This window comes from Eleutherodactylus coqui, chromosome 3 (genome assembly GCF_035609145.1).
Source record: "Eleutherodactylus coqui strain aEleCoq1 chromosome 3, aEleCoq1.hap1, whole genome shotgun sequence".
Taxonomy (NCBI): Eukaryota; Metazoa; Chordata; class Amphibia; order Anura; family Eleutherodactylidae; genus Eleutherodactylus; species Eleutherodactylus coqui.
This window is the reverse complement of record NC_089839.1, coordinates 200,154,286-200,216,550: the sequence shown is the minus strand read 5'-3', so window position 1 is coordinate 200,216,550 and position 62,265 is coordinate 200,154,286. Positions and strand designations below refer to the sequence as shown.

Sequence of the window (62,265 nt, the reverse complement as noted above, 5' to 3'; positions counted from 1 at the left end):
TTTTTTTACACTTTCTTTTTTTTGTATTATTTAGTATATTTTTTTGTATAAGACGACCCCCGACTTCAGAGCAGATTTTTCGGGGTTCAAAAGACGTCTTATACGCCAGTATATACGGTATATATATGATTTTAATTAGAGATGAGCGAACGTGTTCTTCCGAGCTTGATATTCGTGCGAATATTAGGGTGTTCGGGATGTTCGTTATTCGTAACGAACACTATGCGGTGTTCTGGTTATTTTCACTTCCTTCCCTGAGACGTTAGCGCGCTTTTCTGGCCAATTGAAAGACAGGGAAGGCATTACAACTTCCCCCTGTGACGTTCAAGCCCTATACCACCCCCCTGCTGTGAGTGGCTGGGAAGATCAGGTGTCACCCGAACATAAAAGTCGGCCCCTCCCGCGGTTCGCCTCAGATGCCGTGTGAGTTAGATGAGGGACAGTGCTGTTTGTACCGGAGCTGCTGTAGGGAAAGAATTGGTAGTTAGTGTAGGCTTCAAGACCCCCCAAAGGTCCTTATTAGGGCCACTGATAGCTGTGTGTTGGCTGCTGTTAGCAGTGGCAATTTTTTTTTCCTCAAAATCGCCTCTGCAGACCGTTGCACCTGGCATTAGGGACAGAAGTGCTGCATAGGCAGGGAGAGTGTTAGGAGTGAGTGTAGCCTTCAAGAACCTCAACGGTCCTTTCTAGGGCCATATTTATCCGTGTGCAGTACTGTCCAGGCTGCTGTTAGCTGTGCTGCATTTTTTTTTGCTTCTCAAAATCGCTTCTGCAGAGCATTGCACCCTCCATTGATACTGCAGGGAAAGAATTGTATAGGCAGGGCCACAACACAGTTATTATTCATTGAATATACGCAGTGCTGCCTTTTGCTTGTAAAACAAGTGAAAATAATTCTATTTGTCCGGCCTCTGTCCGTCCTAAGGGCGGTGGACACGTGTCGGCTGCGTGTGACACCTTTAAAAATCATACGCACCCAGCTACGTTTTACTCCTGGCTTCGCCATTTGCTTTCCTTAATTGGGAAAAAAAATACCTGCTCTGCCACAGTTAATAACTCTGCTACCCTCACATTCTGTGACACATTAGCAGGGACACAGCACAGTTATTAAACTTCTCATGTTCATAGAATATACGCAGTGCTGCCTTTTGGTGCCAAAAAACGGAAAATAATTCTATTTGTCCGGCCTCTGTCCGTCCTAAGGGTGGTGGACACGTGTCGGCTGCGTGTGACACCTTTAAAAATCATACACACCCAGCTACGTTTTACTCCTGGTTTCGCCATTTGCTTTCCTTAATTGGGAAAAAAAATACCTGCTCTGCCACAGTTAATAACTCTGCTACCCTCACGTTCTGTGACACATTAGCAGGAAAACAGCACAGTTATTAAACTTCTCATGTTCATAGAATATACGCAGTGCTGCCTTTTGGTGCCAAAAAACGGAAAATAATTCTATTTGTCCGGCCTCTGTCCGTCCTAAGGGCGGTGGACACGTGTCGGCTGCGTGTGACACCTTTAAAAATCATACGCACCCAGCTACGTTTTACTCCTGGCTTCGCCATTTGCTTTCCTTAATTGGGAAAAAAAATACCTGCTCTGCCACAGTTAATAACTCTGCTACCCTCACGTTCTGTGACACATTAGCAGGAAAACAGCACAGTTATTAAACTTCTCATGTTCATAGAATATACGCAGTGCTGCCTTTTGGTGCCAAAAAACGGAAAATAATTCTATTTGTCCGGCCTCTGTCCGTCCTAAGGGCGGTGGACACGTGTCGGCTGCGTGTGACACCTTTAAAAATCATACACACCCAGCTACGTTTTACTCCTGGCTTCGCCATTTGCTTTCCTTAATTGGGAAAAAAAATACCTGCTCTGCCACAGTTAATAACTCTGCTACCCTCACGTTCTGTGACACATTAGCAGGAAAACAGCACAGTTATTAAACTTCTCATGTTCATAGAATATACGCAGTGCTGCCTTTTGGTGCCAAAAAACGGAAAATAATTCTATTTGTCCGGCCTCTGTCCGTCCTAAGGGCGGTGGACACGTGTCGGCTGCGTGTGACACCTTTAAAAATCATACGCACCCAGCTACGTTTTACTCCTGGCTTCGCCATTTGCTTTCCTTAATTGGGAAAAAAAATACCTGCTCTGCCACAGTTAATAACTCTGCTACCCTCACGTTCTGTGACACATTAGCAGGAAAACAGCACAGTTATTAAACTTCTCATGTTCATAGAATATACGCAGTGCTGCCTTTTGGTGCCAAAAAACGGAAAATAATTCTATTTGTCCGGCCTCTGTCCGTCCTAAGGGCGGTGGACACGTGTCGGCTGCGTGTGACACCTTTAAAAATCATACACACCCAGCTACGTTTTACTCCTGGCTTCGCCATTTGCTTTCCTTAATTGGGAAAAAAAATACCTGCTCTGCCACAGTTAATAACTCTTCTACCCTCACGTTCTGTGACACATTAGCAGGAAAACAGCACAGTTATTAAACTTAGATTATTCATTCACTAGAGGCAGTGGGGCCTTTCGTTTTCAAAAAAGGGAAATTATATTTGGCCTGCAGTCTTGCGCCAATTTATTTTCTGCCTGTGAAATCAAATCACTGGTAATACAGCATGCTGAGGGGTAGGGGTAGGCCTAGAGGACGTGGACGCGGCCGAGGACGCGGAGGGCCAAGTCAGGGTGTGGGCACAGGCCAAGCTCCTGATCCAGGTGTGTCGCAGCCGACTGCTGCGCGATTAGGAGAGAGGCACGTTTCTGGCGTCCCCACATTCATCGCCCAATTAATGGGTCCACGCGGGAGACGGTTATTAGAAAATGAGCAGTGTGAGCAGGTCCTGTCCTGGATGGCAGAAAGTGCTTCGAGCAACCTATCGTCTACCCGCAGTTCTGCGCCGTCCACTGCTGCCAATCCGAATCCTCTGTCTGCTGCTCCTCCTTCCTCCCAGCCTCCTCACTCCACTACAATAACACCTGCTCAGGAGCGGGAGCACTCCCAGGAACTGTTCTCAGGCCCCTGCTTAGATTGGGCAGCAGCGGTTCCTCTCCCACCAGAGGAGTTTATCGTCACTGATGCCCAACCATTCGAAAGTTCCCGGGGTCCGGGGGAAGAGGCTGGGGACTTCCGCCAACTGTCTCAACAACTTTCTGTGGGTGAGGAGGACGATGACGATCAGACACAGTTGTCTTGCAGTGAGGTAGTAGTAAGGGCAGTAAGTCCGAGGGAGCAGCGCACAGAGGATTCGGAGGAAGAGCAGCAGGACGATGAGGTGACTGACCCCACCTGGTGTGCAACGCTTACTCAGGAGGACAGGTCTTCAGAGGGGGAGTCAAGGGCATCAGCAGGGCAGGTTGCAAGAGGCAGTGCGGTGGCCAGGGGTAGAGGCAGGGCCAGACCGAATAATCCACCAACTGTTTCCCAAAGGGCCCCCTCGCGCCATGCCACCCTGCAGAGGCCGAGGTGCTCGAAGGTCTGGCAGTTTTTCACAGAGACGCCTGACGACCGACGAACAGTGGTGTGCAACCTTTGTCGCGCAAAGCTCAGCCGGGGAGCCAACACCAACAGCCTCACCACCACCACCATGCGCAGACATATGATGGCCAAGCACCCCGCAAGGTGGGACGAAGGCCGTTCAGCGCCTCCGGTTTGCACCCCTGCCTCTCCCCCTGTGCCCCAACCTGCCACTGAGATGCAACCCCCCTCTCAGGACACAGGCACTACCGTCTCCTGGCCTGCACCCACACCCTCACCTCCGCTGTCTTCGGCCCCATCCAGCAGTGTAGCTCAGCGCACCGTCCAGCCGTCGCTTGCGCAACTGTTGGGGCGCAAGCACAAGTACGCCGCCACGCACCCGCACGCTCAAACGTTAACCGTCCGCATAGCAAAATTCATCAGTCTTGAGATGCTGCCGTATAGGGTTGTGGAAACGGAGTCCTTCAAAAGTATCATGGAGGCGGCGGCCCCGCGCTACTCAGTTCCCAGTCGCCACTACTTTTCCCGATGTGCCGTCCCAGCCCTGCACGACCACGTCTCCCGCAACATTGTACGCACCCTCACCAATGCGGTTACTGCCACGGTCCACTTAACTACGGACACGTGGACAAGCACAGGCGGGCAGGGCCACTACATCTCCCTGACGGCACATTGGGTGAATTTAGTGGAGGCTGGGACAGAGTCAGAGCCCGGGACCGCTCACGTCCTACCCACCCCCAGAATTGCGGGCCCCAGCTCTGTGGTGGTATCTGCGGAGGTGTATGCTTCCTCCACTAAAGCACCCTCCTCCTCCTCCTCCTCCTCCTCTGTCTCGCAATCAAGATGTGTTAGCAGCAGCATGTCGCCAGCGGTCGGTGTCGCGCGGTGTGGCAGCACAGCGGTGGGCAAGCGTCAGCAGGCCGTGCTGAAACTACTCAGCTTAGGCGATAAGAGGCACATGGCCCACGAACTGCTGCAGGGTCTGACACAGCAGACCGACCGCTGGCTTGCGCCGCTGAGCCTCCAACCGGGCATGGTCGTGTGTGACAACGGCCGTAACCTGGTGGCGGCTCTGCAGCTCGGCAGCCTCACGCACGTGCCATGCCTGGCCCACGTCTTTAATTTGGTGGTTCAGCGCTTTCTGAAAAGCTACCCACGCTTGTCAGACCTGCTCGTAAAGGCGCGCCGGCTCTGCGCACATTTTCGCAAGTCCCACACGGACGCTGCCACCCTGCGCACCCTGCAACATCACTTTAAGCTGCCAGTGCACTGACTGCTGTGCGACGTGCCCACACGGTGGAACTCTACGCTCCACATGTTGGCCAGGCTCTATGAACAACGTAGAGCTATAGTTGAATACCAACTCCAACATGGGCGGCGCAGTGGGAGTCAGCCTCCTCAATTCCTTTCAGAAGAGTGGGCCTGGTTGGCAGACATCTGCCATGTCCTTGGTAATTTTGAGGAGTCTACCCAGGTGGTGAGCGGCGATGCTACAATCATTAGCGTCACCATTCCTCTGCTATGCATCTTGAGAAATTCCCTGCAAACCATAAAGGCAGCTGCTTTGCGCTCGGAAACGGGGGCGGGGGAAGACAGTATGCCGCTGGATAGTCAGGGCACCCTCCTGTCTATTTCTCAGCGCGTACAGGAGGAGGAGGAGGAGCATGAGGAGGATGAGGAGGAGGGGGAAGAGACAGCTTGGGCCGCTGCTGACGGTACACCGGCTGATTGCCTGTCATCCTTTCAGCGTGTATGGCCTGAGGAGGAGGAGGAGGAGGAGGAGGATCCTGAAAGTGATCTTCCTAGTGAAGACAGCCATGTGTTGCGTACAGGTACCCTGGCACACATGGCTGACTTCATGTTAGGATGCCTTTCTCGTGACCCTCGCGTTGCACGCATTCTGGCCACGACGGATTACTGGGTGTACACACTGCTCGATCCACGGTATAAGGAGAACCTGCCCACTCTGATTCCCGAAGAGGAAAGGGGTTCGAGAGTGTTGCTATACCACAGGACCCTTGCGGACAAGCTGATGGTAAAATTCCCAGCCGACAGCGCTAGTGGCAGAAGGCGCAGTACCGAGGGCAAGGTAGCAGGGGATGTGCGTAGATCGAGCAGCATGTACATCCCAGGCAGTGCAACAGTCTTTAAGGGCCTGGCCAGCTTTATGGCTCCCCACCAAGACTGTGTCACCGCTCCCCAGTCACGGCTGAGTCGGCGGGAGCACTGTAAAAGGATGGTGAGGGAGTACGTAGCGGATCGCACGACCATCCTTGGTGACGCCTCTGCCCCCTACAACTACTGGGTGTCGAAGCTGGACACGTGGCCTGAACTAGCGCTGTATGCCCTGGAGGTGCTTGCTTGTCCTGCGGCTAGCGTCTTGTCGGAGAGGGTGTTTAGTGCGGCTGGGGGAATCATCACAGATAAGCGTAGCCGCTTGTCAACCGACAGTGCCGACAGGCTAACACTCATCAAGATGAACAAAGGCTGGATTTCGCCAGACTTCTGTTCTCCACCAGCGGACAGCAGCGATACGTAAGCAATACGTAGGCTGCACCCGCGGATGGAAGCTACGTTCTCTCTCACCATCCAAAACGGGGACATTTCTGCTTCATCAATCTGTGTCTAATATTCCTCCTCCTCCTCCTGCTCCTCCTCCTGAAACCTCACGTAATCACGCTGAACGGGCAATTTTTCTTAGGGCCACAAGGCTCACTCAAATAATTTTTCTGAACAATTTTTATAAGTTTCAATGCGCTTAAAAGCGTTGGAACTTTAACTTGAACCAATTTTTCGTTACACTGGGCTGCCTTCAGGCCTAGTTACCACTTAAGCCACATCAACCAAAGCGATTAATGGGTTTCACCTGCCCTCTTGGCTGGCCATGGCCAATTTTTGGGATGTACATTAGTACTGTTGATACAGCAATTTTTGTGGGCCCTCGCCTACAGTGTAATCAAATTAATTTTTAGCCCACCTGCATTACAGCTGACGTTACCTCAGCTGTGTTGGGCAATGCAATGGGATATTTTTATGTACCGCCGGTGGGTTCCAGGGAGCCACCCATGCTGTAGGTGCACACGGAGTTTTTAATACATCTGTCCACTTCTAAAGAACCCCAGTCTGACTGGGGCATGCAGTGTGGGCCGAAGCCCACCTGCATTAGGCACGACATTACTACCTCAGCTGTGTTGGGCAATGCAATGGGATATTTTTATGTACCGCCGGTGGGTTCCAGGGAGCCACCCATGCTGTAGGTGCACACGGAGTTTTTAATACATCTGTACACTTCTAAAGAACCCCAGTCTGACTGGGGCATGCAGTGTGGGCCGAAGCCCACCTGTATTACGCACGACATTACTACCTCAGCTGTGTTGGGCAATGCAATGGGATATTTCTATGTACCGCCGGTGGCTTCCTGGCACCCACCCAGGCAGTGGGTCCACAGGGAGTTTAACCTACATGTGTCCACTTGTAAAGAACCCCGGTCAGACTGGGGCATGCAGTGTGGGCCGAAGCCCACCTGTATTACGCACGACATTACTACCTCAGCTGTGTTGGGCAATGCAATGGGATATTTCTATGTACCGCCGGTGGCTTCCTGGCACCCACCCATGCTGTGGGTCCACAGGGAATTATAAATGCATCTGTTTCCACTTATAAAGAAACCCAGTCTGACTGGGGCATGCAGTGTGGGCCGAAACCCACCTGCATTAACCCTTTCCAGTCCACTGTGTGACCTGTGAAGACATTAGGGTTTAAGGCTGTACAGCTCCGTTGTTGGTAGACGTCCGTCGGGGTTCTCTTACTGTATATTGCCAGCCTCTCTGCTGTCGGAGCCTATCCTACGTGTCAGCTCATGCAGTACTGGCTTTAGCCAGCATATAGCGCCGTTGTATAACGGCAGAAAAAGAGTAAGCCCCCTAGGAAAACCATATACAAATTGGATTGGAAAGGGTTAAGCACAACATTACTACCTCAGCTGTGTTGGGCAATGCAATGGGATATTTCTATGTACCGCTGGTGGCTTCCTGGCACCCACCCATGCTGTAGGTGCACACGGAGTTTTTACTACATCTGTACACTTATAAAGAACCCCAGTCAGACTGGGGCATGCAGTGTGGGCCGAAGCCCACCTGCATTAAGCACGACATTACTACCTCAGCTGTGTTGGGCAATGCAATGGGATATTTCTGTGTACCGCCGGTGGGTTCCAGGGAGCCACCCATGCTGTGGGTCGACAGGGACTTCACAATAGGGAGTTGTACCTGCCTGTGTCTATGAATTAAAAAGCCCGGTCTGACTGGGGCATGCAGACACCTTGACAGAATGAATAGTGTGTGGCACATAGGTTCCCCATTGCTATGCCCACGTGTGCAGCTCCTGATGGCGGTGGCACAGGATTCTATTTCTCATTGCTTCTGTACAGCATTGTGGGCTATCGCTCCGCCACTTTTAAAGAGGGTCGCTGCCTAGCCGTGCCAACCTCTGCAGTGTGTGCCTGCGGTCCCTCGTCATGGCAGACGCACTTCTAAATAGACATGAGCGTGGTGTGGCATGAGGGCAGCTGAAGGCTGCCCAGGGACACTTTGGTGTGCGCTGTGGGGGGAGGGGGGGGCGGTTGGGCAGCATGTAACCCAGGAGAAGTGTCAGTGGAGTGTCATGCAGGCAGTGATTGTGCTTTGTTGGAGGTAGTGTGGTGCTTAGCAAAGGTATGCCATGCTAATGAGGGCTTTTCAGAAGTAAAAGTTGTTGGGAGGGGGGGGGGGCCACTCTTGCCGGTATTGTGGCTTAATAGTGGGACCTGTGAACTTGAGATGCAGCCCAACACGTAGCCCCTCGCCTGCCCTATCCGTTGCTGTGTCGTTCCCATCACTTTCTTGAATTGCCCAGATTTTCACACATGAAAACCTTAGCGAGCATCGGCGAAATACAAAAATGCTCTGGTCGCCCATTGACTTCAATGGGGTTCGTTGTTCGAAACGAACCCTCGAGCATCGCGGGAAGTTCGTTCCGAATAACGAACACCCGAACATTTTGGTGTTCGCTCATCTCTAATTTTAATCATTAGCACTAAAGCGCCCCTTTCGAGCACCGCGATTTTCGAGTACTTCCGTACTCGGGTGAAAAGATTCGGGGGGCGCCGGGTGGCGGGGGGAGGCGTGGCGGAGCGGGGGGTAGCAGCGGGGAACAGGGGGGAGCCCTCTCTCTCTCCCTCCCCCCCCCCCCCTCCCCATTGCAACCCCCCACTCACCCACGGCGCCCCCCGAATCTTTTCACCTGAGTACGGAAGTACTTGAAAATCGCGGCGCTCGGGCGAAAAAGGGGCGTGGCCGAGTATGCTCGCTCATCTCTAATTATAAATCATATTTCAATAAGACATGTAGAGGCCGACGTTAGGGCATGCATTTTATACAGTGTTTCCATTTTTCATTTTTGTCCACCTCCTGTACATTAGCAGAAACCTCCCTGACGCAGCAAGCAAAGGAACGTCCATAGTAGTGCAGTAGATTCTAAGATGAAGGAGGGGACTTGGCAAACTTTACAAGAGGCATAGGAATAAAAGAATACCGTTTAATTAATAGAAGCAATGATTTTTTATGCCGCATTGGCGCCTTCATTTGGTTTATACAAAGGATAATCCAAATGAAGGTGCAGGTAAGGCTGTGAAACGTGTTGCTTCTATCAAATATACAGTATCTCTTTATTCCTTTGCCTCTTGTCAAGCGTGCCAAGTCCCCTCCTTCATCCTAGAATCTACTGCAGATTTGTTATTGAGCTGAATGGGGATTGTATGCAGTGAGCTTCTAAGTTCCCCCTAGTGGCTGAATTTCATAATTCAACTCTACGGCAAAATAGAATATGGAGCTCTGACCCCTGTCTCCTGCTCTCAGTATGAGCGCAGGAGAGCAGAAAAAATGGGGGGGAGTTGGGCTCTGCACTGAATTGAACTTCAATGTGACCTGCAGTAGCGTAAGTTAAAGTTTGCTCTCAGCTGGCCAAAGTTACACAGGACAGGGGAACTGTGAACTGCATGTGGCACAGAGAGACACTAATACTTTGAGGGGCACAGAATAATAATAATCTTTATTTGTATAGCGCCAACATATTCCGCAGCGCTTACATAGACGGGGGAATACAGAAAGACAAAATACAAACATTACAGAACCACAGTTACATAGTAATCAGTTGATGGAAACAATAGGGGTGAGGGTCCTGCTCCAACGAGCTTACATACTACAAGGAATGGGGTGATACAGAAGGTAAAGGGGATGGAGATGTGCACGGTATGGCGAGGTGGAGATGTGCACGGTATGGCGAAGTGGAGAGTGAGGGATGCTATACACATAGACAATGGTCAGACACTTGGCCATGTGATGGCAGAATCGGTATGACTGTAAGGGCAGTTGATGGTGGCTGGCAACGATTGCAGTCAGTAGGTCAGAGTGCATGTTATCAGGTGGAGTACAGAGGGGTTTATTTATGGAATACGGTATGCCTCTCTGAAGAGATGTGCGTTTTTAGAGCACGCCTGAAGTTCTGCGAGTCCTGGATTGCCCGGGTAGCCTTTGGTAGTGCGTTCCAGAGGACCGGTGCTGCTCTGGAGAAGTCTTGGAAGTGAGAAAGAGAAGTTCGAATTAGAGGGGCGCACAGTCCTAGTTTCGTTAGCAGAGCGGAGAGCCCGGGCTGGGTGATGGATTGAGATGAGGGAGACGATATAGGGGGGCGTTGCACTGTGGAGGGCTTTGTGGATGAAGGTGGCGAGTTTAAATTGAATTCTGTATTTAACGGGCAGCCAGTGCAGTGACCGGCACAGGGCAGAGGCGTCCGAGTAGCGGCTGGACAGGAAGATGAGCCTGGCTGCCGCATACAGGATGGATTGGAGGGGGTAGAGTCTGGTGCAGGGGAGGCCGATCAGCAACGAGTTGTAATAATCGATCCGGGAGTGGATGAGGGCAACAATAAGCATTTTTAGCGTGTCTGCGATGAGAAAAGAGCGGATTCTTGCGATATTCTCGAGGTGCAGCTGACATGTTCTGGTAAGAGATTGGATGTAGGGGGTAAAGGAGAGATCTGAGTCGCATATGACCCCAAGTAAGCGGACGTGCTGTCTGGGAGTTATGGTGGTGCCACACACTGAGATGGAGATGTCAGGATGAGGTCGGTTAGTGAAGGGCGGAAACACCAGTAGGTCAGTTTTAGAGAGGTTTAGTTTTAGGTAGAGAGAGGACATAGTGTTAGAGACAGTGGACAGACAGTCGGTGGTGTTTTGGAGGAAAGGTGCAGAGATGACACGGGAAGAGGTGTATAGCTGGGTGTCGTCAGCATAGAGGGGGTATTGGAGGCCAAAACAGAAGGTCATTATTAATATGAAACAGTACTGAGTGGCACTATAGCAGAGAGGGCCATTATTAGTTTGAAGGTCCCTATTATTTGAGGGGCTAAGGGGAGCAGAATTATAGGTGTGGCTTAATGTAAGAAAAAAATTGCCCCTCTTTTCTTTCTTTGATGGTTGGGAGGTATAGTGGTGACACATAAATTACCTTCAAAGTCTTGTTAAAGGGGTTGTCCGATTGCAACATAATTTTTTAATGACAGCTACACTTTGTTTTGTAAAGGACATAAAGTATGGGTCCACAGGGGCCAGTTAAGAGGAAGCCCCGCATGATATGGGGGGTTAGGTAGCCATAGAAAAGGTAGTGGAAGGGTTAAAAGAGAGGGCGTTAAGAAACAGCTAGAAAAGGGTGGATTAATAGTTTTGATTGGTTGGGAGAAGAAGGGGGCGGTAAGGATATAAAAGGGGGGTGATGAGCGGGAATGCCATCTTTAGGGAGCCAAGAAGTGAGGAGTCCCACCCGAGTGGAGTTCGTTAAAGGACAGTGGAGTAGGTGGGAAGCCTTAATGTCATGGCAGCTTTGGCGGATGGGGGGTCCTTGGAGTCCATTTCAGTTGGTTGGGGGGGGGAGTTGGGTGGGCACGGTCTTACCTGGTAAGACTCACTCCTTTGTGTAATTTGGTTGGTGTCTGGTGCTGTGTGAATTGGCTAATGGGGGGGGGGGGGGGCAGTAAAGCCCTTCCGCCCTTGATTTACAGTTATTAGCCACCCAAGGGCGGTTTGTGGTGCCCCCGAGCCTGTCAGTACAGTTGGGGCAAGGTCTGTTGTTTATAAATATGTTTAGTAGCAGATTTTGTGGCTCCCAGGACTCTCCCTCGTATGTTATTTGATTATGTTATGTTAATTATATCAATAAAATGGCTGCTGTGGCCACTTTATCCAAAGACAAGTGAGCATATCATCATTGGAGGATGTTATGAGGGGGTTAGCTGATTAGAGGCTTCTCTGGCCTCCCCGGGTCATGTGACCGCTGCAACCAATCAGAGGCTACTGCATCACTGCCTGTTCTAAGCACTCACATTCTGGGCGCCATGATGCCAGGAGTTTGGAACTGTGACACTGCAGCCTCTGATTGGCTGCAGCGGTCATGTGATGTGCGTTCCAACACAAAGACCGGCAGGACCACAGGGCTGCAGCGCTGGATCGACGTGGGTGAGGATGGATAAGTACAACTCGCTTTATTTTAAGCCCTGTGCACCTATCATTAAAAAGCTCTATTGCAGCCAGACAACCCTTTAATGTTGTAAAGGCTTACAACAGAACCCATCCTGACCCGGATGCTTCCTCTCTATGGTCTTGCTTTGCACGTTCCTCTATGTTGTTTTACAAAACTGCGATTTCCATGGTAAACGGTTCTTATTCACAGCAGTATATTAGAGAATTTCTGCATTACCTTGAAGTGTATATAAGGTTAGGGAAGGATTGAAGAGTTGTACGGCTGCCAAGCTTGACAAGAGGTAGCGATTAAAAAGCAAACCTTAAAACAGCCCCGAGGGAGCTCATTCTGTGGTGTGTAAAGTCTTCTCTGCTCTGCGGGATTTCTAAAGTCAAGCTGAGTGTTTCAAATGTCACTAATGTTCTTGATCAAGAAGTTAGATGGAGGGTGAAAGATCCGTCTCTTATAAATGGTTTCCACCAACACTGTCTCGAGAAGCAATTCTGTCAGAGCTGCAGACATTATGAAGTTCTACATCCTAACAATGTAGGCCGCTCTCATCATTCATTAAAGTTAAAGGTTTTATCTGCTTGCTGTCAAAGAATAGCCACATCGGGCCATACTTACTTACACTGGCGTTCCATAAAGTGGCAAAATGTGACAAATGTACTAAGAGACAAGCTTCTTGACCCCTTAATGGGTCAAGAAAAAAACATGTAAAATAGTAACAACACCCCCACCCCCGCCTTTTAAAGCTAATCGAAGCCAATCTGCCGACCGATGGAATTCTGCACTGCAGCGATTCTTTTCATGTGATGCGCTCCAGTGATTGGCTATGAAAATGCTAAATAATGTCGAAATTAGATTGCAGCTATTATTCACTATTGCGATTTTTGGCCGCGTGTGGACAACGTAAGATGGCATACGCTTGTGTGAATGACGCCTTAATAGCATAAATTGCAGCTTAGAGCTCCACTAATTGGTAGTTGACTGATCTCCTTTGAATTGTAATGCAGGTTCAATGTTCCCATTGTATTTATGTACATAATAAGCAGGCGAAGAGACGACTGCGGTAAGCGTATTGCCGGTGTGGGGGGAGGGGGGTGGGCGAGCAGGTGCCGGATATTTTTAGTGCTTTTGTGTGTAATGAAAAATTCTTTTGAGTTTCCCATTTGTGACATACAATAGGCCCCTCGCGGTGACTGGCATCCTGTGTGTTCTGCACCTGATGAGCCATGGCTTCCAACATGTGATATACAATTCATGAGGCCTTGATAAAAATAACAAATGGAGGCTGAATGCTATATGTGCCGCCAATGTGCAGAAGGTCAGTGAGATTTTCATTTTCTATATACCATAAAAGAAAAACTGCAGAAGACTGAAAAAGGTTCCTCCTCCACTCCACACACAGGAAAATAATTTTGCTTAACCCCTTCCTGCTTGCAGCATTTTTTAGTTGTTTTTTTTTTCATAATTTCTACCGACTTAAAAAAAAACAGTATAACTTTTCCATTTTTTTGGTGACATATCTGCATGAGGGCTTGTTATTTTGCAGAATAAGTAGTATTTTTCAATGGTGCAACTTAACGATCCATAGAATGTATCAGAAAACGTAGAGGTTTCTAAGTGGGGTGAAATGGAAAAACTGCAATTGCGCCATCTTTTCAGTGGTTTTGTTTTTTGGCATTCATCAAATGAGCCCTGTGTGAGGGCTCGTTTTTTTTTTAATACTATCTTAGGGGTACATTCAACTTTTTGATTAATTTTTATTCAGTTTTTCATTGGAGGCAGGGTAACAACGAAGGCGCAATTTTGGCACTGCATATTTTTTTCTGACAGGATTCAGTGTGTAGAATTAATAATGTGATATTTAAATAAATTGGACTTTTATGGATGCAGTGATACCAATTTTTACATTATTTTTGATGCAAAGACTTGGAAAAAGTGTTCTTTAATAGAGATGAGCGTACTCAGAAAAGCACTACTCGCTCGAGTAATTTGCTTTATCCGAGTATCGCTGTGCTCGGGTCTGAAGATTCGGGTGCCGGCACGGAGCGGGGAGCTGCAGGGGAGAGCGGGGAGGAATGGAGGGGAGATCTTTCTCTCCCTCTCTCCCGCCCGCTCTCCCCTGCTCCCCGCTGCGACTCACCTGTCAGCCGCAGCGGCACCCGAATCTTCAGGGACGAGCACAGCGATACTCGGATAAAGCAAATTACTCGAGCGAGTAGTGCTTTTCCGAGTATGCTCGCTCATCTCTATTCTTTAACTTTTAATATCTTACATGTTTTTAATAATTAATTTTCACTTTTGTTTTTTAGTCTCCATGGAACATGTGATCATATGATATTTTATACAGAATAGTACTTACTATTGCAGTATACTGTATTCTGACAGACATGCCACAGTCACATCTTAGAAGGCAAGCAGTTATGGCAGCCCTGGGGGCTTTCAGAAAGCCCCAGGCTGCCATGATACCTTGACGGCACCCTGCAATCACATAACTGAGACGGCTGTTGGGGATATATCAATCTCAGTTGGGACATTTAAATGCTGCTGTTAGAATTGACAGCGGCATTTAGAGGGTTAGCAGCTACAATTGGAGTTATCTCTGATTGCATCTGTTGCAGGCGGGTGTCAGCTGTCAAAGACAGACAACACTTGTGTAAGGAACGGGCGTACAGTGACAAGCAACATGCACCGTACATGTACGGAGCACATCAGGAAGGGGTTAATGCATGATCCAGCACCAGACATGGCCGTCAGGTTTCTCTCCCAAGCAAATGGGTTCAAATATAATGGCAGCACGTATTAAATTGCTTAAACGTTATCCCACCAAAAATGTTCATCACTTATTCAGAGGACAGCTGATAAATATTCTCTTGCTGGAAGAACAAGAAAACAGTACACTCCTGCGTCTCACAGCTGAATGGAGTGGCGGTGCGCATGTGTGTCCACTATTCCAGTCACTGTCTATGGACATAGCCAAGCGATGAGGTCAGCTATCTCTCTGGGTCCCATAGAAGTGAATAAAGTAGTGATCATACAGGTGCACCACCGCTCTATTCACCTGGGAGACTGCAGGATGAACCAGTCCCAAAGGTTAATACCCCCACCATTCAAGAATTTATCATCTATCTTGTGGATTATAATATCTGAGTCCCTTACAGACAAATGGACAGGACTCCTTAGGCCCCAGTCATCAGTCTTGTTTAATTTTAGTGGACACTTGGTGAAATTAAAGGAGATGTCCCGCGCCGAAACGGGTTTTTTTTTTTTTAACCCCCCCCCCCCGTTCGGCGCGAGACAACCCCGATGCAGGGGTTAAAAAAACCACCCGCACAGCGCTTACCTGAATCCCGGCGGTCCGGCGTCTTCATACTCACCTGCTGAAGATGGCCGCCGGGATCCTCCGTCTTCGTGGACCGCAGCTCTTCTGTGCGGTCCACTGCCGATTCCAGCCTCCTGATTGGCTGGAATCGGCACGTGACGGGGCGGAGCTACACGGAGCCGCTCTCTGGCACGAGCGGCTCCATAGAAGACTGCTGAAGACCCGGATTGCGCAAGCGCGGCTAATTTGGCCATCGGAGGCCAAAAATTAGTCGGCACCATGGAGACGAGGACGCTAGCAACGGAGCAGGTAAGTAAAAAACTTTTTATAACTTCTGTATGGCTCATAATTAATGCACAATGTATATTACAAAGTGCATTATTATGGCCATACAGAAGTGTATAGACCCACTTGCTGCCTCGGGACATCTCCTTTAATGACATCTACAATCTCCATCCAAGTTCACTAGGGCTTTTTCCAACCCCTTGCAGAAAAGAGGAACAGAGTGATTCTTGGACCAGCAGAGGGAGCCCCTGAGAAGGATGAATTATGCTTAATGAAATACTCAGGGGTGGAGCATAGCTTCATCCCTGTTCCTCATGGGCAGTATCAGGGGCTTTCCTTGAATGGGAGAAGGAGACAAAGAATGCTGCAAAACTCTAGGCATCTATAGAAGACCCTTCTAAAGTATATGTTCCCTTATCTGCTGCTTAAAATGACTTGATTTATAATTGGAAGCACAGATATCTACACAGACTTGTCTCTCCAAACATTTCATAACGTACGACACAAAACTGTCATAGTGAAGAATAAACACAAAGGGAATGCATATCATGCTGTGAAAAATGGGAATTTTATATTTAATAGCTTTATGTTTACATTCTTAAAAAACATTTTTTTTACTTATAACATTGGGTTTTAGAATATTACACCATAGAGCATAATAACATTGTAATATATTGTATAGCTGTACATAGTATAAATATGCAGGCCACATCCAGTACATTATTATATATGTAAAGTATAAATTCATTGTAAAATGATGACTGAATAGAAAATATAGAGATTTACATAATTTTGCATATAGTTTATCGGGAAAATTCAGTTGAATGAAATAATTCCCGGTGATATCATTACTGTATACATACACCTGTAACCCTCCAGCCTTACATATAATACATGAACATGGACATCATGCAATTAGTAAATAATACTTACATTGGGTATCCTTGTGTTAATATGACACTCAACTTACTGACCACAGGGCACCATTATACAAATACTGAAAGGGGCTTCCAGCTCTGAAAGATTGAAGACCTATCTTTAGGAAAGGTCATCAATAGCTGATTGGTGGGGGCCAGCTGCCTGATCAACTGCTTGCAGGGCCACTCTTTCAGAGTATGAAGCAAACAGCTCTCTAGATTGTGTAGTGACCTCACATGCTGCTGCAAGTATAGTTCCTAATGATTTTAATGGCTGCTATACCTGCAATACCATGCCGGGCCACTGCACAATGTATGGAGCTGTCTGCTTGGTATACCGAAACAGCAGCAAATTGAACAGCTGATTGGCCAATGTCCCAGTCAGTGGACCCCTGATGATCAGCTATTGATGACCTAACCTGAGGATAGGTCATCAGTCTTTCAGAGCTGGACAACCCCTTTAATTCAAAAAATAGATCTGTCAACAGCAACTTGTTAATGGTTTCCAGTTAACAAAAACAAAGTAGTATGTACTGAAAAACAAGTGAAAACAGCAACAAAAATGTAATGAATAATAGACTATTAAAAGTATGTTGCATTTTACATTTGTTGCTCCTACAGTCAACCTTAAAGGAATTGTCGGGTTATAAACTATTGATGGCCTATTCTCAGGATAAGCCATCATCAGTAGATAGGCAGGGGTACGCTGCCTGAGACTCCAGTTAATCAGCTGTTTGCTGGGATGGCATGCTTGTGAACTGAGCTGATTTTTGCAGGAAGCACACAGTTCAGTTTCCACTGCAGTGGCAAAGCTTGGTATTACAGGCAAAGTTCCCATCCATTTCAATAGGAACTTGGCCAGCAATACCAAACCTGACCACTACAGTAAGAATGGAGCTGTCTGCTTCCTGCAGAATTCTTTTCAGTATACGAGTGTACCGGCCTGGCAAACAGCTGATCAGCAGTGGGCCCAGGTAATGAATCTCTAACAATCTACTATTGATGACTTATCCTGAGGATAGGCCATCAATAGTTTAATGAAAGGTAGAATTTAACTTTAAAATACAGTCTCTAAAAGAGATCTTTCCCTCACAGACATTCATGACTGTGAGGGAAAGGAGGCTGTTCGAGACTACAAAACTAAACATTTCTTTGTTCTCCCTTTTACCATATTGACCCTTGAAGCCAATCCTACTATTTTTGTTTCAACCCACCTATGTTGAAGAAGAATGGAGACATCTTGAATTGGTACCCAACATCTCAGTGGTCCTAATAGCAGCTTTACAAACTCTTGCACCCCATCTATTAGTCAGGCATTCTCCTCTGGTTGTACTATTGTGATATTTCTCTACTACTACTCCTCCAGCTGCTATAGGACCAATGGAGGAACCCCTTTTAAGTTTGGATATGGTTTCAGAGAGGGATCTACATCACTGAGAGGCCTCAATGGTTTGGAAGCTTTCTTCTTTTACGCAGTCTGGGGTACGCCAAACAAGGCAGTCAGATACGGTCAGGTGCTTATATGGAGCAGACATAGCTCTCTTCAGCGATAGTCCAGTCGCCCCCGCTCTGCTGTTAGGAATAAGGGTAATGTTCGTCGAGGTGAAGTTCTGTGAAGCTTGTAGGTTACCATGGCTTCGTAACATATTCCTATAGGTTGTTGTCAGGTCCGAACATGAAGCTGAAGTTGGCCTGTTCAACCTGGGAACCAAAAGTTGAGGTACTACTTTCCCCATCTCCTCATCCTTTCTCCAGAAGTCGGTTCGGTAGGTGCTGGTAAGCGGTCTCTGTCTTCGCAGTTCCTCCTCCAGAGGGGTCCAGTGTGTAAAGTTATAGGACTCTCTGTGTTGGAGAAGTTTTTTCTTACCCAAACCCTTAACAAAAAAAGTTGGATGTGTAAATTTGCTTCATGTAAATTTTTATTTACTACTGTAAAAAGAGCCTCATACTGATAGATGAAGCTTTTCTAAGTTCATTGTCTTATTTAGTATGTACTCCTTACATAAGGAGGGTGCCATCAACATAATAAGATGAAAGGACAGGTCACCGCCTCCAACAAAATCCACATGCTCATATCCTAAAATTCCTCTGCTCTGCTGGGATGACCCTGCCCGTTCCACTAGTTACCTCTATGACATTACACTTTACCCTACTGCAATCAATACACTTTCTCTCCTAACAACACAGGTCCCAGCCTCATACAGGAGCAACATGTTCAACTCCTGCTCCTGTGGGCAATATAATAACCTTATGGGCTTTGGGTCATTCTGTCCTCACACACTACACGATACTACTACACTCTTATCCTTAAAGTGATGGTCCAGTTGACCTATCATCAAGATAGTTCATCATTAGTAGATCGGTGGCTCCCACTGCTGGGCCGCTGCGCTTGTGCACTGATCTAATTTCTGTAATGGCCGGGCTTGGTATTACAGGCAGAGCTCCCACTGAAATGAATTGAAGCTTGGCCACTGCAGTGGGAACAGTAGTATCTGTTTCCTGCAGAAATCAGCATGGTGTATGAGTACCTTAACCCAGAGAACAGGTAAGTGGCATGGGTCCCAGGTGACAGAACCTTGCCTATCTAATACTGATGGCCAGAGGATAGGCCATTGAAGGTTTAAAATTGAACATCCTCTTTAAGGGCCTTTTACTGCTGCAGCTCCTTCCTGGTGTTCCATCTGAATCCTGAAAAATGGATTCAGATGAAACCCCAGGATGGAGCCACGGGCTTTCATTGCTCAAACAAAGACCAATAAGCTCTCCATTTGAGCATCTTTTCCCATTTCCATTTCCAGTATTTGTGCACATGTCAAATATGTGTCAGATGCAAACACTGTACCTAAAAACCAAGAGTGGTTCTGTGGTTTATATAGGCAGATTTTGGCGCAGTTTCTTTCAGCCCTGTCAAATCCGCCATGTGAACATCTCCTAAAACTTACATCCCCGGACTCAGCGGGTCAGCTACATTGAGCCCATAAGCTTATCTTATAGGGCTCAAAGTAGCCGACAGTCTCTATAATCTGCTGTCAACAGGCTCTAATTCCCATCCATAATTAAATCCTTTGTGAAGACATACGAAAAGTAAAACCACGCAAAAGACAAAGAGTTCCCGAGCTGCGCCTTCATCAATGTGCGTGTATTTCTAACTCTCGGTGGTCATTTACTTCATCCTCGTTGCATTTGCTGAGAATAGGCTGGATGATTTCTGTCTTTTTAACAAGAATTGCAAAGTAAAACAAAGCATGATTACCGGGATAATACAGATAATTGGCTGCTTTGTTGTCGTGCGCAGTTTGCACTTCATTCAACAGAGTGAGAAGTCATAAAAATATGTACTTAGAGGGAAGTTAGTGAAAGGCCTGGGCACATTCATTACTGTTTAGACTCTCCAGAGTCGGGAATTGCTGCTTCGCTCCCTAGAATTAAATGCCCAATTTAGAATTCAAATACACAAGCCTAATTAGGTGACGCCAGGGACAACTACCGGCAAATGAATGGATTCTGAGGCTTGAACAGATGCTAAGGCAACCCAGTAGTCACTCTTCTGTAGACAGACTATTCATTGTAGATGCCAGGTTAACAATTAACCTGCAGGAGTATGGCTGCTGCAATTAATCCTAATTTTGCATTCACTGAACCGGTCCATGAGTTAGACTTTTTTTCCAGAAACGGTGACACTGTTGTCTGTGGGGAGTCTTTGATATTGCAGCTCATTGGGGATGAGTTGCAATACCAGACACAGACTATGGAGAAAAGGGGTGCTCTTTCTGGGGGGAAAAGGGCAGTCTCTAGGGGGAAAAAAAAGGCAGATCCTTTTTTTCTAATCCTGGATAAAATCTACTACAGTGCGCTGATCCCTCTGTCTCCATATACCTGTATAGTATTGATTTCTCCCAATTTAAAGGGGTTGTCCTCTTTGGAGAATCCTGTTTTATTATGAGATTGACTTGATAATAAGGAGATCACAAAATGTCTCGCTGCCAGGATCTGCAGTGATCAACTGTAATCTGCGCATAAAACCTAGCAGTAAGTGTTCAATTTCCGTACAGCACCCCCACAGGGGATACAAAGCATTACACAGTGAGGGTGCGTTTACATGAGCGTAGGCGTATTTACGTTCGCACGAGCGCAACGTATAATCGCCGGAGAGAACGTTTTTCGCCGATCACGACCAGAGCTAGAAAGCGTATTTTCGTTTGTTCCTACTTTGCAAAGTATCTTTTCGGCCATCGAATATGCGTTGGCACGTATTTCGGTCGCATATGTTCCGTTTTTTTTTCGGGTTGTCGTTTTTACGCGCCGTAAAATCGCCCATGTGAACAAATACATTCGAAACCATTGCCTCAGATGGTCACGTATATACGTTTGGTCGCAAAAACGCGCCGTTTATGCGCTCGTGTGAACGCACCCTAAGGGTGTGTTCACACGTAGCAGATTTGCTGTGAAATTTCTGTAGTGGAAAACCCACAGGAAATCTAGTTTGGATTTTGGTGCGGATTTTACCAACTCATTGAAGAGGTAGAATTTGCACTAAAAATACACAGCATAAATTGACATGCTAAGGATTTAGGAGGTCAGAAACGCTATCTTTTCTCCTTAGGGAGAGCAACTATACTATAAACTAAGTGAGGAGACTCAAATAGCCATGCACGCTCTTCTGGGTAATATGCAAATAAGGAAGATGGAATAAATCCTCCACAGTGCCACCTATTGAAAGGCAGCATTCCTTCAAGCCAAAGTCAGACTTTTCATACAAGCCTTGTTACAATGACCGGGAATTAAAAGCAAAGCCAGACTCCATGTACATACTGGAATGCTGCCTTTCAATAGGTGGCACTGTGAAGGATTTATTCCATCTCCCTTATTTGCATATAAGGATTTAGGATGCATACACAAGTCACTAATTTGCTGTAGATTGCGTTGAAGATTTTGAGGTTTATTTACAGCAGATTTCACATTTTGATTACATTCAAATTACCTGTGGTTACTGCAACATCGGCCCATACCCTATTGGATAGGCACACTCTCCAAAGGACTTGTTTGGTTTAGAAAGCGCATTGTTATATATAGTTTATTAGGGATCTCAGAATTAATAAAAAGGGATCTTCTGTTCAAGTTACTCATCTCATGGGTAGAATGGAGAGTGGTTATAAAGAGTATCTCTTGAACTAGAGGATAATGTCCTCTGCTGTGTTACGTAACAACCCATTAATGTGAATAATCACTGTGCAATACTTTATTTTTCTTTTGGTGAAACTGCTTGCAACTATCTGCAGAGACTTTGAAGACCTCAGCAGGAAGGTGAAAGAACTAGGAGCATAGGTGGTCTTCTCATCAATCCTCCCAGTGGATGGCCATGGAATTATAAGATGGAACATGATTCGAGAGGTACAGAACTGGCTACATTGGTGGTGTCTTCAGCAAAGATTTGGATTTCTAGACCATGGAGTGAATTAAGTATATGATGGACTCCTTGCTAGAGGCTAGAGATGGATTGCAACTTACAAAGACAGGTGAACAAATATTTGGCAGGCGCCTTTGTAGTGACCTGGACTGACATTGCAGAATAGAAGTACTTTACCTGCAAGTTAAGAGCAACTGTTCTAACTACCAGTTCATTTAACAAAGGGTAGTTATACTGGAGGTCATTTAATAGGAAGAGTCAAGATAGGAACTAAAGAGTTAAGGTTGCTGAGGCACCATCCTAAATCAGCTGATGAGCTGTGACAAGCCCCGGAAGTGAGAAAAAAGGAGGGGGCTTCTGGCTCATTTCATGTTGTGCAGTTAGAAATTAGAAGTCTTGGGAGAACATACGTGTGTTTGTCTTATTTCACTACCAAGCACTTTTAATCCAGGCACTGGCATCACGATCACCTAATTCCATTAGTCGTCCAGATCTTGTTGTATACTTTCAACAGTGCGCAAGATTAGAAAGAGCATGCTGCACTCATTGCCACTGTGACACGGCTCCTCAGCCACTTCTTAGAAACTGCACAGAGAATGCAGGCCTTTTCCAACTTGTCGCACGTCGCACTTTGCTACACTCATCAGGAGAAATGTAAACTAGAACAATATGAGATGGAAGTGAAAGGCCAGGCAAAAATATATAGCTAATGAATACAATTGAGAACCTCGCTATTAGAAGTGGAAAGAAAGAACAAAGACAAAAAAATTCTGAAGAAAATCGAGGAGCAAGGGAAACTAACAAGGGGAATTTGAGCTCCAAACACAGGAAGAGAAATATGTTAATATCCAATTGCTGGATGTTCTTAAGGACAGAAATGTCCAAGAAGGTTGGGAAATATTACGAAATGAGATTTTTAAAGCACAATCGCTAACAAACAATCCCTAATAGGAGGAAGAATGGGAAGCATTTAAAGAGACGAGGATGAATGAACAAAGAACTTACACACATGCTACAAAGGAAGAAAAATATGTTTATCAAATGGGAAGAGGGGGGAATATCTAGAAGAACATAATGCAGTCTGCAGAAACTGTAGGGCAAGTGTCAGAAAAGCTAAAGCTAATAATGAATTGAGGCTTGCAAGACTGTCGAAAAGCAATAAAAATGATTTGGTGGGTATGTGGAAAGCAAAAGAAAAGTCAAAGATGCTATAGGATGTTTACATCAAATGATGTGGAGAAGGCTCAACTTTTAAATTCCTATTTTGTATTTGTTTTCCCTCAGAAAGTAAATGTAACATCAGCATCTTCCCTGTGCTACTGAAGGAATAAAGGAATGCAGGCTGTCTATAAGATGGTGAGAGAACACTTTGCTAACTTACATGAATTCAAGACTTCAGGTCCAGATGAATTACATTCCAGGATACTAAAGGAAGCAGCAGAGGTAATTGCTGGACCACTCACCATAATCTCTGAAAACTCCTGGAGAACAGGAGAAGTCCAAGAGACTGAAGAAGGGCAAATGTTGTCCCTATCTTCAAAAACGGGAAGAAGGTGGATCCAGGAAATTACAGGCCTGTGAGCCTGACTTTTTTATCGGGAAAGATCTTTGAATAAATTATTAAGCAGCATATATGCAAGTACTTGAAAAAGAATAGAGTAATTAAGCAGGGCCAGCATGGGTTTGTAACAAACAAGTCATGCCAGACAAATCTAATTTCCTTCTATGACAGAATCACCGACTGATTAGGGAAATGCGGTAGATATAGCATATCTTGACTTTAGTAAAGCATTTGAGAAAGTATGTCATACCATCCGTATTGAAAAAATTACCAAATATGACATTGACAAGGCAACTGTTAGGCAACTAGCTGTGTGATATTACTCAAAGAGTGGTTATAAATGGCTGCACATCCAGTTGGAAGAATTTGTCAAGTGGGGTACCACTAGGCTCTGTCCTGGACCCAGTGTTGTTCAACTTTTTTATAAATGATCTAGATGAGACAATTGAGGGGAAACTGATCAAATTTGCCAACGACACAAAGCTAGGAGGGATAGCTAACACTAGGGCAGATTCGAAAAGATCTAAATAAGCTTGAACAGTGGGCAGCGACCATCAAAATGGTATTTAACAAGGAGAAATGCAAGGTCCTACATTTGGGCAAGAAACATAAAAAAACGCACATACAGAATGGAAGGAATTACTCTAAGCAGCACATGTGAAAAATACTTGGGTATACTAATAGTTCACAGACTGAACATGAGTCAACAATGTGATGCAGCAGCCAAAAAGGCAAACACAATTCTGGGATGTATTAAGAGAAACATAGAGTCTAGATTGCATGAAGTATTTATCCCTTTTTACTCTTCCCTGGGGCAAAAACAGATGGTCGTATGCGCAACTACGCATGCCAAACCATGTCTTATGAGGAACGGTTAAAGGATGTTTAGCTTGCAAAAGAAAAGACTGAGAGGAGACTTAATAGCTATCTACAAATATCTGAAGGGCTGTCACAGTGCAGAGGGATCAGCCCTATTGTCATTTGCATAATGAAAGAATAGAAGCAATGGGATGAAACTGAAAGGGAGGAGACACAGATTAGATATTAGACAGTGAGGGTGATCAATGAGTGGAACATGTTGCCATCGAAGGTGGTGAATTCTTCTTCAATGGATGTCTTCAAATAGAGGCTGGCAGACATCTGTCTGGGATGATTTATTGATCCTGCGTTGAGCAGGGGGTTGGACCCGATGAACCTAGAGAACTCCACTGTTCAATGATTCTATGCTTGGAAATTGAACATTTACTGCACGGTTTTCCCACAGATTACACCAGATCGCTGGAGATTATAGCAAAGGGACAATTTGTGATCAGTTGATTGTCAAGAGACCCTTTTAACAAGTGGGGATTGTTGAAAGCGGAGACCCTTTTTAATATTTTCTTCTGCATAGTGGCGTAGATATATACAATAGTCAGTTGTATAGTGTATACATTTTATACTTACATTTTCAAAAGAAAACACAGAACTTGGGAGTATGTGCCGGTTGTCGTGTCTGGAGAATATATGTTTTGTCGGATGTTCCTGAAAAAAGAAGGGACAAACACGAGATGAATTATATGGTGAGCGTCAGGTTACCATCCCAGGCAGGTTATATCATTAAGAGGGAAACATGACTGGTAGCCAAATATTATCTCAGCATGATAATGCCGTGAATATGATTATCTCCAAAGCATTCATTATATAAATGACATTAGTGAGCTGCGTACATCCATCGCCAAGATGTGGAGGGTCGGAGGGTAATATTGTTATTATCAGCAGGTATAATTTATGTAGAAGCAATTAAAACTAGAATGAGTTTCATCTTCTTTGATGCTAAAAATATCCATGGACAATACAGAGGGAATTATTCTTCCCGTGTATCAACATGCATTATATTACATTACAATTACTGAAGTCTTAGGGCTCACTCACACGGGCGCATGACGCCTGTGTATTACGTGGGTTTTTGTTCACGTGTGTAATACACATTGCTACTGATTAATATTGCGCAACTCACGCCTATGTTTTTTTTATAACTCACAGAAGGAAACCATTGAAAATCATTGGTTTCATAATTATGCATTTTTACTCACTCTCGCTTCGCCCAAAAATTGTTCGATTTTATCACCCGTGTGAAACCACCCTAAGAACAAAGGATCAGGCATGTTGAAATCCAACATGCTCTATCCTTCTTTCCTCCAACATCTACCATCAGGAAAGAGTCAGGACTCCTCTATACACATTAAATGGTTGGTCAGTCCATCTGAAATTGCTGGATTGACCTAACATTAATGTGACGCATATGGGTATCTTAAAGTAACCCTCCAGTCTTGGCAACCCAAGTTGGCCACATTACATCTCTGGCTACCTGATGCACACTGTGTATTGGTAGTACATTGGTAGTCTAAGGCACTCAATGCTTTTCTGATTGGTAAGTCTTGTTCATGTGAGAAGCGCAGGTCAACTGAAGTGTAACTGGGTGCCCCTCTTATGTTGTTGGGTTTAAGTGTTGTGCCTTGCTCCTAGCCGCCAATTGTGCAAATACTGTATTATATGTTTTTATGCCTGTTTTTATCCCACTATTCACCATGACACGTCAAGGGTTGGCACCCGGCCATGACTACATAGAAGAGGCGTGGCAGGTTCCCATCCCTAAGGGCCCCAGTAGAGACCGGTTCTTCCAGCTTTCAAATCCGGACTGGACTTAACCTAGAATAGTGGTGGGAAACCTTTTAGAGACCGAGTGCCCAGACTGCAACCCAAAACCCACTTATTTATCGCAAAGTGCCAACACGTTAGGGGGCAGGGCTTATCAAAACATATGATTTTACCTCAGTCGAGGACAGAGCAGTTTCAAAATAGACAGAGAAGAATGCCTGTGGTTGTTTCCTAGCTGGAGCACTGGAGTACCATTGGTGCAGATTTTGACTGGAAATCAGCTGTGTATCCACAGCTGATTTCATACTATGCAGCCTTCACCTCCCCTGTAGGCTTCCCGCTGTCAACGTCTCCCTGGATTCTGGTTCCCAGCGGCCTGTAGTGGCCTCACCTGACCAGCAGCACTGCACCTGACCAGGTCGCTGAGAATGTGAAGTCGGGGAGCGCTGAAAGTGGGATGCCTACTGAGGAGGTATGGGGGAGCACCGCATAGTATGAAATCAGCTGCAGATATGCGCCGATAATGCCACATGCAGAGTGGCCTCAGTAGTAATAGTATCCCCTATATTGGCTCCAGTTGTAATCTCGCCCCCCCTGAAATTGATATACTTACCCCTTCTTTGTCCTCAAAGCATCACTGCTCCTCTGTTTGGCGCTGCTGCAAGCGGAAGTGTGTGCAGAACCAAAGAGGTGAGGTCAGGGGAGGAGGATCCTGGGTGCACACACTGCTGTGCACCCGTAACAGTGCCATTGAGTGATTACCAGCCGGAAAGCCACGGCATCCTAGCTGGTAATCACTTTCATGGTGACCAGATGTCGGTGCACATGTCTACAGAGAAGGCTCTGAGTGCCCCCTCTGGCACGCGTGCTATAGGTTTGCCACCATGGACCTAGAAGGACATTCCAGTGTCTGCAGCGGTCTTCCCATGAGGTGAACCAGTTGAGAGACCTCCTGTTTTAATTGCAGTTGAAGATTGCAGAGTTCCTTCAATACTGTCATGAACTCTGTTATAATAAATGTCGCCAGCATTAGCAATGTGGTCGCTTCCGTCCTTGACTCTACGCCAGAGACCCTTGCTGACCATGTGTTAGCCTTGCGATCAGTATGGAAGAGAGCTCATGGTGAGTCTCACTGCTATGTGACCCACTCCTTCTGCAAGCCCCCCCATTGGAGAACCTGCCTGTGCCCTCTCTTCTTTCCAATGGGCAACTACAAAGCAGCGTGTAGTGTCTTAGATTATCAGGTAGTCAGAGAAGTGGTGTGGTCATGCTGGCTTTTCCGTGACCGGAGGTTTGCTTTAAGTGACAGAAACATAGAGAGAAGATTCGGTGGGTCTTGTTTCCTTGTTTGATGTAGAATACGCCTTTAAATACAAGCCTACAGTTACCAGATGAACTGAACTCATAGCAGTTTAGACTTTTCTACTACTTTTCTGCAGACCTCTTGGCCTGGAATTCCAATCTGATCCAAATACTTAATTCAGGTCACACAGATTTCTTTAGTTCCTCTGAGAGACAGAGCTTCGGCAGGAGTTAGTAATGATGACAGATTGCTCCATTACAGAAGCAGAGGTGTAACTACATGAGCCAATTCTCATTATTACTGGGAAAGTCGTTGCTTTCGGAGCCTCTTGTAGAAGTGTTACATTTAATGCTGTTTAATTAATGGAAGTGGGTTGAAGGTGAGCGGATGGTGCCAGCATCTTCTGTATGCAAGGAGAATACATTGTGCGGCAGCAGAGACATTACAGCTCCTAATTGTTTTTATTGCTTTGCTTGTTAGTAGAAGTGCAGAGTAGTTATTAGAGCCTTTATACAGTTGTGGAAAGCACTTTGGTTTAGTTCTATAATTTGATTCCAGTTGTTTAGTGGTTTAATCACAAGAAGGTAGATGCCACCTGCATACTGTACAAAGACTGCGGGACCTGTACCAGTTCTGAGTGGCATGGAGTGATGACTGACACCCAAACAGTAAGGGGAACCAAACTGGATATAGGAATAATGAGATTACTCAGGGGGAAGCCAGAGGCAGGCTAGTATATACTGCATATATTAATTGTACCCTGCAGATGTTCCGGTATAGTAGTCAGGAGGAATAATTCCTTCTAGTCAGGTGCAGGTAAAGCAAAAACAGTTTGAGGACTCCATCAAATAACATCTCATACGGTAGCTCAACTTCCTGAAACCTTTTTATTTTGATATATAAGAATTCTGATAATGATGCTGCCATAGTCGAGCAGTGACTCAAGGATTGTTCCTTAGTACAGGTTGCAGGAAGGCCTGTTTTGTCACGGTGACGCCAGTACTCCAACTGGACCCTCGCGGGTGAAATGACGATGAAATAAATGAGTCGATAGGCAAGATTGTGAATAAAAAGAGATCTGCGCTCTTGAACTGCACAGCATAAACCGAAATTGTCATGAAAAAGTTCAGGAAGAAAGGGAACGGCACTTACTCGAAAGGAGGGGGGTATGGTATACAGGAATCCCCCTCCTAGAAGTGTCGACTCCTTGTGTCAGATAAAAAATCACGTCTCAGCTGCATCAACAGGAAAGACAAATAGTCCTTTATTCCAGTCGTGGTGGACGATACAAAGGCAATGCGTTTCTGTGCTACTGAGGCACCTTCTTTAAGCCAAGGTTGAAGAAGGCACCATACCCCCTCCTCTCGAGTAAGTGCCGTTCCCTTTCTTCCTGAACTTTTTAGTGACAATTTTGGTTTATGCTGTACAGTTCAAGAGCGCAGATCTCTTTTTATTTACAATCTTTCCTATCGACTCATTTATTTCATCGTCATTTCACCTCCGAGGGTCCAGTTGGAGTACTTGGCTTGAAGAAGGTGTTTCTTTCCCGCACTTTTTGGACTCTTCCCACCTTTGCTTAGGGACTTGTTTTGCTGTTTTGCACCAGTGAGATTGAAGCTGACTATCAGCCAGTAGAACACCAGCTGACATCAGAGCTAAGCTCTATGCTTAGTGGAGAGAAGGGGAGAAACAGGGTCTTTCCTACATAGGGCATCTTCTATGTCCATGGATGGCAGGACAAGTGTTGGTGTGAATGTTCTGTAGGACCCGCTGGGCCACTACAATTCCATACCTGAATTCTTAGATTTCAATGGAGCTGTTGAGCTTTGAGATGTATAACTTTGTGAGATACTCCTAAAAGCCCCCATAGGGAATATAGTTTTTATTTAAATGTTCGTTCCACTTTGAACAAGCTTGTGTTAATATGACGTCCAATGTGATAACTAGAAAAAGTGCAAATCACTTTATTTACCTAAAATGATTTTTTTTTTAATCAAAAATTGTTCTAAAGTGCTAGCCACTAAAGGTCTCCCTCCCTTCTAATTTGTTGGCCACTGGCTGTTGTCGTGTGAAGTCTCTTTCTTAATAACGATGACAACAAGACAGATAACATGACGTGCATATGGGGGAAGGATGTCTTTACTTGCTGATGTCTAATGCTGCCCATTGAAGTCTATGGAGAAGCGGAAAGGAGCTGCTGGAGGAAGACAGAAGCATAGAAACTCACATAGATGTGTTGCTGCAGCTAATAGTAAGTGATCTCTGTCTCACTGTTACTGGAATCACATCTAATCAGCACTGCTGTATAATGTCTTCCATGATGCTGTTACTTTTGAGAGTGTGCTACAGAGAAATAGAAAACAGAACTTGTGGTTTCCTCCATGTGCAATGTATGAAAACATCACAGCAGCAGTCTCCACTCACATACTCAGAGATAGAGAAGATATCCTGTTCCCTGTGTACAGTGTATAGAAACAACATAGCAACAGTCTCCACCAACCAAGCTAAGAGATAGGAGAGCAGGATCTCTTCTTATTTATTTCTGAGCTGGTGGGTGGAGACTGCTGCTATAATATCTCCATACACTGCACACATAGGAGAGCAGGGTATCTTCATTATGGGTGAATATACACGAGTGGATTTGAATTGCCGAATCCGGAGTGGGCTACAGCTTCCGGGTTCCACAGCAAATACTGCCCATAGCATTCAATGCAAAAATGATTCTTTATGCACATGAGCGGATACCAATTGTGGTTTCTGGCCTTGGATGAAAAATTGCAGCTTGCTGCATTTTCCTGAGGATCCCACATGGACGGCCTTCATTGAGGTAAATGGAAGCCATCAGACCCGTGGCCCGGATTCTGCGGGAAAAGCAAGAGTTTAAAAAAAAAAACTGTACTGCGCATGTCCGACGGTGATCCGTGCGGACCATCTACAGTACAGAAAGGAGAAAAAGAAAGCAGGTACGCGCAGAGGCCGCTGCTGCCAGGGTCAATTCCACTGTAGGATTCCACATGCGGGATCTGACCTGCCCATGTGCATGCGGCCTATCTCTGAACTGGTGGGTATAGACTGCTGCTATGATGTCTCCATACACTGCACACATGGGACAGCAGGATATCTTCTTCTTTATGTATGCAGTGTATGGAAACATCATGGTCGCCCCCAGGGTAGATGTGCTCACTCCAGACTCTGACTGCTTGACCTTACAGCCTTTTATGTCCCAGGGACTAACTCAGTGGACCCAGCTGAGCTCACTGGGACTCAGAAAGTAGACCTGTACCGGAGTTTTATCTGACCCAGGCAAAGCATTTGGGTGAAATGTACTCTCCCTCCAGTACTTTCCCTTGCCCATGTCTACAGTACGTATGTTTTAAAGAGACACAGCAAAAAGGTCTTAAATAATGCAGCTAAGTGAATTATAAATAGGTGCATTTGTCTGAATCATAGTCTGTTCTTGAGAATAACCTCGTGTTTTAAGTCATTGGTCTACATCAATTTTGCTGACTACAAGATAACATGTGATCGTTATGTATTTTGGTGTGCTGAATCCAAAAATCGCATCCATGTCCTCCAGTCACATCTGGTTTTTCTGCAAAACGCTGGGTACTGATAAACTGTTACAGTAAAAGCGTAATGTGAGTGAAATTATAATTTATTTTGGTATTGGTATCTATGTGGCCTCTTGAATGTATATGGGATGTCCTTCATAAGCACATGTTACACAGTGACTAAAATGTGTTGGCTAGAAAGAGGTTCCTACCCACAAAAGTTCAGTAACCAATGAAGCTATACTATGTAAGATGTTCAAACTCCTTTTGTTCAACATACTATATAACTAGCGGAATTGATATAAAACACTCTTTTTGGAACTGCACATGCTGTTGTGTGTTTCATAAACTGGAGCCGTTCATTTTATTCCAATAATCTGGTCATCGGAATATACGCTGTAAAGGGCTATTGGTAACATTATATATATATATATATATATATATATATATATATATATATATATATATATATGTTTTTGTTGAATATGTTACCCAACACTCGAACTGTTCATGGACGATGCAGGAGTGATCCTGATATATTCTATTACATTTGTGGTTGTTTTACAACATCAAAACAAAGGACAAATATATCTGAATTAGGGCTCCTTCCCACGGACGGATTTCCGCCTCGTAATACGCGGTGAAAATCTGCCGCGTTGCCTGCAGCTATTAGGTTCTATTGAACCTAATAGCTCAATGCTTAGGGTGCGGAATTCCATCACGGAATTCCGCACCGTGAAATCTCCCGTCCTCACCCGCGGCATGCTCTATTTGCCGCGGGTGTACGCGCGGCCGGCTTCCATTGCAGTCAATGTAAGCTATCCGTCACGCTATCTTCCACTGTAGCACAGCGGAAGATAGCGTAAAACCGCTTCCCCGCCCACTGCCAGCCGCGTCATATGACGTGGCCGGCGCGTCACGCGCTCTATTGCGCATGCGCGCCAAAGCGTCATGCGGGACAGAGGACGCCGGATCTGGAGGTAAGTTTTGGGGTCTCTGGGGGGTGCCGTGACAGGCTTCGCCGCAGAACTCCGCGGCGGAGCCCGTCACGGCCGTGGGAAGCCGGCCTTAGTGTGTAAAGCTGATCACACATATTTTGGGGTTAAACTGGATGACCAGGAAAAAACCTTGGGCACCACATAAAGTGTGCAGGACATGCCTTGAAAATCTGAGACAGTGGACTAAGGCCCCCTGCACACAGGCGGAAATTCCGCAACGGGATTTCCCACAGAATTTCCGCCCGTACACGCCATTATAGGATTGCATTACAATACGCAATCCTATGCAGACGGCCGCAATTTGTCTGCCCAAAATGGCGCGCAGAAAACAAATCGCGGCATGTCACCCCCCGGCCGCTGGCTCTGGCCTGCGCATGTGCCGGCAGATAGCACATGAAAGATCCGGAGCCGCGGGAGCAGGTGAATGCCGCGCTGCTCTCTGCAGGGGCTCGAGTCGGGTCCCACTGCGAGAATTCTTGCAGCCGGATCCGACTCGGCCGTCTGCAGGCGGCCTAAGGGTTAGAGGAAAAAGTCTAAGCTTTGGAATGCCAATGGTGTGGCGAGAACCTCAAAACTGGTAAATATGAGAGAAACTTCTGAATCCATTAGAGCCATTCTCCAAAAAACTAAATATAATGATTATTGCTGGATTTTATGCGGCGACCTGAAAGTTATATTGATTCTTCTAGGACAACAAAGTGGATACTCAAAATTTCCTTGCTTCTTGGGCCTTTGGGATAACTGAGCAAAGGCAGAACATTACGCAAGGGCAGAATGGCCAGCTAGAGAGAATTTTACGATTGGTGAAAAGAATATCAAGAATGAACCACTTGTTAATCCTCATAAAGTGTTGCTCCCCCACTGCATATTAAATTGAGACTTATGAAACAGTTTGTTAGGGCTTTGGATCGAGATGCTGAGTGCTTCAAGTACATCCGTACCAAATTTCCTAACGTTAAAAGCTGGCATTTTTGATGGCCCGCAAATAAGGCTTCTAATTTAAAGGCAGAGAGTTCCTTAATACCAAGAAAACCATAGAAAAGGATGCTTGGTCTGCTTTGTCTGATGTGGTTACAGATTTCATTGGCAACTTTAAGGCTGAAAATTATAACTGTATAGTTCAGCATTTGTTGATTGCTTGTCAAAGGCTAAGAGCAAACATGAGTGTCAAATTGTATTTCCTTCATAGCCACCTGAACTACTTCTCAAATCTTGGACCTATGAGTGAGGAACAAGAACGCTTTCACCAAGACATCAAAACCATGGAACATAGATATCAAGGCAGATGAAACACAAACATAATGGCGGACTACGGCTAGTATTTACAGCATGACAATCCTGGACAGAACTATTCCAGAGCATCCAAAAAGAGAAAATGTCTCTCCAGCAATTAAGATTTACACTATTGTACTAACTATTGTTCTCTTGGTTAGACAATAGACATTTTTTTTTGTTTGAAACAAATATATTACATGTAGAGATGTTCAGACCCGAGCACAGCGATACTCGGATAAAGCAAATTACTCGAGCGAGTAGTGCTTTTCCGAGTACGCTCGCTCATCTCTAATTACATGCTATCGCTTCTGCAGAACTTTTTATTATCCCTGATACTTGACTTTATAACCTCTAATCAAACAGTTGTCATTTGTGAAAAAAATTGAAATTTTTTATATTTTTGGTCTTCATATGTGGAATCAACATCTTTCATTTGGGTAAAATCAGCAAAAATACTTAAGTCAGCAGAATATTTTTTTCAAATGTAAACCAGTGATCTGCGTGAAGAATCAGGAAGAAAAGGCAACAAAAAAACAAATGTTAACGCCATGGCTGGTTCATGGTTAAATCTGAACACAACATGGTATACATTGCTTTCACATTAGGGTCACTTATAGTGCAGCAATAGCGACTGTAGTTGTTGGCGGTTAGAGACTATAGGTTTTGGGACTTTTTCATTTGGGGGTTGCCTATATTTACCAGTACTGTTGACTGAAAGGGGTATCCCATCTTATAAAGCAAATACTTTTATGATTGGTTGGGCTCTGATCTTTGGGACTTCCATAGATCTAGAGAATGGAGGGGCCGTAGAGCTTGTTGGGATTTTATTCATGTATTGTAATTTCTGTAGGGATATACTTAAGGTATTCCATTTGCAGGGACAGCCTCCATACGGGGTTGTCCTTGTCAGAACGGCTACCCCATGTAAGATATTCAAAGCGGGATAGTATTGTCAGAACAAAATAAGGATAGTTACCACATCCCTGACATGATCTGATCATTGGATCCCTGACAACCGTAGTCTTCAAAATTTGGTAAGACTGCTCCAATTATTTATATACTTATACTTGATATGCACATTGTATGGCATTTTCGTTTGATCTTTGATGCCTTTGATTTTTCTGTTTTGGTATCTAGTTGACAGCAAATGATTAAAGTGGTTGTCAGAGTCTGAACTACTGATGAGCTCTCCTAAGGAAAGGTCGTCATTAATTAATCAAAGGTAATCTCAGGGGGCCGGCTGCCCTCCCTCCCCCTCTGCCCCCAGTGATCAGCTGCTATCCAGCTCGCGGTCAGTGTGTAGGAGCCGGGATCTGACAGCTCCATCCGTTGCTGCAGCACTAGACTGTTTATGACCTATAGGCCATATGCCTGTTGATTATTAATAGTTGATTGGTGGGGGTCCACTGTTTGGGATCCCAGCTGATTAGCTGATTGAAGAGACTATGGTACACAGGTAAGTGACATGGCCTGTTCTTAGGCATGTGATATCACATACAACGGTCACATGGCCTCAGAGCAGCTCTTTCCCATTCAGGTGAATGGGAATGAGCTGCAATGCCAGGCACAGCCGCTATACCATATACGGTGCTATGCTTGGTATGGACTAAAGGGACAACAGCGCTCTCCCGAGTGCCGCTGTCACTTAAGTCAGCCAATAGACAGAGATCCTGAGCTACATACATATGCTAATAAACTATTGATGAACTATCCTGAAGATAAATCATCAATAGTTTAGTGCCGGAAAACTCCTTTAAGGCCGGGCTTACACAGGCAAGTCGGATTCTACATGCGGATTTCCGCAGCATATGACCAGTGATCGTTTGTGGAAAATAACTACGAATGATCTTGGAAGATTGCAGATGCAAGCGCTTTTCTGCGCGGATGTACCCTATGCATAGTGTATTATTTGAGCTCTCTCTCCCCTCCAGCCGGCTTTTCTATTGAAGTTGCAAGCAGTTCCACCGCTCATACGCAATGTTAATTGTGTATGAGCAACGCAGCACTCGCATCCATTGACTTCAATGGGGGCCGTCCAAGCGGAATCCACACTAAAATAGAGCACGCTGCGATTTTTATTCTGCTCACACACACCACAATTCCTATCTGCACGTCTGAGCGAAGCCTTATAATGGCCGCGCAGCGCCGTGTATCATCTGCACAGGTGCCAATCGGGTATGCAAATCAAATCCACTTGTATGAGCCCGGACTGACTCTACTGTAGTATTACATGCTGCTACTTTGTGCTCTTATGTCATACTCTGTCTGTGTTTCTGTTGTAGGACTAGTTTACTATCCACTTTTTAACAAATGTATTCCAGTAGCATCAAGAAGATGTCATGGAAGATGTCTTATTAGAAGCCCCAACTAAAAAGTAGCAGGAAGTTATGAGTCTCCTTTTATGTTGCTGTGTCTTCGAGCACTGGATGCTTGTCAGGAAGAATATAATCAAGACTCACATCTGAGCGGTAATTAAAAGGAAAGGGACTCTGGACGCATATGATTTATTATTTAATCTCTGGAATACTACAGGAAAGAAGAAATGCTCAGCTCTGCAACATGTAATCACTGTGTTGTAATAATTACAAAGCACTAATGAACATTAATCATAAAGATAACCAATTCTAATTATCCGGCCTAGGAGACAAGAGAATTTCCAAAAGTGCAACACAAAAGATATCTTAACCCCGTAATAATCACATTGCAATTGTAAAAAAAACTATCTAAACATGTCACTTTTATTGCAGATTTTGAATTTACGCCTCATATAAATATATATAACTCATCGTACGTCCGTGGTTTCACATTTCCAATCTGACTCTTCTACCAGAAGAAAAAGTGCTTCATGCCCCACTTTTTGCTTCCGTTCAAAATCTGATGCGATGCTATGCAGGAAACAAATCGGCGCATGCTCTATCTAGCAGCGCCGGCCCCATTGAAAGCAATAAGAGAACTCTGCCGGTCCTCTGCTGTAAATGTGACAGCCGTGCATTCCCTTAATTCCCGCAGTGATGCAAGGCTGTTTTTACATGAAACCGCCTCGCATCCACGGGGCTTTCACATGGTGGGGAGAGCTATATGGTGGAAATATTTACGGCCCCATATCACACTCACCAGTGTGAAGGAGCCCTATCTGTGCTGGATAAATAATGAAATACTTCATAATAAAAGCTGTAGCTCGGGTTCTATCGCTGCTACGGCAACCTTTTGGTATCATTTTAAACTTAAAGTCAAGTTTGCTCTGAATTGACACCGAAAGCATGTCAGTAGTGCTGCTACAATTAGAGCTGCTTAATGAACAACAGGCTTTCTTAATTCAAAAAATTGTAAAGGGCTTAGGGCAAAAACACATGGGCGCATGCGCTAATACGCTCACATGTTTGCATGCTAAAGAGCCCCATAGAGGGGCACATCTGTCCGTACCGGTATGTGCTAAACGCAGTGCATACTTGCGATCACCATCACTGTTAGTCAAATTAGGTGATTTCCACGGCCCGTGTGAACAAGTGGTGCCTGCGCAAATATGCTCAGTATTTGTGCCGACACGGGCACAAAATACACTCGTTCACTGTGCAAAAAAAAACTGGGCGGGAGTGAGCGTATTGCGTGAAGCGCTCGTCTGTCGAAGCCCTGATTTTGCAATTTTGGCCCTTTGAAAAATACCTGCGTGTGTATGTGCGTACATTTTTCATGCAAGCAAGAAAAAAAATACGCAAGAAGGCCTTTTTCCACATCTCCTGGCAACATGCATAAAAAAGGCGGCGAATATGCACGTAAATCCGTTTACACTGTGTTTTTCACAGGTGCATAGACCTTCATGAACACTTTGGTGATATGAACGAAAATAGGACAGGCTACGTTTTTTAAAAATTTTATGCGTGTAAAAAACGCACATCTGAATACACCAGTTTAATTCAATGGGTCCGTATTCAGACAGGATAAAATACGGCCAGAAAGCACAAGTATGCTCGTCATGGCAGAATATGAAGCTGGAAATAAATATGTTAACATCCTGACACAAAGTAGAGCCACAAAGGAGAATAGTAAAAAATAGAGATTACAAGCTGTAAATTAGCAGCAAGCAGCGAGCACCGTGTAAAGGCCAAGCACAGAAAGAACAAACAGTCTCTTATATAAGGAGGAACTACTGGAATCTGCCAGGACATTTCTGAGCTCTTCCATTAATGACCTCCCTGAATTGAATTTCTGTGTCATTTCTGAGGCAGCTAAGCGGCTGAATAGCTGAATAGGACCCGCTAGATTAAGAGTATAAGTAATTACCAAACTTTCAAGTTATGAAAAAGACTGGAGCGTGCATACAAATGTAGCAGAGAGAGAGAGGGAGATGACGAGCAGAGGCCGAGAGCGGGAAAGTGACATTACACAATTATCTCTGAAATCTTCTCCTCCGTTTTTTAAAGTACAAGATAGAAAAAAAACGACCCTGCCGGCATCTCCTGAAATGGAATAATCTTGGGCTTGTGCAGGCGAAAAAAAAGCCGAGTGCAAAAGTTCTGTCTTCAGATGCCCTATATCCATAATGTGAGGTCTGCTGAGGCGTCTGATGTGAAGATTCAATAAAAAATTTAAAAAATTGGGATTTGAAATGACTGAAAAAAACCAAGCAACCTGGAAGGCAGAGGCGTTCTTCTACTATGGGCAAAGATTCAATTCTGGTGGCAGCAGATCCCTTTAATCCTTGTGAACCAGTCTTTTGCCCGTTATCACCCTAAAATTGAATGTCCACTTCATTAGAGACACCCGTCTAGTAGAGCATTGACCTGTCATGAAAGGACAAAGTGGGTGAGCCCTGCTCTTCAAACATTCATCCAGAGGTACAAGGGAACCCATGGTGCACCAAGAAAATCTTCGCCCCATCATTACTTCACCAGCCTAACAAGAAGGGTTTATCGATTCATGCTGCTTGTGCCAAATTCTGCCTTCACATCAGCACGGTGCAACAGAAATCTGGACAATGTTTTTCCGCTGCTTAGTGATTCAATTTTTGCCTTCTTTTGCCCATTGGAGTTACACTTTTCTCTTTCTTTTAGACACCACGGCGCTAGAACTGTTCAACTGCTGTTATAGCTCATGCATGCTAAGAAATGAGATGTTGTGCTTTTGGACATATTAGTTGGAGCACCAGCATTGTATTCAGCTGCTCTTGACTGTGCAGCGTCTCTTCATCAGACGATTCCTGACATCCTCCTCTGACCCCTTTCAATGAGTTGCTTCCGCCCACAGGATCCCCTTTTGCTGAATGTTTTCCTTGATCACACCATGCTCAGTATACTCTCCACACCGCTGCAGGAGAAAACCGCACGTGGTTGGCAGTGAAATCCTGGCCCGGCTAGTCTAACACCGATTACTAGGTGTCGTTGGAAGTCACTCAGGTCGCTGGATTTTACCATCTAATGTGCATTTACACTTAAACTGATCCACGGAAACTTGTCACTCGATCTTATGCTTCACTCCAGGGTCAGGGGGAGAATATCCATGCAAGAAAGCGCCAGTCGTGAAAGGCAGAAAAGGGGTTCTTTATTACAGTGGCCATTCAATGTATATCATAGCGGTAGAACCCCCAGCCCCCATTGTACAGGAGATCCCACCGATATTGTCAGCTAGGATAAACTAGTATCCTATAAGAATAGAAACACTGATGTTATAATGGAGCGATGAAAGCTCTCCTATGAGTTCAGTCTGGAAGCTGGGAAATAAACACATCGCAGCATTTCTTTCCAAGTAAGGAGATCTGTCTCTACTATATTGTAATGTCAAGGTTAGACAAATAAAGGGCACTAGAGAAACATTTCCCGGAGAGACGGTAAACAAACACGTCAACCGTTAGAGGACAGTGCAAACAGACCCTGGGAGCAGGATTATTAAGAGAAAGATTCCTCTCTACAATGTGGCTTTAATCAGCCATCGCAGCCGAGCAGAACTGCCACGGCCTCCGCGCAGCTGACAGCTCCTTTACTGTCTTCATTTGCACACAACACAGGTGGTAATATCTTAACCCTCTCCTGTGCATCTATAACTCATCCCAGCAAGCTGTGATCACATCAAGCTTTTCGGCTTTTAACCTTTTATCCCTTGCAGGTGGGATACATGAATTTCCCTGTATGTTGCAGAATTCTGTTATACTCTAGAAGCCAGAGGGCAGATGGGTTTGTTTTAGTTAGATTCCTCAAAAGAGGTTCTCCAGTGAGGATGATCTTTTCTTATTAGAAGGGTCCCCTGGCAATAAGCTGATCAAAAAGTGTCTTCCTGTAAAGATCCCCAACGAGCTGCTGTAATCTGTCGGGAAAGTTGGCAAAAAGTGTTCAATTTCCCTGCAGCGCCACCACATGGGAGATGGAGCATTATACAGTGCTCAATTACATTAATGGGTTGTCTGTGTAATACTGGACAGGACAGGTCCTCCAGAGCAAGAGGCTCTCTTTGTAACTGCTCTCCATTTTAGAAAAGACCTAAGGACCCCCCTATTAACTCATAATTGCATAATATGACATATGAACCCCTTTCAGAGTGAGTGACCTTTGCAGTCATACGCTGCAAGACAATACTGAAGGAGGCACCACTGGCTTTAATGACTTGGGCACACGAAACTTGCACTGTTGAACCCAAAAGCAGTTGTACAGGGTACATCTTCATTGTATATTTTATTGATTGGATAGTCTTATCCAGGTGACTGGCAGTGTGATTTTGGCACTATGTAGTATTGGTTATTATTACATTAGATGTTTGCATTACTTGGGCACTATATGGTACAACATAAAGGCAGGTGTGCCAATAGAGGATACTGTACAGAGCATCATCCAACCTAAGACTATCCCTGTATATAACAGGTTACTGCAAGCTAAAGAGCATTTACCCCTACACACATGCATCACTTAACATGCCTGGACCTTAATCCAAAATCTGTAAGAAGACCCCTTAAAGCTGCATTCATATGAGTCAGTAATGGGTTCTCCACAGGATAAAGTTCGGTTTGAGCTAGTTCGAACTGAACCGGAGCTTCACCAATATCCCTAAAATTAGTGTATAACACTGACTAAGAGTCATAAAATCCTTGTATAAAACTCTTGGGTCAGTTAGGGGTATATCTAAGTTCTTTTCATCTGTTTTTAAGGTAAAAACTAATAAAGCAAAAAAGGTAAAAAAGGAGAGGAAAAGAGAAGAAGAGAAAAGGAGAAGGAAAGAGAAAGAAAAATATTAATTTTCCTTGTCCTTTTTCCTTCTTTTTCCATCTTCTTTTTTCTTCTTCTTAAAATCATAGACTGGTAGAGTTGGAAGGGACCTCCAAGGTCATCGGGTCCAAACCCCTGCTCAGTGCAGGATCACTAAATCATCCCAGGCAGATATTTGTCCAGCCTTTGCTTGAACACTTCCATTGAAGGAGAACTCACCACCTCCTGTGGTAACCTGTTCCACTCATTGATCACCCTCACTGTCAGACAGTTTTTTCTAATATCTAATTTGTTTCTCCTCCCTTTCAGTTTCATTCCATTGCTTCTAGTCTTTCGGTCAGGATGTGCTGCTGGGATCTGTTGTACTACGTACTTCTAGCAGCACAGCTACAGGTGGTTGAGGGTTAATTGAGCTGGCTGGGTGTGGTACTTTCTGCTAGCCAATCTCCTGGGTCTGTGCTCACATATAAACCCAGCTTCTGGTCAGTCTCTGGCTGGGTGCCAGGGTGAGCAGTCATGTTACTTCTGTGTTCTGTAATTTGTTATCAGTCATGTTCAGTGTGTTCCCACTCTGATCTGTGTTTGCAAGTAGGTCTATTGTCTCTCTGCTTTCCCAAGATGGTTTGGACACCTGTAGTCCTTCTGTGTTATATGCAGATCCCCATTACAGGTGCGGCCTTCCAAATGTCTTATGTCTCGCTCTGTGTGTCAGTTGGTGGATCCTTGACACAGTTTCCTATGTCAGCCTGGTTGGCTGGCTGTCTATGCCCCTGTATGAGGACACTTGGACTTGCTGTGAGTTCTCTGTGTGCATGTGAGTTCTGGGTGGAGTCTGTGTGGTTTTCACTATATGTTGTAGCCTGCTGTGATCTGTGTCCTGTTACCTGTCCTGTTTGCAGCCTGCTGCGCCCTGTGCTCTGTCCTGCTACTGTTTCAGTTGGCTGTGTGCCCTGTGCTCTGTCCTGTTCCTTATGCAAGCTTGCTGTGTGATCTGTGACTTGCTGGTTCATGTCCGTTTGTTTGTTTATATTCTGTCAGTTTTGTGTTAGCTTGCTGTGTCCTGCGATCTGTGTCCTGTCCTGTTGCAGCGTTCTGTGTGAACTGTGTCCGGTTCTGCTGGACTCCTGGTGTAGGGATTAGCGGTATAACCAGGAGCTTTGAAGTTGGCCCGCTAGCTTCCATGTTTTGTACAAAATGTCAACTAATACCTGGCATTTACATTCAGCTTATCATCTGTTACTAGTGGTTGCATTTTGGCTGCTGTGCTGTTTTCTGCTCTGTGTATCCTGTTGTTCTGTCCCTGTCATGTGGCATGTGTGTGACTCCTAGGATCAGCTAGGACCCAGTTTCGAAGACCGCTGGGCCACCCTCTTATTGGGGCGATGTCCCCGCTTAGGTAGGGCCACTGTCATCCCCCTTGTAGCACAGGGTCAGTTGCCTGAAATCCGTGTGAACCTCCTGTGTTCCCGTGTGCATCCTTTGTTTGGTCACGATCATGTGGGCCCCTGCTTAGTTTTCCCCCCTCTTTCATTTAAAGGGGTGGTCTCGCGAAACCAAGTGGGGTTATACACTTCCGTATGGCCATATTAATGCACTTTGTAATGTACATTGTGCATTAAATATGAGCCATACAGAAGTTATTCCACTTACCTGCTCCGTTGCTGGCGTCCTCGTCTCCATGGTTCCGTCTAAATTCGCTGGCAGCTTGCTTTTTTAGACGCGCTTGCGCAGTCCGGTCTTCTCCATTCAGCACGAGCCGCTTCAGTGTGCTCCCCGCTACAGCTCTTCTGCGCATGCGCAGACGAGCTGTCACTGCTCGGGAGCGCGCTGAAGCGGCCATTCTGCACCATCCTCTGTTAGAGGAAGGTGCAGAAACTGGAGCTGCCCAGCGGAGAAGACCAGCCCAGCCCAGCAGCCCCGAGAAGCCTCCCAGGTAAGTGATGGGTCGGGGGGGGGCTGCCGCTGCGCCGGGCTGCGCCGGGGGGGGCTGCCGCTGCGCCGGGCTGCGCCGGGGGGGCTGTCGCTAGGCCGGGGGGGCTGCCGCTGCGCCGGGGGAGCTAGCGCTAGGCCGGGGGGGCTGTCGCTGCGATGGGGGGGGCTGTCGCTGCGATGGGGGGGGCTGTCGCTAGGCCGGGGGGGGCTGTCGCTGCGATGGGGGGGGCTGTCGCTGCGATGGGGGGGGGGCTGTCGCTGCGATGGGGGGGGCTGTCGCTAGGCCGGGGGGGGGCTGTCGCTGCGATGGGGGGGGCTGTCGCTGCGATGGGGGGGGCTGTCGCTGCGATGGGGGGGGCTGTCGCTGCGATGGGGGGGGCTGTCGCTAGGCCGGGGGAGCTAGCGCTAGGCCGGGGGGGCTGTCGCTAGGCCGGGGGGGCTGTCGCTAGGCCGGGGGAGCTAGCGCTAGGCCGGGGGGGCTGTCGCTGCGATGGGGGGGGCTGTCGCTAGGCCGGGGGAGCTAGCGCTAGGCCGGGGGGGCTGTCGCTGCGCCGGGGGAGCTAGCGCTAGGCCGGGGGGGCTGTCGCTGCGATGGGGGGGGCTGTCGCTAGGCCGGGGGGGCTGTCGCTGCGCCGGGGGAACTAGCGCTGGGGAGCCGGGGGCTAGCGCCGGTTACCTGCTGTCTGGTCGGCGGCAGCGGGGCGTCTGGTCGGCGGCTGCGATGCGTCCGGTTGCCATGGAGACACAGCTGGCGGCGTCTCGGGAGCGCGCACGTCGGGCTGCAGTGAGCGACTGGGAAAGAGCCGGCGGCCATCTTGAGGAAACTTTTATAACTTGCTGAAACGCTGGAACGGTAAGTACGAACCAGCTAGAAATGTCATTTACAGGGGGGCTTAGTAATGTGTGTTTAATGGGGGGGACTGGGCAAAAAAAAAAATTAACTGCTTCCTCGAGACATCTCCTTTAATAAACATATTTTTCTCCATTTTTAACATGTGTGCAAGTTCTGTATTCATTCATCCTGGTTTCTTTAAATGCTGCCCATTCTTCCTTCTTTTAGGGATTGTTAACGGTTCTGCTTTGAGAATCTCATTTTGCAATATTTCCCAACCTTCTTGGATTCTTCCTACCCTGTGAGTTCATTAAAATCTGTCCTTCTGAAATCCAACCTTGAGGTCTGAGTTTTCTCGGGTCTTCCTCCCCTTTTTATCCAAAATTCAAGGATAGCATGGTCACTGCCTCCCAAGGTCCCAGCCACCCTTACTCCCTAAACAATTCCCTCCCTGTTGGAAAGAATTAGGTCCAAGATAGCAGATCTACTTGTTTTCTCTTCTACCTTTTGAAAGATAAAGTTGTCAGCAAGAGCCGATAAGAATTTGTTAGATCCATTACTTTTACCCAAGATTCCCAACAAATGTCTGGATAGTTAAAATCTCCCATGATCTCTATGTCATGCATATTTTGAGAGCTTGGCCATCTGATTTAGAAAGAGTTCATCAATATCTTCTGCTTGTCCAAGTGGCCTATAGTAAATGCCTACAATGGTGTCCTTTCTGTTGTTCTCTCCTTGAATTCTTACCCAAACAGTTTCTACAGAACTCTGAAGCTTGAATCTCTGTGGAGATTAATGTTTTCCTAACAGACAACACAGTACCTCCCCTCCTTTTTTTAGGTCTGTTTCTTATAAATAAGTTGTATCCTTCAAGTCTTGTATTCCAATTATGTGTATCATTCAACCAAGTTTCCATTATGCCTATGATATCATATTTCTCTGTGTTAGGAGCTCCACTTCTCCTTGTTTGTTTCCCATACTCTGTATATTTGTGTAAAAACATTTTAGTTTGTGATCAGTGTCTCTTGCTCCTCTACTTTCATTCTGAATTTTTGGTCTTTGTTCTTTCTTTTCACTTCTAATAGCGAGGTTCTCAAATATATTAATTAGCTGTATATTTTTACCTGGCCTTTCACTTACCTTCCCATATCGTTCTTGTTTAAAGCTCTCCTAATGAGTGAAGCAAGGCACCCACCAAATATATGCTTACCTGTTTTTGTAAGGTGCAACCTTTGTTCTTCTCTTTCTTTTAGCTAGCTTGGCCAAGACGAACTACCTGTGATTCGGGTTCTCACCAAACCAAACTTTTAGAAATGTTCAACCCAAAACGAGATTCTACTGTTCTGATTATATCAGCACTACCCATGGGAAAAAAGTTGCAGAGAACTGTATGCTAACATACGGTATTTTTGCCTGTGAAAATAAAAAAGGCCTACACAAACAAAATCAATTTTTTTTTCTTGCAGTCTTACTTTTGTTCGTTGGATAAAGGCTTTTGGAGGCGGTGGTTTTGCTTCCATACGATATACCTGGCATATATCATTACGGATATGGCTTCTGAAATGTCCATGAAAGCCAGAAGGGAACTGAAAGTAGAGGAAGAAAAGATTTAACAAAGCTTCTTTACACATCACCATCATTTCATTGGTTTTTGATTTTTTGCTGTTTTGGCTTTATTTTGCAGTTTGTCTCCCATAGGCTTAAATGTAAATTTTAACAAAAAAATGTTAATGAAACATTTTTTAAAATCTAATTTGCTGTTAACTTTTATGAGTCATTCTTCATTACTGATGACTTGTTGGAGAACTCCTAAAATGTGGATTAGTTATGTAATCAGTTCTGGCTAAATCAGAATGACTAAGACTTATTTTCTATCTTCCCTTTAGTCAAAAATCACATTGGCGCAGGGATTAATTGCATCCATCTAAATTCTTTATTCTTCCCCTTGGCATCAAGACAATGACATATTTTTGTAACCACAAAGTGAACAGGCCGCTTGTGTCTGCCACTGTAACAAACAGCTTGAAGCCTTTGGGCAACCGTTGTTCATGAATGTTTTACAAAATTATTATTAGAAACTCTGTATCGTGCAATTCATTGTTCTAATTCCCAGAGGAGACTGATTTATAATTCATTGGGTAATCCTAATGGTTCAAGGTTAACTGGAGCATGATACATGATAGGTGAAAAATTACAATTTTCTTCTGTGAATGCTTAAGGTTCTCTATACATTATAGTTTATGTAAGCAAAATTATATAGTAATATCTAAGGTTTTTAATAATACAACCCATTTCGGAGACACTAATGTGCACTCATAGGAGCTCAGTGTGCCGTAATAGAAGCATTTTTTGCCAGTTGAAATCTCATTGAAATCAATCATTTAATGATTATGTTACTTTGACACATTGAATGGCCACTTTATTAGCGATTCCCATTCTTTGGCCTTCAGAAGTGTTGCAATTTGTCATGGCATCAATTCCATTGGGGTCTGAAATCATTCTACAGGAAAATTGGTCCATGTGGACAGGAAGCTTCTTGCAGTTGCTGCAAATTAAATGGAGGTGCTGACATGTTCTGGCCATCTGGCAGGAAGAGGTCATTAAATCAATCCATTTGCTCCAAACGCGTGAACCGGCACATATACACTGAGACCACAATGCTGTTGCCTGCCTCTCCCACCCCTTCAACGGCTCACCTTCTCTCTCCTTCCCTCTGGCTGTTTGCAATGGAAGTGGACGCGACGAGGGCGGAGCTTGGCTCCACCCCACCCCCTTCCATTGTAAACAGTCAGAAGGGAGGAGAGAAGGGGGAGGGAGATTAGCAGTTACACTGCTAAAGTCCCTCCCACCTCCCTTCTCTGGTCAGTCACGCTGCTAAACTCCCTCCCACCTCTCTTCTCTGGCCGCTATCATTGGCTCCCATAGGAGCCTTTGCCGCGGCCAACGTATTCTAGGCACAAAGATAGTTCCAGGACTATCTTTGCTGCTCAGCGTAAAAGTGCCCAGGGCTATATTTGTTGGTCGGGTGCTTTTACGCCGCGGGAATATGCCTGTGTCATCTGATGCATTGGAATCTAATGCATTAGATGGTAGCATATATCGGCCGGCTGTGAAAACGGCGGCTGATATATGTTCGTGTGAATGAGCCCTTAGACAGCAATGGCAGTGGAAATGGTCGCCTGCTGTTATAGCCAATCTGTGTTAAGGAATGACAAATTGTGCATTGAGACAAGTTAGTTGGAGCACTAGTGTTGTATTTGGCTGCAGTTTTCCTTGACTGTGCAGCACCTGTTCCTCAGAACCATTCCTGACTTCTTCCTCTGACCCCTTTTGGTGATGAGCTGTATCCTTCCACAAGATCCCCTTTAGCTGGATGTTTTTCCTTGATCATGCCATTCTCTGTATGCTCTCCACATTGCTGCATGAGAAAACCCCACGTAGTTGGAGATGAAATCATGGTCCTGACTAGTCTAGCGCCGATGACCAGGGTTTGTTAGAAGTTGCTCAGATTGTTGGATTTCCCATCCAATGTGGATTCACACTGAAACTGATCCATAGAAAATTTGTCAATTGATGTTATGCTGAACTCTGGGGTCTCGCCTCTAATTTAAATACAGGGGAGCCCCATTCATGAAAGGCTGGGAGTTTTAATAAAGCGGGCTGTTCAGTCTACATCGTATAACCAAAGAAGTTTAAACATAGCATATGCAGCATGCAAATTACCACCCTCAATTTTAGAAATGTATTTTATTTAGAAAATATAAACTGAACAATCATTGCATTAGGAACACCTACTCAATAACAGGTTGGTCCACCTTTTTAGGGGATCACAGTTTTCAGACGTTTGCGAACAAATTCCATAAGGTGGTGAACATCCTTCATACCCAACTTGACCCATGCCCACTGCAGCAGCTCCGTCAGTTGGTGTACATCTTGCGGATAAGTGGGAGCAGATCAAACAGACCTTACCAGCATATCCCAAACATGTTCAATGGGGTTACAGTCCAGTGAGTTTGGGGACTAAGACAATGTGGAGAGTTCATTGTTATGTTGCTCCAACCACTCCCTAGTGATCTGAGCTTGATGACACGGAGCATTGTCCAGTTGAAAGAAGGCACTGTGGTCAAGGAAGACTTCCTAAAGATATGGGAGGAGATAGACAGCTAATGGATCCATGTAGTATTCACCATTCAAGGATTGTCGTATGATGACCAATGGTCTTAAGCCATGCCAGGAACATGCATCCCAGGCGATGACACTGCCACCACTAGCCTATTGAACCTTAACTGTGCACCCATGAGATATGGCTCCATGTTGTTCACAGCAGATGCTGACCTGGTCATGCGTATGGTTCAGCAGGAAATGGGATTTGTCACTTCAGATGACCTTTTGCCATATGTCCAAGGTCCATTGATGTCTTTTCTAGGCCAATGCAAGGCGTTGTTGGCAAATTTGAAGCATAATCATGAGAACCCTTGTCAGTCTTTGGGTCTTGAACTCCAGTCGATGCAAGGTATGCCAGTACACCACTTGGTCATTCTGGAAATTTATGTAACTTCCCCACTGTTGTATTGCTGGTCAGTTTGTCCACTTTGGCACTTTGTTACGGAGATACCAGATGTGTCATCTGACGCTTGCCTCTAGGATCAACCACAAGTGACCTGCTGCTGTGTGATCTTCTGTTGGATGTTTGCCCATGGTTCAACCAGTCTTGATACTGTGGTCCAATAACAGTCTCATGTTGTACTCCTGCGACTTGTAGTTCTATAGGCTTCTAGGAGCACAGGTGTAGTTGATTTGGGTGGCTGATGGTGTGAAGTTCTCCAGCCAGTCAATCACCATCGGTCTGTGCACATAAATACCAGCCCCTCTTACTGGAGGTTGCAGGTCATTTATCCTTTTCCCACTCAGTACTTGGTGTTATACATGCTGCTAGTGTAGCGGTTTCAGGCACTGGGTTGGAGCCTCAGGTGTAATAGCCGCAGGTCTGGAGAGTAGTCAATGAAGAGCCAGGAGTGAGAAACAGGAGGATTCAGTTTGCAGTACAGATGGATGAGGTGGGTAGCATAGTTGGAAGGGAAGTCAGAAGTCAGCAACGGGAGGTCTTGGTTTGCAGTACAGATTTGATGAGGTAGGTAGTGTAGTCGGAAGAGAAGCCAGAAGTTGGCATCAGGAGGTCTTGTAGAAATACTAGAGGAACAGGCAAGTGAAGCTTGATCAAACGGTGCTATGGAGCAGAATAATTATGCATTGAGGGAATGCCAAGGCCAGGCTTTTATATGAAGTGCAATCAAGACAGAGGCAGGGTCAGAATCATGAGGCAGGAACTAGGTAACTGGGATCAGGAAACATGGCTGAGTCATGCAATGGAATTGTTCACAGGCTGGGTAGCATAGTAGTGTGAGCTACTGCCTGGAGCACAGGAGGTCCCGGGTTTTAGTGGTGTTCATCTGATGTCCTGTAGGCTGTCAGGTGGGTGATATCTGACAACATGTTCCTTTTATGTCAGATTAGTGACTGACTCTCTTTCTTGGTGTGTGGGCACTTGAACTAACTCCTGTTTTTTTTTAGGTATGCAAGACGTTTTGAGTGAGGTTCCCTTCTATTTATGAGGTGAGTAGGTTTTTGGTGTGAACAAGGTCTTGTTCAATGTATGTCTGAGGGAAAAAACATATTACCGTAGGCACAACTATGCTCAGCATTACTGAGCATAGCTGCGCCTGAACGAAGGAGATTTCTTCTCCCTCACTGGCAGTTCAAACTCCCAGCAGTAAAAACGAAACCACTAAACTCCTATTGAAATCAGTGGCTTTGTTTTGTCTCGTTAGACAGCTGTAATTATCAGGGTTGTATAAGGGGAGAAAAACAGGTCCATGTGTTTTTGCCCTGAAGGTGTGGACTGCACTTAGTGTGAACAATGTTTTGTTCTGTGTGTTGTTCCCTTTATGTTGTAGCCACTTGGTGTGAACAGAGTTGTGTTTAATGTATGTCTGTAGGTGTTGACTTCTTGGTGTTAACTGTCCTGTTCCAGTGAGTATGTTGTATTTCCTTTGTACGGTGTTCCTGCTTGTTACAATCTATAGCAAGCCAGGGCCCTATATTCCAGTGTGGGCCGTCCCTATTGGGATGATCGCCCTGTTTGTAAGGAGGGTTCCCTTTTTGTGGTTTTAGTTGTCTTATTAGAGCAGGGACTTACAAGACAATGAGGATCCTTGACTAGCCAAAATACAAACCATACCTCGGATGTATTTATTCATATTTCCATCTGTTTGAGTATTTTGGCATCTGTTGTCTTTGTAATTGATTGTTTGTATGTACGTTCAGTTTATGTATGTTGTTGGTGTCCATTCGAGCGCATATTCTTCCCTTTTTTTCCTTTCCAGCCCTTATTTAGGTTGTGTTCATATAAGTCATTGCTCCCACGGCTGAAGCAATACTACAATACCTTGTACGTACTTATTCATATTTCCATCTGCTTGAGATGTAGTACATTTGTTAAGTATTTTGGCGTCTGTTGTCTTTTGGAGCCCAACGTGTATGCTCATCTCTACTCCTCTGCATTCTCCCCAGTCATATTTAGGTTGCGTCCGTGTAGCTTGTCGTTCCCATGGCCTGCACAAACAGCCAGAAAGTGCAATAGTTTCAGAAATACTGACACCACATCTACGTCTGGCCACCAAAAATCTGCCCGCGGTCAAAATCACTCAGGTCACCACGTTTACCTATGACTGCCAAATGTTGCCTTCTGCTGCGCAGAGGAGAGGTCAGCAGTTTGTACCACGCCCATCGTGTGGTACCACGTTATTGATCACAAGATGTCAAACGTCATCTGTTCCTAATGCAAGAATCATTCAGTGTTTATCTATCCAGTTTCTTCACACAAGATATAAGTAGAAAATCGAAACATGGGGAGATACTATAATCCCAGTCTGCTGTATTTATTGATCTTCTGATTTACATGATATTAATCCAAGGTGAGTGCACACAATTGCTCGACCTACTCAGATGCAATCTTCTACCCTGCTGGTGCATACATCAACATTGATTATATTGATGCTCTGGAAATGGAAGACATCTATGCAAATACTTTATTTCCCTGATGCTTGTCACATTACTACCCGATTATATATGGCATGGGATTTCCATATTAACATACAAAGCTGCTGAACTGTTTTACATTTTTGTACTTTGTATGATAAGTCATAGTCGGATTTGCAGCCTATTCTCAGAACCATACATAATTGTCGATTTAAAAAGAAAGTCATGCAAATAAATACATGAAAAATAGAAAAGCAGAAACAATATTGTCACACTGGGGAGGCTCAAACTGACTATAGACATGCAATAGCAACTCATATAATGGAAGAAATGATAACTGACAGCTCAGACTCCCCAGTAAAGGCTTGTTTTACTCATGCATGTTATTTCAATGGATGCAGATAAGCGGTTAAAGAGTTACCTACCGCTACTTATTTTAGAGGAACACTGTGATCTGACAGATTGAAATCCGGTCTCTTGGTTCTTTATGTCATGACAACATTCCACGGCTGTTGTTGCCTTTCCTAACTTGCCTCACATGTCAACTGTGGCCATCGTCATCCTTGGTTCTCAAAGCTACTTGGATCTCCTGCCTATCCACTCTGCCTGTAAGGTGATTGTGCTTGGCATACCATCTTTATGAGTTAGCACACTCTCCCAGCTTTCCCTGCCCAGCCCATCATGATGGTTCCCAGGTTATTTAAGGCACCCTCCCTCACTGGAGAGTGCCTAAGTAATAGGCTACATTAGATTCTTTGAAGCTGCTACTTGCTCTAGTTTGACTCCTCAGCCTGACCTCAGCCTGTTCTTTGACTACAATTTGCCTGATTGCTGCCTGCCATGACCCTCTGCATTTCTCTCCATTTTACATGAACTCTATCTGACTGGCCTGTTATATTGACTCTGTCTCTGCTTGTCCCTCTGGTACCGCTCCCTATGTTACCTCTGGCCTGCCTGTGTCACCTGCCACCCAAAGTTAAATCAGGCATGGGTACTGTGGGTGCACACCCGCTTCATGGCACTTTGTTTCCTCTAATGTCTCCCAATGGTCAGTCTCTATAGCATTGTTGGATTTCAGCCATCTGTAACTTATAGGATAATTAACAATGGTGTTTTAGAATTTACAGCTTGTTTCTGCAGCTGCTAGCAAGATGTGAGTCCAATTTATTTATGAGCACCTACTAGCCCCTCCCATCTACCCTGATTGGCAGTTTTCTAAGTATGCAGTGAAATGGCAAGAAGAGAGTCAGCCATGGCAGATGGGCGGGGCTACTAGGCGTTCATGAATAAATTGGACTAATCTCTTGCTGACAGCTGCAGAAATATACATAAACAAGCTGTAAATCCTTAAAAATCACTGCACATAACCCTATATGTGATAGTCTTCTGAAATCAGCATCCCGGTCACTGCTTTTTGACTGGTTCCCTTTAATTGCATCTTACCTTTTGTCATTTTCCTTGTATACACAAGAGTTAAAAGCTCTAATGCGTTATTTGTGAATCATCTAATTAGAAATAGACCCTACAGACAAGTGATTGACTCGAAAGTCACCTGTACATGGGGTTGTCTTCTGCTGGACCAATGGGGCCCATTATTTTGTTAGAGTATGGACTAACTAAAGCAGAGATCCTCCACATGTGGCTCATAGGAATCCTGAGTTCTAATTAGGAATATTGACAATTGACATCACTGCAGACATATCCTAACCACCAAAGAGTACTAATTTGGATTGTGTAATACTAATACCTAATGCCTGAGGAAGAATCCTGAGAGGTCTGAAAGCTCACTATAACATCATGTATTTTTGTTAGCCATTAAAAGGTATCATATCTACAAGATTACTTGGTTTCTCTTACTGAGAACAATCACATTTTACTAATATCAGATTTTCCACTCAAATATGTATCAGCAAATATTGCGAAATTTCACTATTCCTTGTTTGTCTACATTTAGGCACGGTCTACATGGCGATTTTGGCAGTGACACACATCATATAGCCCTGCTACATTGCATCTTAATGTAAGCGAATGCAGTTTCATTTCAACCCGCAGATTCCACAACCGGAAAATCTCAAGAAATCCATTAGATTTAGATTTCTTGCAAATGTCAAGTTGTAGTCACGGCAACGTAAGAGTCGCATTGTGACCACATTCACTTATTTTAGGATGTGATGTAGCAGGGCCATAGTGCACGAGACACATGCTGTGGCCAGAGTTGCTGTGTAGCACTGGATTAAAAATTTATCTCCCTCATTTTCGAGTTGTTGATGGCTCCCAATCTTGACTCAAAATTGAATGTGGCTCACAGGGTACAAAAGTTTGTGGACCTCTGATAAGATTATAATCTGGTGTATCAATCAGGCCCTACTCTATAGTCATTAGATGGTCAGCAGATCCCATTGACGGCTCCCTCACACGGCCGTGTTTGCACACGCAAAATCTGGATACGTTAAAGACAGACAATAGAGCCCATTGATTCCAATGGGTTTGTTCTCATAAGCTCGTTTAGTGCGACCAAAAAAATAGGTCCTGCTCTAGTTTACTGCGTTTCGCACAGCGAAACTGTCATAAAAGTCTATGGCAGGTGCCAAATTACGCAAAAGGAAGGGTGTGCCACTGTGCAAAACAAAGGAAAAGAAGGCAGCTGGACTTCAGTAAGCTTTAAATAGCCATTAAATTCCATTGAAAGGGCTTAGTCACACGGGCGCATCCAGGCACCGATGTGCCCATCTTCCTGCATAAAGAAGACGGACGCACTGCAGGTGCGGACCTCTCTCCGCAGCGCCGGAAGAAAGAACACATGACCAGCAATGGAGCCGGTCATGTGTTCTTTCTCCGCACCTGCAGTGTGGCCGTTTTATCTTGCATCGGCGCCCGTGTGACTAAGCCCAAAGAGTGTGTTGCGCGCATGTGAACTGGTCCTGCACGCGCAAAAATGACAGTAATATGCGTAGATATGCACGCGATTGGCTGATTACTTCGCTCTTCATGCGGCGAATGTATTTGCGCTAACACTTGTGTGTCTCTGCCCTGAAGCTGTGAGCTGGCCATGGAAATAAAATTCAGACCTTGCATCGAAAGCACAAGCAAATAAGACAAGAGAGAAAAAAATAGAAACATTACTTGGTGTTTGAGCAGTGGCATAGATAGAGGGCAGTGCGCTCTAAACTACAACTCCCATCATGCCCTGATCAGCTTTAGGTTTTGTATCAGGGCCCAGGAGATCCAAGCTATGACTCTAGTCACGCAGACAATTGCTATGTCTAAACCCAACTCGGAAGATATAAAGAAGCAATAAAAAAGACAAAAAGAAGAAAAAAATGTATCTTTACCCAGGATCCAGTAATTGCCTCCGGCATCACCCTGTGTCCAGAGCCCACATACAGTTAGAGAAATCCTGATTTTCAGATGTTCTTCTTGACACGGAGACGGCTGCTGCCTACTTTGTTTCCCCACGTTGTTAATACGTTACCTCAGTGCTGTTGACATGGTTGCTAAGAAACCTGAACAGTAGGGAGTGATCAATTCTAGAATTTTTGTTTGCAACGTACTGGCTGCTGTAAAGAGATGAAGAATAAATCCCAGCAGAATCCAGAGCAGAAACAGCATATTCTATGATTTATTTGTAACGTGCGCTGTATTGTTTTTGCAATTTGCATGGGACTCCTGTCTGAAATGAGGTAATGAATATGAATATGATTCAGCTGTCTATTCAGAGCTACAGCTTACTTTTCCAGTGAGGTTTGATAAAACGGCCCGGGGACTATTATGATAATTCAGCTTGCAAACCTTTCCGGGCTCCTCTCTTCAGGGACCCCATAGTAGCAGCGTGAACTGCCTCTATGGTACTGCAAATATGCCTTTGCCAGAGGCATACCTATAGGGGGCGCAGAGATAGCAGTTGCTACTGGGCCATAGACTCTTAGGGGGCTCTTTATCATATAAAAAAAACACTGTTATAAATGGCACATGGATGGCTGGGGGGGCCATGTTACAGATTTTGCATTAGGACCCCCTATATTTAGCCTTTGCCTAATCTTCTAAGATTCTAGCAATGTCCCTGGATGCTAGTGCTGCAGTGATGGGCTTCCCAAAGATGAAGAGAAAAGTTGTGGGGAGGCCCCCATGCTGAATTTTTGCATCAGGGCCCATGACAATTGAACTACTCCTTTGGCCCTTGCGTATCACGACAACTTTACTTAGTAATTAAAGAGGACCCGTCATGTCTTCTGACGAGCAGAAAAGGCCCCATACTTGCACAGCCATGTCCTTGCTGATTACTCCGCTGGTTTTAGTTTTCATCTATGCCCCCCTGTTCACCAGCAATGGTTCCCATTACTTTCGGAGTCTGAGACTAGTTAGTTTTCAAATAGATGGTTTCCACCTCCCAGCGTTAGTAGCTGATGTGATGTTTGAATGACACTGGCCTGTTCTTCTTGTCAGACCATGTGATAGGTTCTCATTAAAGGGGTTGTATGGTGGAATTTTTTCACACTTACACAGCTTTAAAATAATAAAATTTTCTGCTCTTTTGCCCATTGGAATCTTGCTCTCTGTTTCACCTAATGGTGCTGGAACTGGTCGCCTGTTGTCATAGCCCGTCTGTGCTAAGGATCGCTGTACTGCGCATTTGGAGCACTAGCATAGTATTTAGTTGCAGTTTCCTTGACTGTGCACTGCTTGTTCATGAGATTGATTTTTGACATCCTCCTCTGACTCCTTTTGGTACGAGTTGTTTCTGTCCTCAGGATCCACCTTTCTACCTATTGGTATACTTTCCACATCGCTGCACGAGAAAACCCGGCTAGTCTAGCACCGATGACCAGGCCACATTGGAAGTTGCTCAAGTCGCTGGATTTTCCCATATAATGTGGATTCTCACTGAAACTGATCCACGTAAACTTGTCACAGGATGATATGCTGCAGTCCGGGGTCACAGGTCTAATTTCCATACAAGAAAACTTCAATCGTGAAAAGGCGGGGGGTCTAATAAAAGGGCTATTCAATGTATATGTTTGGCATATGATTTAAAGGGGATAAAAAGTCTTAACATTTATCAAACAGCCCTTTAGGTCATATACGTGTCAATATATTTTTTGCATACATCAGTATTACATGCAATTGCGTGAAACTAACGTATTATTGAGGTAAAGTGTAAATAAGGAAGATGTAAAAATACCTCTGCAGCGCCCCCTATTGGAAGGCAGCATCCCTGCAAGTCAATGTTAGACTCTTAATACAAGCCTTATAACAATGACTGGAAATTGAAAACCAAGCTAGAATACCATACACAGACCAATTGTTTTAGGTTATTTGCCCCTCATCAGTGTGCAATAGGATTCTAGTTTGGCTAGTGAGAGGCCTATGACGTGGGTTGGTAAGGGTATCATCACTCCTTTAGGATAGCACCTAGAAAATGAGTGAGGACACATATAAGGCCATCCATGCTCCTATGGGAAATATGCAAAGTGCATATTTCCCAAAGGAGAATGGATGACCTTATAAGTCTCCTCACTCACCTTCTAGTAGCTCTCCTTAAGGGCTTATTCACACGAGCGTATATCGGCCAACGTTTTTGCGGCCGGCCGATATACGCTACCATCTCATGCATTTGATTCCAATGCATCAGATCACACAGATGTATTTCTGCAGCATAAAAGCAACCAGCTGGCCAATAAAGTACAGGACGCTTTTATGCCGGGCAGGAAATCTAGTCCTGGATCTATCTTTCTGCCCGGAATATGTCGGTCGCTGCATAGACTCCTATGGGAGCCAATGACAGCGGCGGGAGAAGGAAGGTGGGAGGGCGTTTAGCAGCATGACTGCTAAACTCCCTCCCCCTTTTCTCCTCCCCTCCAGCTGTTTGCAATGGGAGGAGGCAGGACGAAGGCAGAGTTAAGCTCCGTCCCTCCCATTGCTAGCTGCAGACAGGGGGCGGGGAGGGGGCAAGAGCTTAGCTCCACCCCCGCCCCCTCCCATTGCAAACAGCCGGAGGGGAGGAGAGAGGAGGTGAGCTGGCGAGGGGAAGGGAAGCGGGAGACAGTTTAGCAGAGCTAGGCTGTCTCTCTCCAATCAATGGCATTGCGGCCTCAGCATATATGTGCGGGGCCTTTGCTATCTGAACGGGTGCACAAACGTTATATTTGTGTGCCCATTCATGCTTTTTTACAGCGTCGGCAGGTGCACGTAAAAAAGCCTATGACCGTGTGAAAGTGGCCTAAGGAGAAACAATACCTTATTGAGGTAAAGTGATATCTTCCTCACCTTCCAGTAGCTTGATATGAAAATCTAACCATCACCTCCTAATGGGCCTGTGACATAATGAGTATAATCACACGCTCAAGTTCAGGATTGTTAAAGAATCTGTGCGCTATATTAAATGTACAGTAAATGTCTCTTTAAAACCACTTTATAGAACCTGTAATAAAAATACATTCTCGAATATGAAGACGGATAACACACTTCTCTTTCTGGCTACTTTCCATGAGTAGAAGCCTTCCCGAGCATAGAACTGACTGTAACTGTCTCGGCAGCTGTAATTTGCTGGCTACAGACCGACCGCACTCCTGGAACTGGAAGAGACTTTTAAGCTTTGTAAAATGGAAAGTTCTGATATATGAGTAGTTGACTAACTCCACCATGGGGAGAAGCTAATGACAACTGATACCACTGGGATTCTCAATAAAATAGCTGTAAATCAGAAAATCTCAGAGTATATTCTGTGATATAACAGGGCACTACATTCACACTGCCTGCAGAGGCTGAAGAGACCTACCAAGAAGGTAATTACCCACCAGGCCCCTCATGGCGGTATTATTACACTGGTACCTGTCTGACATAGGTGGTAAGATAACAAGCAGGTAAAGATAGATAGATAGATAGATAGATAGATAGATAGATAGATAGATAGATAGATAGATAGATAGATAGATAGATAGGAGATAGAGTACATACCTATTTGGAGGTTACTTTGGAGCTGATCACTTATCATTTGGGTCTGTGTGTTTTGATTGGGTTTTATGTAATCCATCAAGATGCAGTTGTCAAATTAGTTCAGCTTGCGCATGAATTCATTGTCATTGCAATTCATTGTTCATTGTTGTACGAGACTAGGGCTTGCAATGTACGGTGTCTCGCACATAGCACAGCACTTGAACGGTGTGTCCTGAGATGCAACTTGCTGTCACCCATATACATACGGCCTTAGTGGCCCCAATAGTGATAGCGCCACAGTTATAATGCCCCTATTATTGGCTCCAATAGAAATAATGCCCCCATTAGTGCCCCAGTTACCTCACCTTTCCACTGCCTCTCTGCTCGCTATCACTCCGGATCCCACTGATCTCATCTGACCTCAATCCCGACAGCTTGTCATGTACTTGATGGCACATGACCGCTGCAGCCAATTAACCCTTTCCAATCCATTTTGTATACTGGTTTTCCTAGGGGGCTTACTCTTTTTCTGCCATTATATAACAGTGCTATCTGCTGGCTAAAGCCAGTACTGCATGAGGTGACACGTTGGATAGGCTCCAACAGCAGAGAGGCTGGCAATAAACAGTAAGAGAACCCCGAAGGACGTCTTCCAACATCGGAGCTGTACAGCCTTACATCATAATGTCTTCAGACGTTAGACAGTGGATTGGAAAGGGTTAACAGATTCAGTTGTGCTAACACTGAGGCCAGGGATTTCAGCAGCACCATGACCTGCTGCAGGGAGATGATAGGAGGTCAGTGGGATCTGGGGTGAAGAGGCAGCAGAAAAGGGAAGGGGAGAAAATTTTTTATTTTTTTTTACATGGTGGACCTGGGAGGGGCGGGACTTGTCTTAAGTCCCGGACTGTCCCACAGAATAAGGAATGGTTGGGAGGCACGCAGTTAATTGGTTGCTACTGTTAAACTTTCAAAATGCAATAAAGAAAAAAAGCAACAGAAAAAAATGTAGATTTACAATTTCTGTCACTGCAGTGGAGGAAAGTTTTACAAATCCCCAAGATGAGAAGGAGTACGAGCTGTTGGAATATTTAAAGGACTTCTCCATGTACAAAGCACGTTGCTCACACTAGAATTGCTCTCGCAGCTATTGATCCCTGTAAACTGCTGACGGCTACAGATGAGTCACACCTTAAATAATGTCACTGATCTGTACAAGTTGCCCCTGGGCACAAGGACCAGCGGTTGTCACAACAATGATCAATGCCTCCTTTATCAGACACATTTTTTGCAGGCTGCAGTCATTACATTAAAGCCAAAATGTACGAAATGTACACATTCTGTGTGATTGGACGGACACCAACAATAGCATGACAAGTCCCAACACGACAGACTGGGCTTACATGAGCAAATCTTGGCTGCTATGTGACCGAATAGAGACATATGTGTGCAACACCCCAGAGGGATGACCCCGGACACTTGACTACTGTGCAGAGCTGGGAGGGATACGTTTTGGCTTGTCATGGCGGCACTTACCAGGCTCTGGTTCCTGAGGGATGACACACAGCCAAGGCCAGAGGATCACAGGCCACCTTCGAGACCCCTAGGATAGGGAATGCCAATAAACGGGTTGATAGGGATAGTAATAGTTATCACTCGTGACGTCACTGTTCCCACACACTGGCATGCTACGTGGTGGAGAAAAAAACACAGAGGCTTGTGTTTAGTACCTCGGGTCCCCAGGAACGGTTAGGGCCTAGTATAACTATTACTTAAAAGATAAACTTTTACAACACAGGTATTCAGAGCAATGCAGGTACTATTCTCTTTTAGTGACAGAAGGCTAGAGCTCAGAGGTAGGGAGGATACACAGGATGAGAATCGGTCCTACAGTCCACGTTATCTGTACGGCAGCGGTCCTGGACTGGGAGAACTCCAGAGGAGGAAGGGGGTAGGGGTCACTCCGCAGACACTCCGGCAGACAATTATTTAAAGGAAGGCTTAGACAATAAACCCCCCCACACGGCAGGCGAGTGGGTGTAACTCAGTAGCGTACTTCTGTTCGGTGATTCTGACTTTGGATGGCTGCACAGGAAGTCTGTAGTGTGAATTGGTACCTGTATGGCGGGTTCCTCTATACAGAATTATTAGAATTGCTCTCTCTCTAGGATCCTGGGACTCACTCCATTCACATCCAAACTACATCGGCTACGAGATATCGCTCCTATTCCTCCATCTTCACCTACATGGAAGCTGAAGGTGCTTCCATGCGGCTCTGTGTTAGCACTCTATCAGTAGACCAGATGGAAGACATCTTGCCATTCTCAAGCACTTCTATTTATATTTTCTGACACACCACATGGCATGACAAACTGATACATTTACATGCAGGCAATCATTTTATTAGAGTTAACCTCTCAAACGCTGCAGCTGTGCAACACACACTGGATATAACAAAACAGGCTTGGCACAGCGCATCTACATAAGACAAAACTTGTATGACATTTATGGAGGGGATACAGTCAACGATTGAATAATAATGCCTTTGCTTATCATTCGTTTATTTCATGCAAGCATAAAAATCACCCTTGGCTCATTCAATTTAAAGACCGATCATTTAGTTGTTCTCATTCAGTTATACAGAAAGAGTAAACAATTCTTTTAAAAATAAATAAACAATTTATCTTTGAGTCTAAACTGACAGCCCGAGCGATCAAACAAATTGTGACATTGTTTGTATGTTTGTTCGGGTGAACGATAATTATTCTGTGTAAAGGCACTCTTAGGCACCCTGTCCACGGGCGTAATTTCGCCGGCTGAAGCTTTTTCATAGTGTTGCTATGGAAAGCGACGACCCCGTGTCCACGAGCGGAGAATCATTGTGATTCTCTGCTCGCGGCCGGCAATTCGCAGCATGCTGGCCCCTGCTTCTGAGATTCACCGTGGGATACCGCAACGCCCATGGACAGGGGGCCTTAGAGCTTCTTCAGATAGGTTTATGTGTTTTTGCATATGTCTCACTGCAATGTATTTGACCTATGTACGAGGCTTTTTTGTGCGCATATCGGCATATTTTACTGTACTTTTTGAGCAAGCGGAGCATGTTCATTTGTATACAGCAGATGAACACTTACCGATTTAAATGGCTATTTAGCCTAATGAATTCCAGATGTGCTCTTTTTTTCATATTGCGCTCGCAAATTTCGCACATGCAAATATGGCTGTGTGAAGGAGCCCAAATTCTCTTTTATCTGTTCCACACAGATACTCCAATTTATGTCCACCAATTCAGTCATTAAAGACCGTTTTACATGGACTAGCGATAGGGTACGAGTGTTCACCAGAACTATCATCAGTCCATCTAAATTTGCCAGTGATTAGCCAACGAATGATCAAGCACTTGATCGTCAGCTGATTTGATCTTATATGCTGGCATAAAAGATCGTTTGTTAGAAGCACATCACCCACACGTGTGCTGCCAAGGAACAATTGTACTAACTGGAGGTCCCATTGCAGTGAATCGAGTAGTGTTGCATTTGCGCCTTTCACTTCAGAATGAAGCAATCACAGGTAAAACCTGTTGTGAGAAATCCGCTCTAAAGGGGTTGTTCAGTTGTAAAATAGGTTTTTAAAATTTGATCTAAATCAGTTAAAACAATAAAACTAAAAGTACTTACCAATCCTGAACCCTGCCATTCCAGCACTGCTACAGTGGTTGGGTGCGCAAGTAAAGGTAGACGCTAGCAGGCATCCTTTGACACAGCGCTTTCACAGGGTTTCATCTGAGGATAGAAAATTAATATATTTTTTCATCGAAACCGGAGGGCATTCCATGGCGCGTCTGGGCAGAGAAAATCTGACTCTTTTACCATAATTTGATTCTTTGCCTAATTTTATAACAGCACGAGAAAACTTCAAAACAGGACTGTAACGTTTCTGGGCACATATAACAGCAGTATATATATATATATATATATATATATATATATATATATATATATATATATATATATATATATACTATTACATGCATAGCTTAGATTGCATAGGAAAAACCTGATGACAGGTTCCATTTAAGGGGTTGAAGAGGACCAATTTATTTCATAAGGGAACGTTTACCGTTCCCATGCATTGATTGCTAAGTAGCAGGTGGGTGGCAGTACACAGGTGGGGCAATGACAGCAGTGCCATCTGATGACCCACGTAACAGCCTTAAACTTTCATCTGTAAAACTCCAGCCAAACTTTGCAATTATTTTAGGTGTAAATCCGTAATAACGAAGTTGCAGCTATTCCAGTGATGCTTTCTTGAAAGGCACAGACAATCGCCTTTGTGTTATAATAATTACATTGCCATTATAATCTATCTTTTACACAGCTGAATAAAGGCTAAAGCTCGGCAATCATGTCCTCCGCTGATGAGATTTCTTCATGCACAAAAAGAAAGGACAGTTATTATTGTCTGTCACAAGTAAATCCCATCTCACAAACTAGAAAAACTTGGAAGAAACAAAAAAAAATCCCCAAAATTGGGGTGAAAGAAGGAAGACAGAAAATATTTCCTAAACCTATGCCTTGGTGCTTCATGGGGCCCAAAAGGTCTATCTGTCCCATATGAGGAGTACTGTATAATAAATGATGCGGGATAATCACACGCCTTATTACATATTTTGCACTGAAACCAAGAAGCTTTAACTTAATCTTGACTGAGTATCAATGGCGTCCATGGCAGCCAAACAATATATTACATGGTTGTACTGTCGTGGAATTTCCTTTGTGGAACCACGCCTTACTCAATTAGGAATGATCACACCCTTCCAGATTGATTGATCAAAGGTATTGGACAGTGCACACTATCCTGAAATTATTCAGTCTGACACAAGTTCAGAAAAAAGTAACTTCCTGTTTATTTTGGCACGTAGCAATGTTTTATAAGGCACAACATAACAGCCCTTTTGGGGCAGGCAAAGGTTACATGGATACAACGTATTGGTTGATTATTGGATAAGCGTCTTCCTTCATCCGGTCATCTGGTATGGCCCA

General features: G+C 45.1%; 1 protein-coding gene across 2 annotated transcripts; it reads right to left on the bottom strand.

Moving 5' to 3' along the window:
• Nucleotides 1-16,206: 16,206 nt before the first annotated feature.
• C3H3orf84 (chromosome 3 C3orf84 homolog) lies at nt 16,207-53,753 on the bottom strand. 2 transcript variants are annotated; one of them, XM_066596762.1, is made up of 5 exons: nt 53,623-53,753; nt 49,709-49,864; nt 44,725-44,838; nt 24,978-25,055; nt 16,207-18,440 (listed from the first exon to the last, which is right to left on the bottom strand). In XM_066596762.1, the coding sequence occupies exons 3-5, from the start codon at nt 44,770-44,772 to the stop codon at nt 17,997-17,999; spliced, it is 570 nt and encodes a 189-aa protein (XP_066452859.1). In that variant the 5' UTR covers nt 44,773-44,838; nt 49,709-49,864; nt 53,623-53,753; the 3' UTR covers nt 16,207-17,996. The 2 variants fall into 2 exon arrangements, with proteins under 2 accessions (XP_066452859.1, XP_066452858.1); XM_066596761.1 differs by lacking the exon at nt 49,709-49,864.
• Between the last annotated feature and the right edge of the window lie 8,512 nt (nt 53,754-62,265).

What these genes read in the sequence shown, in the direction of transcription:
- C3H3orf84 (XM_066596761.1), bottom strand. Translation starts at nt 53,649, where the DNA reads ATGCCGGAGGCAATTACTGGATCCTGG. An exon ending in AGGCAATTACTGGATCCTGG is followed by an intron (nt 44,839 to 53,622) that starts GTAAAGATACAT and finishes CTCTACTTTCAG; the next exon opens with TTCCCTTCTGGCTTTCATGG. An exon ending in CTGTGTTTTCTTTTGAAAAT is followed by an intron (nt 18,441 to 24,977) that starts GTAAGTATAAAA and finishes TTTTTTGTTAAG; the next exon opens with GGTTTGGGTAAGAAAAAACT.